General features: G+C 41.6%; 1 protein-coding gene across 5 annotated transcripts; it reads right to left on the bottom strand.

Moving 5' to 3' along the window:
• Window positions 1–24,409: 24,409 nt before the first annotated feature.
• Window positions 24,410–64,880, bottom strand: ZMAT3 (zinc finger matrin-type 3). Of its 5 annotated transcripts, none has more exons than XR_016233225.1 (6): window positions 64,605–64,880; window positions 60,536–60,861; window positions 39,159–39,278; window positions 35,328–35,498; window positions 35,116–35,216; window positions 24,410–31,800 (listed from the first exon to the last, which is right to left on the bottom strand). XR_016233225.1 is itself a non-coding variant. In XM_008266533.5 (6 exons), the coding sequence occupies exons 2-6, from the start codon at window positions 60,803–60,805 to the stop codon at window positions 31,592–31,594; spliced, it is 867 nt and encodes a 288-aa protein (XP_008264755.1). In that variant the 5' UTR covers window positions 60,806–60,861; window positions 64,605–64,880; the 3' UTR covers window positions 24,410–31,591. The 5 variants fall into 5 exon arrangements, 3 of the variants coding, with proteins under 3 accessions (XP_008264755.1, XP_017202413.1, XP_002716484.1); XR_016233226.1 differs by lacking the exon at window positions 64,605–64,880 and adding an exon at window positions 64,342–64,599; XM_008266533.5 differs by having other exon boundaries at window positions 35,332–35,498.
• Between the last annotated feature and the right edge of the window lie 7,209 nt (window positions 64,881–72,089).

Below are 72,089 nucleotides of genomic sequence, written 5' to 3'. Positions count from 1 at the left end.
TTCTGAAGTGGGGGTCTTATCATCTACATCTATCAAAGAAGACAGGTAAGAGAATTTCTTTATGGCCAACTCCAAGGCAGGGGAGAGATTAGGGTTTCCATGATCTGTCTTGAGAAGGATAAATCCTGGTTCCCAAGGCCTGCTTTGCAGAAGGAGTCAAGAACCAAGAAACATGTACAAAAACTGAAATACATACATCATACGCTACACTGCACATTCACACCAATTCATGCTTGAAAATATTTAGAAAAAAATCAATCCTGCTTCATAATAAAAACTTTCAGGAAAACAGGAACTGAAAAATATTCCCTTAATTTGATAAAAAGTCTATTAAAAAAAAAACTGAATGGTGACAGACAATGCTTTTCTCTCAAGGTTAAAACAAGGCAAGGATGCCCATTCTACTTTTATTTGACATGGCACTAGAAATTCAAGCCAATGTAATAACAGGAAAGGGAATAAAAAGCACACGGATCAAATATGAAGTAAAACTGTCCTTATTTGCACATAAAGTGATTTTCTATGTGTAAAATCCAAGTCCTAAAACTATTAAATAATTTCATCAAGTTTGTTGGATGAAAGATATGTATTAAAAACCAAATATTTCTGTTTACTAGCAATGAATATGTAGACATCAAAAATATAATACCATTTATAATTATTCAAAAAATAAAATATTGATGTGTAGATTTAACAAATCATATATAAGATTTGTATGCTGCAAACTACAAAATGCTGATGAAAGGTGTCGCTCCCCGTCTTCGTGGAGGAACGACACAGGACCCTGCGCTGTTCTTTCGTCTGCTCGGCCCTCCCCAGGTTTGCTGCTGGTTCTTCCCGGGTTGGCTACCGACCCTTGCACCTCCGTGGAAGGGCGGTTCCCCCTGCCACATTCCCCACTTCCGCAGGGGAGCGGCACACCGCCGGCCGGCTCTCTCGGGGGCTGCACAGGTGTTCCTTCAGATGTTCCCCTTAGATGTTCCTGGTGCATGCCGTCTCTCTCCTCCTTTATAGTCCTCCTCCGCCAATCCCAACTCGGCTGCCCACACGCCGAGTACGCCGCTCTCCTCCAATCAGAAGCAGGATCAGCTCCTGGAGGTCAGCACTCAAGTTGGCAAGAGGCAGCTGCGTAGAAGCTGTTTTCTCCTCTCCCAGCGCCATATTGTGGGAGAGCAGATGCACAGAATAAGTCCTAATTCCAGTAACTTAGTCTAGTCCGAGTTGCTCCCCACAAAAGGAATCAAAGATCTAATTAAGTAGAGAGACATTTTATATATTTACATTACCTCCTGACAATCAAAGCTCTTTCAGTTTGCCACTCCTTAGATACCTGTCAGTTAACTTCTGCTGTGTAAAATATTGCCCAAAAATTTAATGACTTGGGTGTCAGCACTGTGGCATACTGGATAAAGCTGCCACCTGCAGTGCCGGCATCCCATATGCACACTAGTTTGGGTCCTGGCTGCTCCACTTCCAATCCAGCTCTCTGCTATGGCCTGGTAGAGCAGTGGAAGATAGTTCAGGTGCTTGGGCCCCTATAACCACATCAGAGGCCCAGAGGAGGCTCCTGGCTTTGGATTGGCCGAGCTCTGGACGTTGTGGCCACTTGCGGAGTGGGCCAGCAGATGTAGAACCTCTCTCTCTCTTTCTCTCTCTACCTTTCAAATAAATAATTAAATCCTTTTCAAAATCTAATGGCTTGAAGCAGAAAAAAGTTATTGTTGCTCACAAATAGTTGGATGGCTAGATTCCTTTGGTTTCTACCATTCAGGACAGTCCTGCTCATGTATCTGGGACCTCCTTTGGGGAAGCAGAGATGGATATAATGCAGGAGCTGGGATCAGCATTGTGGCATGGCAAGTGAAGCTGCTGTCTGCAATGCTGGCATCCCATGTGGACGCTGATTGGAGTCCTGGTTGCTCCACTTCCAACCCAGCTACCTGCTAATGCACCTGGGAAAGCAGAAGACAGCACAAGTACTTGGGACCCCTGCACCCTTGGGAAAATTGGAAGAAGCTCCAGATTCCTGGCTTTAGCCTGGCCTAGCCCTGACTCTCTGGCTTGGTTTATTTTACCATTACACCATTATGCTATAAGATATTAATTCTACCCTTTGAAAAAGTCCTGATAGAAAAAAAATGAGGAAAAGGATAAATATTCATCGATTTAAAGTTCCAGGTGCATTCTAGAGCAGTTGTACTAATTTACCTAAGATACAGAACAATGCACATTTATCCAATACATTCATCAGTGCTAAACATTATCATTACTTAATCATTTCCAACATGGGATTTTAAAATGTAATTTGTTGTTGTTTTGACTTTTAATTTTTTGTTACTGATTAAGGACAATATTTTTCATGGGTTTATTGACATTTTTATTTCCTTTTGTGAATTGTCTGTTTATTTTATGGGCTCATTCTCCTAGTATATTGTTCATTTTCTAATTATTAAAATCTTATAAATATAAGAGATTAATTTTGATTTGTTATATGTACTACAGATATAATTATTAACAGTATGCTTTAAAACCTGCTTATTATTGGAGGACAGAAAGTATTAATTTTCATGTGGTTAATCCACATTTTCTTCCATACCTTCAAGTTGAATATTAACTATACTTCATTCTAGATCTTTGTGGCTTAACTTTTTTAAAGATTCATTTTATTTATTTGAAAGGCAGAGTTACAGAGAAAGAGGGGAGATACAGAGAGAGATCTTCCATCCACTGCTTCATTCCCCAAATGGCCACAACAGCAAGGGCTAGGTCAGACGGAAGTCAGGAATATCATCTGGGTCTTTCACATGGGTGCAGGAGCCCAAGGAGTTGGACCATCTTCCACTGCTTTTCCAGGTACACTAGCAGGGAGCCAGATCAGAAGTGGAGCAGCCAGGAATTGAACTAGCCCCCAAATGGGATGCCAGTACTGCAGGCCGCAGCTTAACCCATTGCACCACAACACCAACCCCATGCTTAACTTCTATAAATGTTAATTTGGTTATTTCAAAGGCATAGTGGGAGAAAGGAGAAGGGGGAAGGAGGGAGGGAGGGAGAGAAAGAGAGAAAGAGAGAGAGAAATATCCCATCCATATACTCATTCCTACCAAATGCTTGCAACAGCCAGGACTGGGCTAGGCTGAAGCCAGGAGCCAAGAACTCCATCTGGATCTTCCATATTTTATGGTAGGGATCTAAGTACTTGTTCCAACACCTGCTACCTCCCAGGGTTCACATTAGCAGGAACCTGGAATCGGGAGCTAGAGCTAGGACTCGAACCCAAGCACTCCAGTAAGAGATGTAGGCATCCCAAGGGACAACTTAACCATTGCCCCAAATGCCTGCTCCTGGTGGCTTAACATTTTTCATTTACATCTCTAATTTGCTAAAATTTTATTTGCTTTATAAAAAGCAGAAAAATCCAATTTTTAACCCAGCTATTTAACTATTTGTCCATGAATAACTCAATAAAAAACAGAGCCCTTCTCTAGTAATTTGGGATGCTACTTTAATCATATGTGAAGTTTTTCTTATGGTTTTACCTGCTACTAGTCTAACACTTCACAACTATTTTAGTTTTAAAATATGGCTCCTGGTGCCATCCATTTCTCCAGCAACTGGTGTTGAGGACAATAACTACCATGACATCCGATACTTTGGCAAAACTTAGATGCAAGGCCTTCTGGCCAAATGCCTCAGGTTTCATATTGGAGCCTTTGCCATCCCCTTGAGCCTTGCATCTAATATAAGTTTGCTGTGGCAGAACCAATAAAGAAGGCATGTGTGATTTCTACAGAAACTATGATTCCATGAAATATTTTGAGGAGATTAAGAATGCTGCTGTCTTCAAGTGTGCAAAGTGATTTGAGATGTAAAGACTTTCTTTAGATATAATTCTATAGAAGTTTGTCCTTGACCTGTGCTCCTGAACTATGAAACATGAAATACGTGGGTTAAGGAACAGTTTCTCTTGATAAATAAATATTCCGGACAATAAAAAAAATGCTCCTTAATGAACAGTGGGTTAAAGAAGAAATCAAATGGGAGGCCGGCGCCACGGCTCAATAGGCTAATCCTCCGCCTGCGGCACTGGCACACTGGGGTTCTAGTCCCAGTCAGGGCGCCAGATTCTGTCCCGGTTACTCCTCTTCCTGTCCAGCTCTCTGCTGTGGCCCAGGAGTGCAGTGGAGGATGGCTCAAGTCCTTGGGCCCTGCACCCACATGGGAGACCAGGCAAAGCACCTGGCTCCTGGCTTCAGATCAGCGCAGTACGCTGGCTGCAGCAGCCATTGGGGGGTGACCCAAAGGAAACAGAAGACCTTTCTCTCTGTCTCTCTCTCTCTCACTGTCCACTCTGCCTATCAAAAAAAAAAAATGACAAAACATTAAAGAAATAGAAGAAGATCCAAAAAATGCAAAAATCTTGTTTCATGGATTGGAAGAATCAATATCATCAAAATGTCCCTGCTACCAAAAGCAATTTACAGATTCAATGCAATCTCAATCAAAATACCAATGACATTCTTCCTACATCTAGAAAAAATGCTAAAACTCATATGGAAACACAAAAGATGCAAATTGCTAAAGCAATCTTATACAACAAAAATGAAGCTGGAGGCACCACAATACCAGGTTTCAAGACATACCACAGATCAGTTACAATCAAAACAGCCTGATACTGGTTCAAAAACAGACGTACAGACTTCCAGAAATAGAACTCCAGAAATCAATCCACACGTCTACAACCAATTTATCTTTGCAAAGGATGTAAAATAAATCCTTGGAGAAAGGACAGTCTCTTCAATAATGGTGCTAGGAAAATTGGATCTTCACATACAGAAGTATGAAACTAGACCCATACTTTACACCTTACACAAAAAAAAACACTCAAAATGGATCAATGACCTAAATCTACAGATGAACATCATCAAATTACTAGAAAACATTGGGGAAAGTCTGCAAGACATTGGCATAGGCAAACACTTCTTGGAAAAGACTCCAGAAGCACAGGCAATCAAAGCCAAAATGGGAGTACATGAAGCTAAGAAGCTTCTACACTGCAAAAGAAACACTAAGCAAAAGGAAGAGACAACCCAAAAAATGGGAGAAAATATTTGCATGCTATGCAATTGATAAAGGGGTAACATCCAGAATCTATAATGAGCTTAAGAAATTCAACAACTAAATAAACAATCTAGTTAAGAAATGAGCAATGGACTTGAACAGGCATTTTTCAAGAGAAGAAATTCAAATAATAGACACTTGAAAAAGTACTCAGGATCACTAGCATCAGGGAAATGTAAATCAAAACTTTAATGAGGTTTCACCTCACTCCATTTAGAATGTGTCTCATACAGAAATCAACAAACAACAAATAATGGTGGGGATGTAAGGAGAAAGGTACCTTAATCCAGTGTTGATAGGAATGTAAACTGGTGCAGCCACTGTGAAAGACAGTATGGAGATACCTCAGAAATCTGAATATAGATCTGCCACATGATCCAGCCATTCTACTCCTGGGAATTTACCCAAATCAAAAGAAATCAGCATTTGAAAAAGTTATCTGTACCCTCATGTTCACTGCAGCACAATTAACAATAGCTAAGATATGACATCAACCCAGATGTCCACCAACTGTTGAGTAGATAAAGATTATGATATATATACACTATGGCGTGCTACTCAACTGTAAAAAAAAATCCTGTCTTTTGCAACAAAATGGACACAACTGGAAGCCATTATACTTAATGAAATGAGTCAGTCCCAAAAAGACATATATCCTGTGTTTTTCCTGATCTGAGGTAACTAATCAAATACCTAAAATGTAAATGTATAGGAGTGAAATGAACATTTTAAAATTCAGTGATTGTTTACAGCCCTTGTCTTGACTGGTTTTTTTCTCTTCATATTATTTGTTGAACTCATTTACTTAGTAGGGTTAACTATATTATAGTTAAGTAAACAAAGTAAATCTTTGTAAAAATTAAGAGTGGGAATGGGAGAGAGAGTATCAAAAAGGTTGGAGCATGGGTGGGAGGAAGAGTACGGTTGGAAGAATCACTGTGTTCCTAAATCTGTATATATGAAATACATGAAACTTATATAACTTAAATAAAATTTTTAAAACAAGAAAGACACAGAAAAAATTGAATCCTGGGAGCCAGCTTGTAGTGTGTTGGCTTAAGCTGTTGTCTATAGTGCCAGCATCCAATATGGCTCCTTGTCCAAGAACCAGCTGCTCCACTTCCAATCCAGCTCCCTATTAATGGTATGGGAAAAGCAGGGGAAGATGGCCCAAGTGCTTGGGCACCTACCCCCTTATGGGAGATCAGGATGAAGCTCTTAGCTCTTGGTTTCAGCCTGGTCCACTCCTGGCCATTGCAACTATTTGGGAAATGAATCAGCAAATGGAAAACCCCTCTCCCTCTCCCTCTCCCTCTTTTCCTTCTCTCTTTCTGTAACTTTGCCTTTCAAATAAATGGAAATAAAATTTGAGTAATGATGACATAAAAAAACTAAATAGACCAATAACCAAGACTAAAATTTCATTCATAATAAACAAATGAAAAAAAAAAAAGCCAAGGATCAGATAGATTCACTGCTGAGTTCTACCAAACTTTTAAAGAAGAATTATTTCCAATTCTTCTCAAACTATACAAAACAATTAAAAGGAAAGGAATCCTCCCAAACTCCTTCTTTGAGGCTGGCATCACCTTAATTCTAAAACCAGAGAAAGATATAACAAAGAAGAACTGTAGACCAATATCTCTGATAGATGCAAAAATCCTCAACAACATACTAACTAATCAAATCCAATAACAGATGAAAAAGATTATTCACCCATACCAAGTGGAATTTATCTCTGGTATGCAGGAATGTTTCAACATACATATTAATAAACGTGACAACACATCAACAAATTGAAGAATAAAAAACATACAATTATCTCAATAGATGCAGAGAAAGTATTTGATAAAATACAAAATCCTTTCATCATAAAAAAATAAACTTAAGCACTTTGGGTCTAGAAGTAACATACCTCAGCATAATCAAGGCAATATATGACAAAACCACAGCCAGCATCATATTGAATAAAGAAAAGCTGGAAGCATTTATACTAAGATCCAGAACCAGGCAAGGATGACCACGCTCACCATTACTAGTCAATATAGTTCTGGAAGTTTTAGCCAGAGCCATTAGACAATAAAAGAAGGGATACAAATAGGTAAGGAGGAAGTCAAACTATCCCTATTTGCAGATTACATGGTTCTATATGTAGGGTAACCAAAAGAGTCCACTAAGAGACTATTGAAGTGGCCACCACTATGACATAGATGGTTAAGCAGTGCTGGCAACCCATTTGGGCACCAGTTCAAGTCCTGGTTATTCCACTTCCAATCCAGCTCCCTGCTCATGTGCCTGGGAAAGCAGCAGAGGATAGCTCAAGGGCTTGTGCCCTCACACCCATGTGGGAGACCTGGAGAAAGCTCCTGGCTCCTAGCTTCAGCCTGTACCAGCCCTGGTCACCGTGGCCATTTGGGGAGTAAACCAGCTAACAGATGATCTCTCTCTATGTCTGTCTCTCTCACTGTAACTCTGACATTCAAATAAATATTTTTTAAAAAGAGAGAGAAAGAGTGTGGCTGATTAGCTCAGTTGGTTAGAATCTACTGCTAATTAGAGAGAAAGAGACAGACAGACACTATTGGAACTTATAAGAGAGTTTGAAAAAGTTACAGGATATAAAATAAAAGTACAAAATAATCAATAATGTTTGTGTACACAAACAAGGAGATGGCTAAGAAAGAAGTTGGACAATCAATCTCATTTACAATATCTACAAAAAATTTAAATGCCTTGGGATAAAATTAACCTAGAATGTGAAAGATCTTTACAAAGAAGATTACAAAACATTAATGAAAGAAATAGAAGACACAAAAATGGAAAAATCTTCATGGGACAGAAGAATTAATATTAAAATGTCCATACTATCCAAAGGAATTTATAAATTCAATGCTATCCCATATCAGAATACCAATGACATTCTTCTCAGATCTGGAAAAAATGACACCAAAATTCATATGGAAGTGCAAGAGATCCTGAAAATAAAAATAAAACTGGAGGTATCACAATAGCAGATTTCAATACACATTACAGGGGAATTATAATCAAAACAGTCTGGTACTAGCACGAGAATAGACATGTTGACCAATAGAACACACTAGAGGCCCCAGAAATTAAATTCACACATCACAACCAACTAATATTTGACAAACTAGCTAAACTCACCCCCTGAGAAAGAACAATCTCTTCAACAAATGGTGTTGGGACAACTGGATCTCTGTATCCAGGTGTATGAAACAAGACCCTATACAAAAATCAACTCACAGTGGATCAGGGATATAAATCTAAGACATGAAACCATCAAATTACTAGCAGAAAACATAATGCAAGCAATGTAAGACATTGGCATAGACAAAGACCACTTGAATAAGATCCCAAAGGCACAGGTAATAAATGCAAAAATAACAAATGGGATTACATCAAGCTAAGCAGCTTCTGCACAGCAAAGGAAACACTCAACAAAGTAAAAAGGCAACTGACAGAATGGGAAAAAATATTTGCAAACTATACGTCTGATAAGGATTAATATCCTGAATATGTAAGGAGCAACTGGAGACCATTCTCAAAAAGACAAATATGTTTTTCCTGATTTGTGGTAACTGACTTACAGAGTACAAAACAATGTAATATATGAGCAAAATTGACATTTTGAGGTCTGATTATTGTTTATAGCCCTTGTCTATACTGTTGAGAGACAGTGGTTTTTCTACTTACTACTTGCTCTTTATTCAGTGGAGGGTTAAACTTGTGGCTCACTAGGCTAATCCTCTGCCTTGTGGCGCCGGCATACCGGGTTCTAGTCCCAGTCGGGGCGCCAGATTCTGTCCCGGTTGCCCCTCTTCCAGGCCAGCTCTCTGCTCTGGCCAGGGAGTGCAGTGGAGGATGGCCCAAGTACTTGGGCCCTGCACCTCATGGGAGACCAGGATAAGTACCTGGCTCCTGCCATCGGATCAGCGCGGTGCTCTGGCCGCAGTGGCCATTGGAGGGTGAACCAATGGCAAAAAGGAAGACCTTTCTCTCTGTCTCTCTCTCTCCCCCACTGTCCACTCTGCCTGTCAAAAAAATAAATAAATAAATAAAAATTAAAAAATAAAAAATTAAAAGAAACATAAGGAGGAGGGAGGGTAGGATGGGAAGTATCATTATAATCTTAAAGTTGTTTATAAGAAATACATGAATTTTGTTTCCTTTATATAAACTTTATATAAAAATTAAATGTATTAATTTCTAGCTATAAAAAACACTTTCCTACCCTTTCCATTTATCATTGCTATTCTTTTACTAAAATTTTCATGACTGTTCTCATTTATCTACTTTCCACATGAAATTAAGAATAGTTTTAGAAAAAGTTGCTTCTGGGGATTCAAATGGCATAATATGAAACTGCATACTCTGCTAGACTAGGGATGTGTAGGAAATATATTTTCAGGAGAGAGAGAGAAAGCTGCAGTGGAAATAAATTTTGAAGGAAGAAGAACGCTGTGGATCTGTGTGCAAGGTGCAGACACACAGTGCAAACATGAACACAACACACAAATCCAGCAGCCAAGAGCCAGGGAAAGTGCCAGATTTGGAGACTGAGGTGAGATCAGACTGCAGCAACCTATGCCACTGGTGATATAGCTGGAGGCAGAGCAGGGCACGAGTCTGCCCTGAAGCCCTAAAGGGGAGAGGGTACCTACTGATCCAGTAAAAAAGGGGGGGGGCAATTTCTCTCACCCCACCCCACCACCAACAGAGCCCTGCAACAAGCTAAGAGCAGGCACCATTTTGGGCAAAAGTGACAGCTACAGAAGCCCTTGTACATGCACCCAGCAACTAGCTGAGACAAGACCCATCTCCTCAGCAGTACTGGCAGCAGCATCTGGGGTGCCACCAGCAAGGTGAAGGCAATAGCCAGTGGCTCTTGAGTACACGTGTGATCCAGAAATTCCAGTACAAATTTTGAAGAGTAATCAAAATGAAATATTAGAAGTGAAGAATACAATAGATCAACTAAAAAATGCAGTGTAAAGTGTTAACAGACTTGGTGATGCAGAAAAAAAGAATATTCAAGCTTGAAGACAAATCTCTGGAAACTTTTCCAACCAAAAAAAAAGAAGAAGAAATTAGGAGGAAGAAGAGTTGAAATGTGAGCAGGAAGGAGGGTAGGGTTGGAAGTATCACTATGTTCCTAAATTCCTAAATCTGTATATATGAAATACATGAAACTCATATACCTTAAATAAAATTTTTTTAAAAATTTTTAAAAATAGTTTTGTCAGCACCTCTAAGATTTCTATCAAGATATTACTAAATCTATAAATTCATCTTTCTATCCAGAAGCATGGTATGTGTTTTCCACTTAATTGTCTTTTATGGATCTGAACGTTTTATAATTCTACTCAGATCATATTTTTATTATGTTTACTCCTAGGTGTTTTCTATTTCTTCTTTCTAAAATGAATAAGATATTTTCACATTATAGTTTCTAACTAGTTATTGCAGGCATAAAAGATGTTATTGATTTTGCCTATTTATTTTGTAACTTGCAGATTACAAAACTATTACTTACAATAATGTTTCACTTGATCAGAGTATGAATTGTTTAAAGAATATTACATTCCAATTTATCAGTAAATGGGTATGTGTGATCAGTAAGAATGAACAGAAATGAAGAATGCTAAGTATTAGGGTAAAGTATTACAGCCACTTAGCCATGACTACATACTAAAATGACCTAAGATTGAACAAAATTGACATACTAGAAGCAAGCAAACTAATATACAGCTATGCTTAAATGGTGTGCCAGCACAAAAATGGAAATTAGGAGAAAAAAATCAAGTCTGGAATAGATTTGCTTGTCTGACTTGGGAGGAAGGGCCTGGATGCTAATGACATAGCAGGCAGTGTTGGGGCAGTCCCACTGCTTATCTCAGTGGACAACCACGCAACACTCTGAGTTGCATACTGCCACGGAGCCTTAACAGGTGAGGAATCAAAAGTTGAGAATTTAACTTACTCAAGATGACACACCTGTGACCGGCCGACCCAGGGTCTAACCTGGGCCCAGCATCAACATCTGTACACTCTCCACTATACCACTGACTTTCCAGAGCAAGGAATGACTAAAGGGATTTAAAAAACTAATAACAAATAAATCCCAATTTCCAAGAATTTAAATACAACTCAGCAGTTTCCCTTGGAGCTAACATTTCACAAAGTTGATGTTCCATCTTGACTTTAAGATCTCTTTGTCTCATAGCTGCTTCCCCTCAGCTCGAGCTGAAGAACAGAAATTTCAATAACAGAGAAATTTCAGAGTCTCAAGACTTTGCCAGATTACTCATTGAATTCCAGCAATAGATTAATTTAGGCCTTTTAATTTTTTTAGCATTTAAAACAAAATATGAGCATTCTATCAAATCAGTACAGCAACCCCACATCAGGGTCACCTGGAATGTTGGTTCAAAGTGCACACTTCTGAATGCAGTCCAGGCTTACTTAATGCAAAGAATTTACATTTTGAACTGGCACCCTGGGGTTGTTAAAGCACAGATTTTGAGAACTACAGCCTCCAAGTCCACAGAGCCCTTTGACTGTTTTCACAACTTACTTTTATCTTTCATTTTCATGATTTCTTTTTTTTTTTTTTTCTTCACAGGCAGAGTGGAGAGTGAGAGAGAAAGGCAGAGAAAGGTCTTCCTTTGCCGTTGGTTCACCCTCCAATGGCCGCTGCAGCCGGCGCACCGCACTGATCCGAAGCCAGGAGCCAGGTGCTTTGCCTGGTCTCCCATGGGGTGCAGGGCCCAAGGACTTGGGCCATCCTCCACTGCCTTCCCGGACCACAGCAGAGATCTGGCCTGGAAGAGGAGCAACCAGGACAGAATCCGGCGCCCTGACCGGGACTAGAACCCAGTGTGCTGGCGCCACAGGCGGAGGACTAGCCTATTGAGCCACGGTGCCAGCCTCATTTTCATGATTTCTTTCAAAGGTGTTCCTTTTATGTATTTATTCTTCCATTTGTTTATTTCTTTGAAAGGTAGAGACAGATCAGCCAGGGCAGAGCCAGGCTGCAGCCTGGAGGAAGGAAATCAGTCCAGGTCTCCTACATGTGTAGCTGAGACCCAACTACTTGAGTCATCACTTCCGGCCTCACAAAGTGCACTGTGAGGCCGGAATCAGAAGCAGAGTGGGCCTTGAACCCAGGCACTCCAATATGGGGTGCAGGCATCCCGAGTAGGGTCTTCACCACTGTGACCAATGCCCACCCTTAGTCTTCATTTTTTTTTTTTGTCTTTTGTCACTATCACATGAGTTAAATGAAATGATAAATATCTAAGTACCTAGCATAGTGCCAGGTTCCTAGAACACACTGAAAAAAACAAAACACATCTAAACTCCTTCCTATAGAAAGGCTTCTAAAAGCAACTGCCACACCTGAAGAGTTTTTAGCTGTGCTCCACAAGGCAGGGGTACCGTATCACTGTGACAAACCACATCTCACAGAACTAAATATGGAAAAGACAGCCACTGAGGGGAAATGAGGAAGTGCGATTTCCATTTCCCACATTTCTTTGCCATCACTTACATATGTGTGCATACACACTTTGATCTATTTACTTCATTTAGGCTCCCAATTAGATTTGTGAAGTACACTAAGTTTGCCTATTACCTCTGGATAAGCGCTCTGCCCTCCCATCCCTCCACACAGCTAGCTTCCTGCCCATGTTGTGGTGAATCAGTTGCAAGGCTTTTGCCATGAGATGATTATAAGAGATTATATTACAAACAGACACAGCCAATGAAAAGTTTCTTCAATCACAGAGGAGATGAAAGCTTCATGGATAGTTACACAAAGTAGACAATTGCACAAATAGAGGCAAAACTGCCCAGGCCCCTCACATGGCACAGAGAACGTACTAGACATGAGATGTGGTTTGTTTTTTTTTGTTGTTGTTTGTTTGTTTTGACAGGCAGAGTGGACAGTGAGAGAGAGAGAGACAGAGAGAAAGGTCTTCCTTTGCCGTTGGTTCACCCTCCAATGGCCGCCGCGGCCGGCGCGCTGCGGCTGGCGCACCGCACTGATTCAATGGCAGGAGCCAGGTACTCATCCTGGTCTCCCATGGGGTGCAGGGCCCAAGCACTTGGGCCATCCTCCACTGCACTCCCTGGCCGCAGCAGAGAGCTGGCCTGGAAGAGGGGCAACCGGGACAGAATCTGGTGCCCCTACCGGGACCAGAACCCGGTGTGCTGGCGCCGCAGGCGGAGGATTAGCCTATTGAGCCACGGCGCTGGCTCAAGATGTGTTCTTTTTCATCCTCACAGAAGTCTGATACCGATCTGCTCTGGAAACCTACACAACCCAAACCCCTCTCTGGGTGTTAACGGCCATGCTGGGAGAGGCAAAGGTCTTATTTCAGAAGCTGATTTCCCCAGGGGTAAGCTCCTGTACAGCCTGAGATCCACTCCTTCCTTGTCAATTCCAAAACATGTCAGAGTCTCAGAGACTGTGGTTTCTGAAAGCGCCACAAGGAAACCAACAGAGGAGGAATGATGCCACTGGCAAAACTAGAAGTTTGGTTGCCAAGTACCTGACAGTGTGCAAAAGAGCAGACATTACTGACAGCTCAAGAGCTTTTGAAACACAAGATCAAGACCAATTTATTCTTCCTACTTCTTTTTGTCACTCCTTAGGCAAATTCAAATTGGGTCATTGCCACCTACAATTATATTGGCTGGCCTAGTCTCATGCTTCATTGAGGCCAACAGACACAAGCCATCTCTGCTTTCACATCCCTGTGTCTGGATTTTCTACATTAGGTTCCCTTAGGAAGTAGGAAGGCGTGGTCTGCAGCCTGAACTCTGAAACTTGACTCTGTTAATGTGTCTACCTACAAGCTGTAATGCTTTTGGGCAAGTGATTCAACTTTTCTGTGCCTAGTTTTACTAATCTGTAAAATGGGGGTGTTGATAATAATCATACCTCATAGGATACTTGTAAAGAAGAAATGCCAGTATTTACTTAGTATTTTAAAAGTGCTCAGAACAGTGCATTGTGCATAGTAGGCATAGACTAGTGATTGCTATTATTCAAATCTTAGAAAATGATGGATTCCTTCTTTTTTGAGGTAAGCTGCTGCACCTGTACCTGGTGCTGTTTCCCTCACCTCTAACAAGAGCTGGCTCCATCAGTGTCTTCTTTCTCCATCTGCAATCTCTCCTGTCAGATCCCTCTCTTCAGCCTGTGAGAAACAGCCTCACCAATCCACTCAAAGGATGGACTCAGTCTCAGCAAGTTCAGCAAAAGCAAGATTTCGTTAAGGATCTTGCAAGATCACGTGCCTGCTGGGCCAGCACACTCAGGGTGGATTACAGTGAGCTATTGATTTCCTACCCTGCAGGTTCCTCCCCCAGTTCCTCATTGGGTACTGCAGGGCTACAGTCTTCCCAGCATTTGCTTCAGCTGTCTGGGCTCCTCCTAACTTCTGTTGCCTGAGAACTTCTCAGGTGCATGTAACCTAACTGTTAGGCTAGTTGGCTACATGTCACTTTCCATACCTCTGCAAGCTGTTATGCTAACTGGGTTTCTATTCAGAGCTAAATCTTAACTTTGAAAGTAGACCAAATGTTTACTTCTCACAAGCCTTTAAAGAAGCTGAGTATGCTGGGTGGGCACTTGACGGTGGTTAAGAAACCCACATCCGGCCGGCGCCGTGGCTCACTAGGCTAATCTTCCACCTAGCGGCTCCGGCACATCAGGTTCTATTCCCGGTCGGGGCGCCGGATTCTGTCCCGGTTGCCCCTCTTCCAGGCCAGCTCTCTGCTCTGGCCAGGGAGTGCAGTGGAGGATGGCCCAAGTCCTTGGGCCCTGCACCCCATGGGAGACCAGGATAGGCACCTGGCTCCTGCCATCAGATCAGCACGGTGCGCCAGCCGCGGTGGCCATTGGAGGGTGAACCAACGGAAAAGGAAGACCTTTCTCTCTGTCTTCTCTCTCTCACTTTCCTCTCTGCCTGTCAAAAAAAAAAAAAAAAAAAAAAAAAAGAGGCCGGCGCCGCGGCTCACTAGGCTAATCCTCCGCCTAGCGGCGCCGGCACACCAGGTTCTAGTCCCGGTTGGGGCACCGGATTCTGTCCCGGTTGCCCCTCTTCCAGGCCAGCCCTCTGCTGTGGCCAGGGAGTGCAGTGGAGGATGGCCCAGGTGCTTGGGCCCTGCACCCCATGGGAGACCAGGAAAAGCACCTGGCTCCTGGCTCCTGCCATCGGATCAGCGCGGTGTGCCAGCCGCAGCGCGCCGGCCGCGGCGGCCATTGGAGGGTGAACCAACGGCAAAGGAAGACCTTTCTCTCTGTCTCTCTCTCTCACTGTCCACTCTGCCTGTCAAAAAAAAAAAAAAAAGAAAGAAAAGAAAGAAAGAAACCCACATCCTACACCAGAGTTCCTGGTTACTCTGCTTCCAACCAGCCTCTGCTAATGCCCTGGGAGGCAGCCAGGGATGGCTGAACTTGGGGGCCTGTCAACCACGTAGGAAACCCAGATTGAGCTCTCAGCTTTCAGTTTTGTCCTGGCTTAGTTACAGATGCAGTGGATACATGGGGAATGATCTATCAGTGGAAGATAATTTTCTCTATATAACTCTCTCTGTGTCTGTCTTTTGAATAAATAAAAAGTAGTTTTTTAATTTCTTAAAAATGCTGAGTGCAAAAGAGTTAGGGAAGGGATCACAGAGGAAGCTAAACTAAGCTGACTTGGAAGGCTAAATTTGAATTTACTTGATGGGAAGAGGTGTTGCAGGGACTCAGAGATGGTTAGAAAGGTGAGGTTTCAAGCAAAAGAAACAGCACCAGCAAACAGCTTTGATGTTTTATGGATGCCTGAGGACTTGCTCAGAGTGTTAACTGTATGGAACACCTGGGGCCATTTTCTACAAGTGAGTCTCTAAGGCAAAGTCACAACCTCGAGCGAGTTCAGCAACATGAAGGTAAGGGAGTCAAGTAAACTGCTTAACAAGATGGGAAGGGAAGGGAACTTAGCTGCTTCCCACTTAAAAATCACAGCCTGCAACAGGGGCTTGAGTGCCGGTAGTTGATTTTAGGAGATGTTCCCAAAGAATGAGAGTGAGGGACCGAGGAGAAAAGAGGAGAGAAAGTCTAAAATGAATGAGATATTTCACTCCTGCTCACTTAGAAAGCAGTCCCAAGGGAGTCCACAACAGAGGCACTGCTGCAGAGAGGAGGTGAGCTCAGGCCCCAGCCAAAGACTGCAGCTGCGGCTCTTTCATTTGACCCACACAGAAGGGCTGGCCAATATGGCCAGCAAGCCCAATTTTTATGTTAAATCCTTGACCTGGATCTCTCAGTAACTAATTCTAATTTTTCTAAAACACTGTGGGGCCAAACAAAACACATCTGCCAGCATAATTCAGCCCTCAGCTGCCGCTTTATAACCTCTGCTTTAAGCAGGTTTTGATTTAATTCTGTAACAATAGAATTTAAATGTCAGGCAATGGGGAACCACTGGAAGTTTTGAAGCAAACGAGTGCTGTGACCAAAGTTGGGAAATAATCCTCTTTAAAACTTTTTTATTTATTTGAAAGGTAGACTGACAAAAAGAGAGGAGGAGGGGAGAGGGAGAGACAGAGAGAGAGCAAGCGAGCAAGAGAGAGATCTTCTATCCACTGGTTCACTCTCCAACGGCTTCATTGGCTGAAGCTGAACCAGACCAAAGCGATAAGCCAGGAAATCCATCAAGGTCTCCCACCTAGGTGGCAGGGGCCCAGGTAATTGGGCCATCATGCACTGCTTTCCCACGCTCATTAGCAGACAGCTGGATCAGAAACAGCAGCCGGGACCCTAACCAGCGCTCCGATATAAAACGCCTGCATCACAAGCAGGAGCTTAATCTACTGCTCCACAACACTGGGCCCCAGTAGTCCCACCTTCAAAGGCTTTGTGCTTACTCCCAGTGTATCAGTCCATGAATTCTGAGGTGGCAACCAACTGCCACAGGACTACATGGAGGTCACACACAAATCTCTCTTGAAATCCAGCACAAGCCAGCACATTCCCAACTAGGAGGGACTGCAATGTCCTTGATCCCAAAGATGAATTCCCTGGTTTTATTCCCAGTTTCCATGCGATCCCACGCAAAGAAACATGAAGCCGAGCTAGCCCTTTGCCCAGTTCACTAAGAAGGGCCCGGTACCCCAGAGGTGTGACAAGGAACTGGGCACTGGCATGAGACGGCAGCAATCTGAAAGTGCCCACCTGCACACCACCTCTCCCGCCAGCACAAACCCAGCACCTGGATACGGCCCTGCCAGCTCTAAGGGAGGATGCCTACAAACAAAATCCGTCAGTCCTGCTGCATAGGTGGAGGCGGTGAAGAGAGGAAAGGGAGCACCTGACTCAGCAAATGAGCCCCTCACCCAGCTGGCTGACTTGAGGTGTTCATGGCTGCTGCCATGCATCCTGGCACAGCAGACTGAACTGCTGAGTCCCACCTGCTCCACTTCCAATCCAGCTCCCTACTGATGCACCTGGGAGGGCAACAGAAGATGGCCCAAGTGCTTGGGCCCCTGCACCCACATGGGAGACCCAGCTGGAGTTCCAGGCTTCTGGCTTCAGCCTTGTCCTGCCCCAGCTCTCATGGCCATCTGGAGAGTGAACAGTGGATGGAAGAGCTCTCTGTCTCCTTCTGCCCCTCGGTCCCTCGCACTCACTCTGTAACTCTGCTTTTCAAATAAATCTTTGAAAAACTAATAATAGTGGCCGGCGCCACAGCTCACTAGGGTAATCCTCCACCTGCAGCGCCAGCACCCCAGGTTCTAGTCCCGGTTGGGGCGCTGGATTCTGTCCCAGTTGCTCCTCTTCCAGTCCAGCTCTCTGCTGTGGCCCAGGAGTGCAGTGGAGGATGGCCCAGGTCCTTGGGCCCTGCACCTGCATGGGAGACCAGGAGGAAGCACCCGGCTCCTGGCTTTGGATCGGCGCAGTGCGCTGGCTGCAACACACTGGCCATAGTGGCCATTGGGGGGTAAACCAATGGAAAAAGGAAGACCTTTCTCTCTGTCTCTCTCTCTCACTGTCTAACTCTGCCTGTCGAAAAAAAAAAAAAAAAAACACTAATAATAGGAAAGGTACCAGAGGGAAGGGAGTCAAATGCAAAAATCAGCTACTTTTCTCATCCTCAGGGAAGGCTTGTCCTTCCAGGTTTCGCCACCTAAAGCAGGAGACACAGAACAAAGGTGTCATTGCTTGTCTTTGGAAGCACAATTTAGATGCCACAGTGAACCCTTCACTTTTGGTCATTTGTTTGAATCCTTTTTAGAACATGATTTTAAGCTGTAACCTGGGTGAATAAATTCATAGCTAGAGTAACAATGGAAAATTTATCAAATGTGTGAGAGAGGTAAGAAAATATCACTACATAAGAAACACTATAACAGAAATTAAGACTGGAAGACTTAGAAGGTCTTCTCCCATGAAACAACAACAAAACTATTTAGAAAGACTCGGACTTGCAAGGATACACATTCTGCTGACAGCATTGGTTACCTCTGGGAAGGGCAAAATGGGACTGGGGAAATGGGGAGTTTAAGAAGCTTTTTCCCACTTCAAAAGTGATTGACTATTTGACAGGGGAAATGTATGTATGTTTACTTATGTGATTACTTATTAATTCAAATAAGGGAAAAAAAGTATTCCCTCCACCTGAGAAAGATCCTTCAGGTCATACACACGTACCTTGAAATAGTTGTGATTGAAGTGCACTGTTGGACAACAAGTCAATCCACGACGTGGCATGACGGCATAGATCAATGATTAGCCCAGAGTCTCCGCCGCACGATCAGGAATTTTCTCAGTTTTGACCATAAAGAGGTTGTAGTTCTGGGCACAAAAGCCCAAATTATTAAATGGATGAAGTCCTGACTTCTTTTCCTGCTTGGTGAGTGCAAAGCCCATGCCGTATCCAGGGCAGTGTGGAGCAGCTTTCCTGTGAAAATGCTGATAGCAGAGACCTGCGCTGTCTCAACAAACACAAAGCAAGGGACCCTCACCTCCCTTCGTGTGCCCCTTCTTAGCAATAATGAAACCGCTCCCTTGCTGGGAAACTGCACGGTTTCATCCAAAGCTCCAAAGTCTTCTTAAGTGAAAAGGAAATTTTCCAACAAACATGAAGTGAGATAAAATTAATCAAGTGCTTACTAGAAGATCACTTGATACATAATTAATGCCTTGTAAGTGTGCATTAAGTAAATTAAACTCTATTGACTAGGAACTAATTGTACTTAAAATAAAGCAAGGTGTTTGCTTAAGTGTTTTAACAATTTAGCGAATTAGAAGTTCCCTCTGTGGGGCGGCAGGGCAGGGTGTTTGGCTCAGTGGTTCAGTCACTGCTTGGGACACTTGTATACCATATTGGAGTGCCTGGTTCTAGTCCTCGCTACTCCTCTTCCTGTTTAGCTTCCTACTAATGCATACTCTGCAAGGTAGTGTGGGGAGCAACTGGGAGCAACTCGGACTAGACTAAGTTACTGGAATTAAGACTTATTCTATGCATCTGCTCTCCCACAATATGGCGCTGAGAAGGGAGAAACAGCTTCTACACAGCTGCCTCCAGTTCAACCAATAAACTGTAGGACCTACTCCTGATTGGAGGAGAGCAGCGTACTCGGCGTGTGGGTAGCAGAGTTGGGATTGGTGGAAGAGGACTATAAAGGAGGAGAGAGACAACATGCACCAGGGAACATCTATCTGAAGGAACACCTGTGCAGCCCCCGAGAGAGCCGGCCGGCGGTGTGCCGCTCCCCCGCGGAAGTGGGGAAAGTGGCTAGGGGGAACCGCCCTTCCACAGAGGTGGAAGGGTCGGTAGCCAACCCGGGAAGAACCAGCAGCAAACCCGGGGAGGGCCGAGCAGACAAAAGAACAGCGCAGGGTCCTGTGTCGTTCCTCCACGAAGAGGGGGAGCGACAGGTAGCAGGTGATGGCTCAAGTGCTTGGATCCCTGATACCCATGTGAAGTTCTGGCTCCTGGATTAAGCCTGGGCCAGCCCTGGCAGTTGTAGGCATTTGGAGAGTGAACCCGCAGATGGAAGATTCTCTCTCCCTCTCTCTCTCATCCCCCACCCTATTTCTCTCCCTTTCTTTCTGCCTTTCAAATAAAATAAAAGTGAGTAAATACAAATTCTGAAAAAAGAAGTTCCCTCTACTTGCTTTCTCCAGCCCCTTACAGGTGGGAGACCCAGAGGAAGCTCCTGGCTCCTGGCTTCAGATCGACGTAGCTCTGGCCATTGCAGCCAGTTGGGGAGTGGAAGACCTCTCCCCACCCCGCCCTCCTCTGCCTTTCCTTTTCTCTGTGTGTAACTCTGACTTTCAAAGAAATAAATAAATCTTAAAAAAAAAAAAAAAGATACCTGGAATAGTCAAAACTATAAAGACCAAAAATAGAACAGTGGTTACCACTTGGGGAGAGAAGAGTAACTATTTAATGAGTACTGAGTTTTGGTTTAAAAAAAAAAAAATTAGTACAGTTCTAGAGCTGGATGGTAGCCATGACTGCACAAGGAAGTGAATGCACTCACTGCCATGGAACTGTACCCTGAAAGCATGGTTAAAATAGTAAATTTTGTGTCTTGTGTGTTTTGTCCATAGTTTTCAATTTAAAATCTCAAGTGATATAAATATATGAAATTTTAGAGTTCATACCAATCCCGAAGAAAGAGATACATGCACACGGGTTGATGTGGGACACTTGCCCAGGCAGCTCTCCCAGAGACACCAGGAGGTGCACAGTGGACTTCAGTGCCTTCATTGTTATTGCATAAACTCTCTCTGGGAAATGCCTAGGAAAATCATGACTATGATTGGCTCAGGGCAAGAGGACAGGGAAGTGTGGAATTCAGTAGTGAGTTCAGGACTTATCTATTCAAAAATTAATTTTTTAAAAAGGTCCATTCTGGGGGCCGGCGCTTTGGCGCACTGGGTTAACGCCCTGGCCTGAAGCGCCAGCATCCCATATGGGTGCCAGTTCTAGTCCCGGCTGCTCCTCTTCCAATCCAGCTCTCTGCTATGGCCTGGGAAAGCAGTAGAAGATGGCCCAAGTCCTTGGCCTCTGCACCTTCATGGGAGACCCAGAACAAGCTCCTGGCTCCTGGCTTTGGATCGGCACAGCTCCGGCTGTTGCGGCCATCTGGGGAGTGAACCATCAGACGGAAGACCTCTCTCTCTCTGCCTCTCCTCTCTCTATATACCTCTGACTTTCAAATAAATAAATAAATCTTTAAAAAAAAAAAAGGTCCATTCTTCTGAATGATCCATAATTCTGAGAGAAGGATGAATGAAATAACTGGAATTCTGGGGAACTTATTTTTGAGATTAAGAGGCTTGCCAAAGAGATCTTAAATGACAGAACTGGGGCCAGTTACCCAGCATAGACTTTTTCTATATTTAATAAAAGCTGTAAAGATGTCTCCTTTTGTAATGCCAGTTTTGTAAAGCAGAAAATAAATTATCTTTGGGAAAACTTTAACATTTTGTACCTTGGTTTTCACTGTTGTTAGCATGATTTCTATGTATTCAGTAACATTTGCCCCATGTATAATTGTTTTTAACTTTTAAGTCTTCTTTGATGAAAGATTCTTCTAATCCTTTACATCCCATTTGGGGATTTCATTGACCATTATTTTAATCTGTGTGTTTGGTGTTCACATACAGGAGAATTATTGATAATAGATCTTGTAAAATAAAAATGGACATTTAGAAAGCATCACAAAATATCATACATTTGCATGCACACACATGTGACTGCATAGCTATACATATACACATATGATGGTACTTACAATTAAAAATATTTCAGTCCTTCAAATCATTCAAAATTTTGTGGATAAGCTTGAAGTTTTTCTTGAATACTTGTTACTTTAGCACTTTAAGAATAGAAAAACACCTTTTTAAGTATTAAATATTATTATTTACCTCGAAACTTTCCTGTGTTTTGGAATAGAACTACTTTAGTTCTGTCTTTTCTCTGTATATATACTAGTACAGTTTATAACTTTCAAATAGCTTGTATTTTCAATGTGGTTTTTTTAATATCCACAAAATTAAGGAAAACAGTTACACAAAACAGTATTTTACACGACTGTTTCCTAAACATAAATGTATCTTTCCAATTTTATTTTCTTGTTCAAAAGCTCAATTTTGTTTGAGAGTGCTTTTACTTGAAGATAAAGACCATCCAGATGTATGTCTTTGTCAGGCAGAAATCAACCTATTTAAAATTGCTTTGGGTAATCCATAGAAGGATTAATTCAAATACAGATAAATGACAATTGGCAGTGTATGACAGTATAATTTTGTATTTTCAAAAGAAGGATTAAAGCTGAATTCCTGTTGTCTTTTTTCCCTTTTTATAATACTGACCAGTTGCTGGTGTTTCATTGCCACTGAGATCTTTTTAGAACAAAAGTTTAAGAGTTTTTTAAAAATGTTTCATTTTTAAATTTTGAAATTCCTGCACTTTTCATAATTCACATTTTCCATGGACTTTTCCAAGTGCCCTTGTCCTGTGTCCTGCTTCCCAATTCACCACTTTTCCCATTGTCACACTTCAGCAGTTTAAGCTATAAAAGTCTGCAGTATCTTTTAAAGATGTGAGACATTTTTTACTTACAGATTAAAATTCATCTCTTTGATATTTTGCTTTATTTACCAAGTAAAAACTCATATCCTCCTCGATAATTCCCAGAGATTCCACTTCAAAACTAGTGTACCAACCAAAACTGCTAGCTGCAACATTCAGAGAGTCCACAAGATGGCACTAGATACCTTTGGTCAAAGTCCATAATCCAGCAGGCTGAATATGGAAAACAGAGTGAGCGACTCTAGCATCAGTAACGATTAAAAATTGAGACTAAAATGAAAGACATCTTGTTCCTGTCTGGAGGGAGGGCCACCAGCCAACAAATACTCAAAGTTTTAATTGCATACTTAAAAAGAAGTCCAAAATGTCAAGCAGAAGTTATAGATCGCCTATGGTGGTATTATTTCTTCCAGTGACAGATTTCTTACTTTGGACATATTTCATTACTGGTACTTAATCATATTAATCATACTTCCATAACTCCCTAACACAGGGAGCTAATCGTTCTCTCCTCCCACCCCTTGTGTGTATGTGCAATATATGTATAATCATAGACATACATATAAGCACATAAAAATTATGAGATGTAATTTTAGGGGATTTTTTTGTAAAAAGTCATAATCACATGACTATTAAATAATATTCACATTTCAAGGTTCTCAATAGTTTATGAATAACCCACAGAAATAAAATTTGAATTAAGCCTCAACCCAGACTTTAAAAAATTTTAAAATTCATACAAAAAGATCTATTTTTGATCTCTTAGCAATCTTAGATCAATTTATAAGGGGGAGATGAATTGCTCGCCTTTTTGATACAAGCCATTGTAAAGGATAAGCCCAAGTGCTTGATCTTGAATAGATTTGTCACCCAATGAATAAGCCTCAGAAATGCCTAAAGAAAAACTGAAAATCTCCAGTGGGCTAAGCCTTTTTTTTTTTTTTTTTTTTTTTTTTTTTTTGATGCCCATTGCCATGGCTTTCTTTGAAGCTCAAAATCTCTTGGAGATGATTCAACACAATATGCTGATGCCTTAAGTATCTCAAAACACACAAGTTCAGTGTGATCTATTCTCTTCATTCAGAAATAATTTTTCTGCAGACTCGAGAATTTTTCCCACGACACAAAGTGTATGTGTCTTGCATGCCAATTAAACAAAGTGAAACAGTCATCTTTACAGCCTATAATCTACTTTTTAAAAGGAGCATTTAAATTCAGTGGCATATTGCATACAGTGAACCAGACGTATGTACTTAAAGGACCACATCTCAGCAACATATTGCATGTATAAACTGATTACATTTGCAAGGGTATTTTAAATGTCAAACACCCAAAACATTAAGAGGTATCTGCTTTTTAAAATGTGTTTATTTTCAGCTGTGGTTATGGTCCAGCCTTTCTCAGAATTTGAAGGGAACATAAATATTGAAAAACCAAAAAGAATCAGTAATATTAGTCCCAGGCTACCTCCAGTGATGAGGGGAAAGTGTGAGCAGCTGGGTCAAATCTACTGCAAGCCCAAGAGCAGAAGGAGCTCAAAAAGCCCATGGAAGACTACATAGGAACTGATGAATGAGGAAGCCCGGGTCATCAACAGTCAGCACAGAACAGCGCCTCCGTGCTGACAACTGCCTTCTTCCTTTGGTCTCCAACTCATAACCAAACTATTTTCAGACAAGACTCAGAAACTGTTTTATTAAATTGAACACAAAATGCCTGTTTTAATAACATCAAGCCTTTATCAGAAATCAGTACATAAGTGAGGATACACAGCCAAAATAAGCCATCAACATAAGCAGTGTAAATTTTAATAATTTTCAGGTTTCTATATTCAATATGCTGAAGAAAATAAAGCCAAAGTAGCAATTTCAGTTTCACAATTCACAGTTGATTGGTTTTAATCCCATGATACATCTGTCATTATAGCCCCAAAACACAGATCTCCAACGTAGTGACTGGCACTGTGCTCCAACAGCATACAGAGGTCCTAGATCCCTGTATGACATTTAGAGAAAATTTTAGGAAACAACCCAATTTCGTACAGTTTGGGTTGGGTTTTTTTTAAATATCCTTTACCAAAAATATGGTTCTAGTGAAACAGCAAAAGCAGTTTTAAAAGTTTGCCATGCCACTAAATGAAGGGTTCTATAGTCTCCCTTCATGTTTCGGGATTTTATTCTCTAACTTAAAACAATAACTGCATTTAAATGCAAGCTTGCAGTGAAAGCAAAATCAGATTTGCTTCTGGATCTACAGCATACATCCAAGAGAGGCAACTTTTTGTCCTAGCAGAGACATGGAATGCTTTAAAGTAGAGTGTGACATATCTAGTAAGGCATCTCAAAGCAGACACACCACTCCCACACTAAGTCATCACAGTCAGCCAAAGGGACCACGAGGTCACCAACGAACGCAGAACATACTGAGTGACACGCTGATTTACAAAAGCACAGGAAGGTACTCAGATACCAAAAGAAGGCAAAACAACAGCCAGACACTCCCAAAGAGCTTTGTTCCCATAAATGTCAGATTTGCAGAACAGAAATAAACTACTTTATGTGTGCTTTGCTCTAGGATAACACCACTCACACTGACACATGGAATTCCTTTTCCTTAAAAAAATATATCATGTAGAGAACACACTCATAATCAGTGATATAGAATAGTTATTTTCACTAGTGAGGGGTTCACTTATGGACTTACACAGAATTATCAGTGAATCATGAAAGTCGTTTAAATGCAAACAGAAATCAGATAAAACCTGCATTATTAGTATTCAACAGTGCAGTCAGACTTTTAGTAATTGCACTGGACTTAATTAAGAACTATAAGAATATCTTTAAACTCAAAGAAATTTGCAATGTCTAAAAATAAAAGTCTAATTAGTAAATACACAAAATTTCTTTTCAAGGGCCCAAAGGAAGTATTCTGTTACTTTGGAATCCATGAATTTTATCAAACAAGTACAAGAATATGAGTCGCGAACATCTACATTTCAGTTGTGAGTCAATTTTCCACATTGAATCTTCCTGATCTGGGATAAGTCACTTAAATTCTTCAGATTTTACCCACAAAAAAGTGGTCATTAAAAACAAAGGCATAGATCAAAAAATGTTCTAAATATTACTAAAGCTAAAAATGGTTAGTTAATAAGGCTCACAATTTCAATCACTCATTGTACAGTACAATCATTTTTAATTCTGCTGATTATAATGAGAGGAAGCATGGGAAATTCAAATCATATCTTTAAATAAGCCAATAGTTTCGACTTTCTAAACTACTTTCCTGGAGCTGTGTAAACCATGGGTTGGAGCCTTTCCTCCCCTCCACTTCCGGTGGAGCAGCTCATAATGAAAGGAGAAGGCAGGCAGGCAGAAAAGCAGCAAGACTGACATGTGGCGTGAGACGAGCTCATACACCCCAACCAGTAACTGACAGTTTTCAAAGAAACTGCATAGTTCAGCAAAAACACACCATCAGAAGAGGAGTAAAGAAAACATTCTTGCCATGAAACTTTAACATGAATGATGATTAAGCATTTTAAATGACCAACTCAAGAACACTTCCTTCTAGAAAGGAGTAATCTTCCCTCACAGTAAGCACACACCAGAACAGAAACTGGAAGACTAAAGTCCACAGGAGAAAAACAATCCATCAGTTGGCTCAGGTTATCAACTTCACACACTGCTTTCAAAAAGATAAGGATATTCAAATAAACAGTAAACTCTAGTTAATGACATCTATACTAAAAATTTGGGGTAGGTGAGATGTCCTATCTGAAATTTACATTGAAATGTTTAAAAAAAAAATGGATTGATGGGTGAATGGAGGGATGGAGAGATATGTAGGAATACAAGTGCAATAAAATATTGAAGGTAGCATAATCTAGTGAATATTCTATAAATTTTTTCAACTTTGATAAATGCCAAATTTTTTGATAAAATTAAAATATTAATATTTCTACAAAAAATAATTAAGCAGTGTTTTAAAGATTCTCTAAGTACTCAGCAACTCAGAATTTTCAATTAACCAAAGTAGGGAAAATTTTGTTTTAAAAGGCTTCAAGCCTGACTGGTGAAAATGCCTCTTTTAATGTAAAGACAAACTAACACAATTAATAATTATTCTGCCTCACAGCCTCTTCATACACCATATTTGCAAATATATAATTCTCTCCCCTCTGCAGAAAAGTTGGAATAAAGTACCAGAAAAAATAATTTTCCCAAATTGTCAAGTTCTCCCAACCCACCACACCACCATTCACTAAGTACAAATGTTACACAGATCGAGGTGCAAAATGACCTATGACTCTTGCCAGTCTGGAACAACTGAATTTGTTTTCTGGGAATATGGTTCCTGACCAATAATGGTAATAGGTTTTCTTGATATTAAATTAAGATTGCATTAAGAAAGAAAAGAGAAGAATTCACACAGACCTTTGCTATTCCAAGTGCCTGTTTTATGAGTTGTGATTAATGGCAATAATTCTGTCATCTCTTCTCTCTGTGAAATGCTAATGCTTGCTAAAGGCACTCATATTCTGGGCTTAACGGAGACAAGGTCACATAGGACCATAAGCCAGTACTCTTTTTGGTAGCTACCCAGAAAGGGAGTTTACTAATGATCCTCCCTTTCATAAAGGGAAGAAAAAAATGAAGCAGCTATCAGTAGAAATCTCCTATGAGAAGTTATTTACATAGCTAATTGTCCATTCAGGTATCTGGATAGTAGTAGCTTATGACGATAGGGGTTCCCCCGCCAAAAATAATAATACTAAAAAAGATTTTCTTATCTATGAAACTCCTCAACAATGATTTGGGCTGGTAAGAAACAGTTGGGAAGGTAGAATTCTTTAAAACATCTATTCAAAAACGCTTTGCTTTGTTCAATTAATATTTTGCTTATACTGCTAGAACGTTGTCTTATGTCTAAAGAAGCTCTATCATCCCGATTCTACAGCTCACCAGCTCTCCAGAGAGTACTTCCAGTCTGAATTCTGACACTGAGGAAACAAAACAGGTGAGATTCCAAATCTACCATTTCTGCAGGAAATGTTATATCAAACACTTCCACGTCTCCTTTGACACAAACAAGACTCATTTTACACAAATCACTGGGCAGTCCTCAAACTCATTGTTTACAATCTCAGCCAACTCAGGAGTGAAGAATCATAAATCCCACAGCTAATCCTTAGAATCTCTCTACAAAGGAAGACTTAGCCAAATGTATACATACAAAGGGACTTCAGTCAGTCAGTGGAAATGAATTAAAAGGTAGGCTTATTTTGGTGCAAAATATTTTTTAAATCCATGCATAATTCTTCCATAATACACATTTTCCATGGACTTTTTGAAAATTCCACATACGTATAGATTTCAAAATTGTTAGCATTAAAATAAACTTATTTCCTGATTCTATTTTCCCAACTTTTTAAAGCACCACTGTATGTGTATATGTGTATGTGTGTGTGTGTGTGTGTGTGTGTGTGTATTTCCTTATATCCTTGTTCAAACTGTAGGTAGACAGCTATAGGCAAAAGCATACAGTTCTTATAACAGCTTTGCAAAATCAAATAGAGGATCTTTTCCTTCCTGTTAGTCTTTAAAATCAGACATAGGATGATCTCAGCCATGATTCTTCATTCAACCTCAGGGTTTCAAAAATCCTAAATGGTTTAGGAAGAGTTGGGTAGGGGGAAGTTTTTCAAAATGAATAGCACAGAAAAATTATTCACCTTCCAGAATTCAGTACAATAAGAGACAAGCAGACAAATGCAATACACACATGCACTTATTTACAAGTTGCAGGGCATGAGACACAAAGTCAGACTAACAAAGCATTTCTCTTCAGTATGGAGTCAAAGGGATTACAGGTCACATTCAATTCTGTCACTTAACTTTTTTTTAAAGAAAAAAACACTTTGAAGGCAAATGGAATCCAATCATTTAATTGGAATGTGAAATTTTTCCTTTACAACTTCTTGTCCACAATACCTTAGAAGAGTTTCTAATTGTTATCTTCCAACACTGATTTTTAATGACAACTTACACAAAGATATTCACAGAGAAAAGAGACTGACACCATGAGTTCTTAGGGATGATGACTGTAATCTACTGTTTCTGACTGAAGGCTTTTCATTGTTAGGCCTCAGATACCCTTGGATACAGTATACAAAAAGACAGGAACAGGATCCCCGGGGGAGCACAGGGTGCAAGTCCTAAAGCACGGTACAGAGCAAGACTGGACTTCACAAAATTTGAAACCAACGAAGATCACATATCACTGATTCAGGAGCAACAACCACCTTCCAAGACAGGGAACAACACTGTCTACGTGGGATGTGTGAGTGTGAGAACCTGTACCAGGCACAGATGACAACCTCCGTTTCACCTATGAAACACAGGAGAATCTTGCAAGGTAACAAGCCCAAGACTAGAGGTGTGGGATTTTTTTTTTTTTTAAGATGTGTATATAACCTCTAGCAATGACCATGGAAGTACTTAACAAGGTCCTGGAGTTCGGAAATTAAGGAACAAACTGAGTTCTTGTAGGCAATATGGTACTAAAGTGTCATATAAAACAAACACATAGCTCTTTTTTTAGTGCAAAGAAATAGAGCAAGTAAGAAATAACACTATAAATCTAACTTCTTTCTTTCAAAGAAAATGCTCTTATGTATTCATAACATCTATTAAGGGCACTGGGAAACTGGAAACCTGAATTCACAAGGCCTGCAAAAACATCAGGCCCTTAAGTCCACCGTTTTTCATCCAAGTTGTTAAGTGAGGAGAAGGGGAAAATCGCTTCCTTTCATTTTGTTTCCTTAGGAAAAACTGAAAGTGGATGAGTGCCAGCTTTATAAAATGTAAATTCATATTCATTTTTCTTCATTGCTATCTGAAATAAGGAGTCAATGAAGTTCTCCTTATGGTATGACATAAAAACACCTATGTATGGGGCTGGGATGAATATGGCTGTGTGTATATAGACACAAAGAGAAAAATGAGATTTTTTAAGTAATCATAGGACAAAGTGGCCAGCACTATATTAAAATCTACCAAAAAATTATACTTAGCAGCAAAATGAGTAACCTACTGGCCAATAAGATAAGCCCTACATCATCCTAAACTAACAAAGTGAACTTTATTACTTCAAAAAGGATTATCATACTAAGAATCACGTGTCTAACTAAAAACTCAACCACACACTATTTCATTCTTATTTCTGGAAGAAATTACTGAATAATTCTACTTTTTAATAAACCACCACTCCCACAGAAGAAAATAACTTAATACTGTACTAAATGGTAATCACAAATCTGATTTTTAATTATGGGCCTAAGCTGTTCAAACATTGTTCCAAAATAATATAGAAAATGAATGGTGATTATAATTTTCCTTCTCTCCATCTACTTGTCTATAACATTTTCAAGGAGAAACAGAAATTTTACTTTTAATAAGTAACATAAGCAATCAAATGTTAATTGATCATCATGAAAAAGATGCTCAGTATAAACTTCCAGTTGATTGTGGCCTTTCAGAAGAAGCATGAATGAGCACCATTCTTATCCATGTAACATAAACTATAGTAAATAGATTAAATGTGATTAATGGAAGTTTATAGAATATTTCATTATAATCCAGATATACACAATGGCTTCTCATTTGAAAAACAAAAATTTATAATGAGCAGATACCAAAGTCATCTATAACATACTTTTAGTCTCTTCAAGGAAGCCATATAAAGATGAAAACCAAAGTCCACATATTCTTCTACTGGAAATAATGTAACTGAAACTAGATTAACTTTTTAAAAAACTTCCTCTCTATGAAATAGCAAATAGTAGCATTTTTCAGGTCAGCCAACTAAATGGCAGGATAGAAAGGAATATAAGTAAACTATAAGGATCAGATTATCTAAAAAGTCTGCCAAAAGCAAATGTCAAGAGATCTGAACTTACCATTGAGACTTTCAAATAAGTGCATGCTACTATCAATGAATTCACAACTCTAAAATGAAAAACCTAATACATATTCACATTTCCTAAAAATCAGCTGAACAAAAAATCTTACAAATAATATCAAGCTTTAACTCTCTAGATACTATTCAAAAGTGGGGCTTGGAAATCCCACAGCACAGCTGGGGCATGAATATAAGTTTATTAGACATGTTAATGCAATGACGGGGGTAAAAAGAAGAGGGAAGGTAGTGGCAATTACATGTGGGAAATCCATAGTTGGGGATGAACGTAGGCTGTCTGGAGTACACAAATATATCTAAAATGTCAGAGTTCAAAAAAACCTGCATTTTAATGATGGGGAGGCGGTAGACACTGGGAAAATATGACCTGGGAAAGACCCTCACAGAATTTATAATAGTGATCTTACTGACAATGCATCAAGGTGATTTTCCAATGAAACCTGGGGAAACTCAAATCTCTGCTTTCCTATTTTTACTGTGATCTAAAGTAAGAACTCAACATAAGTCTTGGTTTAACAGAATCTAAAATTAGAACTGCAATAGATGATGAAATTTTCCAATAGTCACAGCTCTAAATGGCCAGACTACTAGTCAACCAGAACTTGGCTGAGAGAAACAGTTATTTCTGATGGAGTAGGTAGGTCACATGCTAAGCAGCTCAACATAATTGACCTGAGAAAGCATTAGGACCTAAGAAGCATATTTTTTCCTCCTACCCCCAGTTTTGACATCTCATGGTACCACTGCAGGTTACATGTGTTAACATTAAGCAGAAGAATGTACTCATATCAAAAGACCACAAAGCAGGGCAGGTTGACAGAAGGCAAACAACAGGCAGGACAAGCTGCTCTACTGGAATACGGCAATCACTATACATATCCCAGATTCTCCATCTCGTTCCTGTACCGCTGTTCAGACACCTTGCTTTTATGCTGCTTGCTCTCCAAATGCTGCCGGAATTCCATCTCCTCGCCAGCCCCAACGTTGCACATTGAGCAGTAAAACTGGCCACTTGGAGTAACACACATGGCTAGATCTCGCGGGATTCTCTGCCGAGAACGAGGATTGAAGTAAGGACCTGCCAAAGCAAGAGACAGAAGAGTCAGATACTCACAACACTCACTAGGTGAATGACGGCCTGATCAGTCATCACTGTAATTTGTATTTCTGAGTTCAAATTTAAAATCCACATATTCTTAAAGTAAATGTAGTTAATGGCATTATAAGTTCATACAGGCTCAATCTAAAAATATTTTTCCAACTATGCCAGGAACTCTCTAAATGAAGTCTCCCTTAAAAGTGAGTACAATTTTTTAGGCTGGCGCCGTGGCTCACTAGGCTAATCCTCCACCTAGTGGCGCCGGCACACCGGGTTCTAGTCCCGGTCGGGGCGCCGGATTCTGTCCCGGTTGCCCCTCTTCCAGGCCAGCTCTCTGCTGTGGCCAGGGAGTGCAGTGGAGGATGACCCAAGTGCTTGGGTCCTGCACCCCATGGGAGACCAGGAGAAGCACCTGGCTCCTGGGTTCGGATCAGCGCGGTGCGCCGGCCGCAGCGCGCCAGCTGTGGCGGCCATTGGAGGGTGAACCAACGGCAAAAGGAAGACCTTTCTCTCTGTCTCTCTCTCACTATCCACTCTGCCTGTCCAAAAAAAAAAAAAAAATGAGTACAATTTTTTTAAAGATTTTTTTATTTATTTATTTGAGAAGCAGAGTTACAGGGAGGGAGGTCTTCCATCCACTGGTTCACCCCCCAAATGGCCAGCAATGGCTGGAGCTGAGCCAGACCAAAGCCAGGAGCCAGGAGCTTCTTTCGGGTCTCCCACATGGGTGCAGGAGGACTTGAGCCATCTTCCACTACTTTCACAGGTCATAACAGAGAGCTGGATCAGAACTGGAGCAGCCAGGAATAAACCCAGGATGCTGGAGGTGGCAGCTTTACTCACCATACCACAGTGCCAGTTCCAAAAGTGAGTATGATTTTTAAAAATACTTTAATTTCTAAGGATTACATCAAAAATCTTATAATTATGTAACTTTTAATCCACAAATTCTACTCCTATCAATTGTCCTAAGAAAATAGAATTTTCAGAGAGATTTACCAGTAAGGACTGGCCAGGGCTGTGCCAGACCAAAGCCAGCAGCTGGGAGCTTCATCAGGGTCTCCCACATGAGTACAGGGGCTCAAGCACTTGGGCTATCTTTCACTGCTTTTCCAGGTACATTAGCAAAGGGCTGGATTGTAAGTAGAGCAACCAAGACTTGGACCAGCACTCATATGGGATACTGGTACTGCAGATGGCAGCTTAACCCACTGTGCCACAGCACCAGCCCCTATGTTACTGATTTCTTAAGCTGAACAATTAATTCATTCTTTTCTAATATAATAATAAATAGTTAATGCTTTTCTCAAAATACTGCTTTCACAGGATCCTACAAGTTTTGATATGCTATTTTCTTCACCATTTGGTTCTAAGAAAATTTTTTATAGAATTTTATTTATTTGAGAAGCAGAGTTACAGAGACAGAGAGGGAGAGACAGAGACCTTCCATCTTCTAGTTCACTCCCCAAATGGCTGCAATGGCCAGAGCTTGGCCAATCTGAAGCTAGGAGCCAGGAGCTTCTTCCATGTCACCCACGTGGGTGCAGGGGCCCAAGCACTTCGGCCATCTTCCACTGCTTTCCCAGGCCATGTGCAGGGAACTGGATCAGGAGTGGAGCAGCCAGAATTCAACCCAGTGCTTATATGGGATGCTGGCACCACACACAGAAGCTTAACCTACTATGCCACAGAGCCGGCCCCCAGTTCTAAGAATTTTTAACTCTGGGTATGATTTCTTTGATTCCTGAGTTATACAAAAATGTTTTAAAAATTCCAAAACAAAGGGAAATGTTGTTTGCTTTTATACTGTCATTACTGAAATCTCAATCATACCTTGGTCAAAGGACATAATCTTTATTACCTTCATCCTAATATATACTGCATCTGATCCTAACACTACCTGGTGCCACAAAGTGATGTTTCAGTCAAGAACAAACTGTGTGTGACGGTGGTTTCGTAAGATTCTATAGCCTAATGGCACTGCAGCCATCTTAGTTTGTGCAGTACTCATTACGGTGCCTGCACAGTGCGGGTCAGCGAGCCACCCCTTCCCAGAAGGCATCCCATTCACTAAGCGACATGTGACTGCAGAGCTATCCCAGCTTCCTTCCTTTCAGCTGGCCTTCTCTCATCCAAACTGACAACTGACTGGGACTTTCCTAAGTTATACAATAAAGTTATATGTTACTAGTACTTGTATATATTTAGTCTTTCATTAACCATAGCACAGTATGCCTTCTAAATGTCCCTTTTTCTCCAGGCTTCTCTTGCTTTTCAACTAATTTTAATTTTTCTTTATTCCTATAAAGGACCTTTGCTGGCATTTACATGAATCGGAGGTAGAGGTAAGGAGGCTGAGGAGCTACTCAGTCTTAATATCCCTGCAAAAGCTAAGCTGAAAACATTCCTGTAAACTCAGGTCCTGAACTGAATGTGTTCATGTGTTCATGAGAATCACCAAGGGAATATTTTCTTTCTTTCTTTTTTTTTTTTTTTTTTTTTTTTTGAGAAGCAGAGTTAGACAGTGAGAGAGAGAGCCAGAGAGAAAGGTCTTCCTTTTTTCCATTGGTTCACCCCCCAAGTGGCCGCTATGGCCAGTGCATTGTGGCCTGCACTCTGCGCCAATCCGAAGCCAAGAGCCAGGTGCTTCTCCTGGTCTCCCATGCGGGTGCAGGGCCCAAGGACCTGGGCCATCCTCCACTGCACTCCCAGGCCACAGCAGAGAGCTGGACTGGAAGAGGAGCAACCGGGACAAGATCCGGCACCCTGACCAGGACTAGAACCCAGGGTGCCGGCACCACAGGCGGAGGATTAGCCTAGTGAGCCCCCGCGCAGGCACCAAGAGAATATTTTCAAAACCACCTATGTCTAAGTTCCTGCCCAAATTTGCTGACTGAAAATCTCCAAGTCATGGTTCAAGCATGTGCATTTTGTAAAATCTCCCCAGGTAATGCTGATTCATCACTCTGGTTAAAAACCACTGCCACGATCTTTTTTATTTTCTGCAAAAAAATAAGTTGAACATGGTCTAACTTCAAGCCAAGTAACCCACTTTCATGATGTATTTACATTTCTCTGCTGGAAAATATCAGAAGAAGCATAAAGAGACCCTAAAATAGACATTATGGTTTAAAACCAAAATAAATAATAGATAGGAAACAAATAAAACCCAATTCAAAATCAAACAGTGACAAACTCTAAATTCTCAGGACTATCTACTGCCATTGAAGAAAACTTGTGAAAAGCATAACACTTGCAGAAGGCAGCCAAGGTGCGTGGCGACACACAAGATACCTGAATTGTTCTGTACTGTGTACATATTTCTCCTATTAGGCATCATCTTAAAGTCGTTCCCTTCTTTCCGGGTCCGCCGTGGACCCACCTCTGAGGATTCCCTAGAGAAGAAACAGTACAAAGGGTGAGACTCTGAACAAGGATCCTTTCCAGCCCTCTATGCTTAAACACAGTTTCACAGGACACTTTGGCCTCAGAGAAAATGGCAATACCTACGAGAATGAGTGACTCTGGGCTTCTGCCAGTCGCAGCCTCTTGGCATGATTCTTCCCTTGATAGTGAGCCTGGGCCACGGCCGGAGAACTGAAGGAGGCATCGCAGAGCTTACAGTAGTCGTTCTCAGTGGCCAGGATCACTCGGCCTCCCGGCTTAAAGGAGCCCACCTGACATTAAAGACACAAGAAACAAGGTCAAAAAAAAAAAAATAGGGAGCCAATTCCTTCCTTTCCCTCACAGGTCCTTTTAAGAGCTGTTAAAACAGCCAAAGGACTTGGCATGACCATAGCACTCAGCTTTATAACAAAAGGAAATAACAATTGATCCTAGACTCAAAAAAAAAAAAAAAAAAAAAAAAGAAAAGCTGGGAGACCCTTCCCATTATTTTGCATTATTAACACCTACATACCAAATTAGTAAGTGGCTTATTGCTATCTCCAGTAAAGAAAAATTTTAAGTGAATTCAAAACCCCAGCACAGGGGCAGCTCTTTGGCCTAGTGGCTAAGACAGAGTGTCTAGGTTCAAAATCCACCCTGGGCTCCTGACTCCAGCTTCCTATTCATGCAGACTCTGGGAGACACTGGTGACGGTTCAATTAACTGGGCTCAATTAATTTGGAGATATGGGCTGAGTTTCCAGCTCCCAGCTCTGGCCTTGGCCCAGCCCTCATCATCATAAGCATTTGGAGTGAACCAATGGATAAGAGTTCTCTCTCTCTCGTTCTCTCTTTCTCTCTCTCTCTCTCTCTCTGGCTGCTATTCAAATAAATAAAAAAAAAAAAGTAAAAATAATTTTGTTAAAAACCCAGCATGGAAAATCTAGGGTAGCAACTAATAAATAAATAAACAGGGGCCAGCATTGTGACATAGCAAGTAAAGCTGCTGCCTGCAATGCTGGCATCCTATATGGGTGCCAGTTCATGTCCCGGCTGCTCCACTTCTGATCCAGCTCCTTGCCAGTGGCCTAGGAAAAGTAACAGAAGATGGTCCAAATACTTGGGCCTCTGACACCCACACGGAAGACCCAGATGAAGCTCGTGGCTCCTGGCTTCCACCTCTCCTAGCACTGACTGTTGTGGCCAAATGGGGAGTCAACCAGTGGACAGAAGATGGCACTCTCTCTCCCTAACTCTGACCTTAAAAATAAATAAATAAACCCTTAAAAACAATAATAAAAATAAATAAATAGGTAGGGCCTAAAAATCACATTATCAGAAAGAGTAAAGCCTGCCCAGAACCCATCAGGAAGTATTTACTGAATACTGACTGCTGTGCTTGCTGCCTGCTCTGTAACAGTTATACAGTCACACATTTAAACACACACACACACACACACACACACTGTGTCCTCAAACAATCTACTAACTAGCTACACATATAATATAATCAGGGGAAAATAACCAGCAAATCTAGACAATTAGATTCAGGTTGGAGAACAACATGTTAGGGGAAACCCAGCAAGCATCTGTAATATAGTAGACATAAGTAAATATTTTTGGGTCAACTAAAATGGTGAACTAGATTTGGCTAGAGAATAATAATATTTGTCATAAAGATCTGGAAACTACTGAGTTTCAGAACAGTTGAAGAAGACAGCACTGATTCACCTGGAAAAGAAGACTATAGCTATCTTCAAAATCACACAGGGCTACACTTCGCTATGCTGCGAATGAAGGCTTGGGCTTTGCCCAGGTGGCTGGAGCAGCTGAAAACAATCCCCCCACAGGGGCAGCATCCAATGCTGGAGCAGCTTTCAGGAACAAGTCATGTGAAAGCTGCTTGGCTTGTAGATCTCTCTGGGTGGTTTCCTGTCTTCTGACTCTGTTTTTCACATTTTCCCCATAAGGACAAACAGTAGGAGCTATTATTCAGACTTAAGTACTCAAAAAGAGCAGAGGTCTAAGATCAAAAAGTTTTTGCTCCATACTTCACAAAATGTTAACAGTGTGGAAAGCTACTTAGCTTACCTGCACTTCTAATAAACTTCCAGCGAGGGTGATGCTGCTGGCCCACAGACCATATTTGATTGTTCACTTATTTATTTTCATCTACTTGAAAGGCAGGGCAACGAAGAGGGACAGAGGCAGAGAGAGATCTACCATCTGCTAGTTCACTTCCCAAATGCACACAACAGCCAAGACTAGGCCAGGCCAAAGCCAGGAGTTCAGAACTTAACCCAGATCTCCCATATAAGTGGCAGAAGCCAAATCATTTGGATCATCACCCACTGCTTCTGAAGATGCAACAGCAGTTAGCTATATCGGAAATGGGAGGACTCAAACCAGCACTCCAATGTGGGATGCAGGCATTCAAAGTAGCATCACAACACCTACCCCAACAGTTCACACTTTAATAAGGTTCATAGCTCTACATTGTTACAAGCTTTAAATGAAGTCAGAGGCCAGAACTAGAATGAAGCAAGTGAGATACCTGCCTGGGGCACAGAATTTAAGTAAGAACCCTAAAACCTCAGGGCGAGCATTGTGGTACAGCGGGTAAAGCTGCCGCCTGCAATGCCGGCATCCCATATGGGTGCAGTTCAAGTCCCAGTTGCTCCATTTCTGATCTAGCACCCTACTAATGGCCTGGGAAAAGCAGCAGGAGATGGCCCAAGTCCTTGGGCCCCTGCCATCCACGTAGGAGATCCGGAAGAAACTCCTGGCTCCTGGCTTCAGCCCAGCCCAACCCTAGCTGTTGCAGCCATTTGCAGAGTGAACCAGCAGATGGAAGACTGCTCTCTTTCTCTCTCTCTCTCTCTCTCTCCAACTGTGCCTTTCAAAATAATAAAATAAACCTTAAAAAAAGAAAAAGGAATCCAAAAACTCAAGTAATCAAGATAATATTTTGGCTGGCGACACGGCTCAATAGGCTAATCCTCTGCCTCCGGCACTGGCACACCGGGTTCTAGTCCCGGTCGGGGCGCCAGATTCTGTCCCGGTTGCCCCTCTTCCAAGCCAGCTCTCTGCTGTGGCCAGGGAGTGCAGTGGAGGATGGCCCAAGTCCTTGGGCCCTGCACGCCATGGGAGACCAGGAGAAGTACCTGGCTCCTGCCATCGGATCAGCGTGGTGCGCCAGCTGCAGCGCACTGGCCGCGGCGGCCATTGGAGGGTGAACCAACAGCAAAGGAAGACCTTTATCTCTGTCTGTCTCTCTCACTGTCCACTCTGCTTGTCAAAAAAAAAAAAAATTAATTTTTAAAAAAGATAATATTTTGAAGGAATATTTTTAAAAAAGCAATCCTAAAGCAAAAAAAATTTATTAATGCACAAAATATCACAAAAAATTTTTATATTTACTTGACAGAGTTAGACAGTGAGAGAGAGAGAGAGAGAGACAATTGTCCTGTCCTCTAAAGAGCAAAAGAACTTGCCTCTGAAGTGTGTCTCATACCAAAGTCCAGGAAGTGTGTACATAAGCTCTCCGCCTAACAGTAAGTAAATCATAGTCTCAAGAAACTAATTTTGCAACTGGAAGACCAAATATAATGTTAATGGGATTAAATAAATAAATGAAAAGTTTTTAATCTCTCATTCAGGGCATAGCCTAGACATTCAGGGTCATCTAACCCAGAGTTTTGAGAAATACATAAAGACTCACATGACAATATCTGGATCATTACTTTCATGCATTGTAACCAAAGCCAATAAGAAATCCCAAGGTTTACAGATTTGGACAAACATTAAATCCAGCACTATCGTTCAAGGAACTGAATGTACCAAGTAGGACCTTTCATCAGTATTTACCCATGGATGACAAAATTTATTCAGAGTATTTGTACATATGAGATTCCTGCCTAATACCACTTCACCCTGACACATGTGTCTCACCTGTGGAGGGACTGGAACAACTGGAGTGGCAGTAGGCTCTGCCACATTGCTCATTCTGGTAGGAGGAGGGCAGCTATTAGCAGCATAGTAATTTCGGAGTTTCTTACCATGATTTTTACCCTACAAAAACAAAATGAGTAATTATCAAGAAGAAAAATCTGTAATATCATGCTAATCAACATATCCACATTTTTAAAAAGAAAAAAAATACAAGCAACGCTAACTACATTTTATTCATTCATATGTACAGGGATTAACAGACCACTAGCTGAATGTGATCACTAGATCTTGAGGTAAAAGAATCTATTCTTTGACTCTAAAGGAATGGTTAAATATATCCAAGAAAGATAAGAGAACAAAGCCAAAAGAAAGTCATTTCCTATAGGTTTCTGAAAAAGCATCACACTTCCTACTGAACTCTGTACTCCCCCATTGTGCTGCCATTCATTTGCCACTGCTCAAATACAAGTTTCATGACACTCTGACCTAATCTACTGTCTAAGTCAGTCATGACATGGATAATCCAATTCTTTTTACAAAAACAGCACTTGCGGAGTACCTTTTTAGTCATCAGGACTGTCATATGCACTACCTCAACTGCTGCTCAAAAAGTCCTATAAGGGGAACGTGCATTTAGCCAAGTGGTTACAATTCCCATTCCCCTATTACAGTACCTAGGTTTGGGTCCTGGCTCCAGCCCCCAAATCCAGCCTCTTACTAATATGGTCTCTGGGAGGCAGAGTGATGGTTCAAATAATTGGGTTCCTGCCATCCATGTGGGAGACCTGGATTGAGTTCCTAGCCCTTGGCTTCAGTCCAGCCATTGTGGGTATCTGGGTAGTGAACCAGCAGAACCCTCTCTTGCTCCTTCTCACCCTCTTTCTTTCTCTGCTTCTCAGATATTATTTCTTTTAAAAATGTAAATTTTAGGCTCCTGGCTCCTGCCATCGGATCAGCGCGGTGCACCGGCCGCAGCGCGCTGGCCGCGGCGGCCATTGGAGGGTGAACCAACGGCAAAGGAAGACCTTTCTCTCTGTCTCTCTCTCTCACTGTCCACTCTGCCTGTCAAAAAACTTTAAAAAAATGTAAATTTTATAAGAATTTGTTGATGATATATGACAGCTGAGTTAGTGCAATCCCGAGAGTGCGGGGAACTTGCCCCCAGACTCCTTCAGAAGGGCTAAGTAGAAGAGCCAAAGTTTGAGGAAAGTCTTTGGAATCTAAAGCAGGGCCTTTTCCACCACAGCACAATGGCTTCGGCGTGTACTATGGACTTCTATGCAAGCAGATTTCTCATCATGTGTTAAGTTGCTACCACAAAATTATATTCCTTGAATGATACAAACTGGTAGTAAGGATCAATGTCCAAAAGCATTCTAAATGAAGATAAAATCACTTATTATTCTTTCTACAGTTATTTATTTATTTTCATTTTCTTTGAAAGGCAGAGAGATTGGGAGAGAGATCTTCCATCCACTGGTTCACTCCTCAAATGCCTACACAGCAAGGGCTGGGTCAGGCTGAAGCCAGGAGCCCAGAACCCATTGCAGAGATCCACTGTGGGTGGCAGTGGCTCAAGTGCTTGAGCCACCATCTGCCCCGTCCCAGGGTACACATTAGCAGGAAACTGGATCTGAAACAAAGGAGCCGGCACTCAAACCAGGTCCCCTGAAATGGGATGCAGGTGTCCCCAGCAGCAAATTTTCCACTGTACCAAATGCCCACGTGCAGCTTATTATTCTTTAAACTACATAAGTCAAATCTGAAGGAAACATGTATTCATCATCTACTATATGCTAATCCCTAGAAACAGTCTAGAGGATACAGACTTATAAGCAGTGAACGCAATTTGGTAAGTTCTATCTTCCACCCTCAGATGCTCCTATCATGGTCACAGGGACCTCCAGAGCATCAGATCCAGAGGTTCAGTAAGTGCCTTCATCCTGCTTGACTGAAAGCAGCATGTTGACCTTCCCTCCTTCTTGAAATGGTCCAGCTCTTGTCTTCCGAGGCTCCCTCTTACCTTTTCATCTGTCATGTTCTTCTAGATACCAAACACTGCAGTGCCCAAGGCCCCACCCATGGCCCTCTTTTCACTCCAACTGGGCTCCAACTCTAAGCTACTTTACCCAGTTCCATGGCTTTAAAATACAATAAAATTATTTAGCTCCATCTTTGACCTTCAGAGCCTTATATCCAATTGCTTTCTTGATATCCACACTCTGGAGTCTTGTAGGGCATACATAACCTAGCATAGCTTTGATTGCTCCTCCGCAAGACTTTCTCATCACTACCACCACCACTCATCAAAATGTCAGTAAATGGCACCACCACCCACTGAGCTACTCAAGAAAAGACAAGGTTCCTTTTCTTGATTCTCTCCTTCCCTAAATCAAAACACCCAATTCATCACCAAGTCTTCTCAGTCTATCTTCAAAATATATCCCAAGTCATTCCAATTCTCTCTGTGGACACTAAATACAGCACAGTAATCCAAGCTGCAAATATTTTTCACTTGTAGTAGGCAACAAGTCCTGACTGATCTCTGCTCTCAATCTTGTTCCCCTATAATCCTCTTTATTATAAACCAGGGTAATAATGCCAGGCATAAATCAGATCATGTCACTTTCAATTAAAATCTACCCGTGGCTTCCTACTACATTTGAAAGTGACAAATCTCACCTATAAGGCCGTACATGATCTGGTCCTGTCTGTGTTTCAGTACTTCTTTCCTCTGCACATGACAGTCTCGCCCAACTGGCCTGCTATGTGTTCCTTAAATATGCCAAGCTCATTCTAGCTCAAGGGCCTTTGTACTTACTGTTCCTTATACCTAGAATGTACCTCTTTCATATCTCTGCATGATTGACTCCTTCCTGTCTTTCAGGTCTCTGCTTTCAAGTCTGAAGTCTCCCTGTCCACCCCAATACACACGCTCTCCATCACACCACCACATAGTCTGATCTTATTTCATTTTATTATTACTAATTGCTATTTAAAACAATACTGTTTGCTTCTTTTTTCTCTTCCCTCCCCTCTGGAAACTAGACCCCTTAAAAATAAGGATTTGTCTGTCTTTTTTACTGTTCCATTGCCAATGTCTAGAATACTTTCTAGCATATAACAAGTAATCAATAAGTATTAGTTGGGTAAATAAATCAATTATAATGGAGATAATAAACAAACCACCAGGAAAACACAGAGTAGAAATTTTTAACTTTCACCTGAATGTGTCAGGGAAACTTCCAAGAAAAGGAAATGCATCATGATTTATTTTTTTAAAGATTTACTTATTTATTTGAAAGTCAGTTAGAGAGAGAGGGAAAGAGAGAGAGGGAAAGAGAGAAGATCTTCCAGAGCTGGCCCAAGCTGAAACCAGGACTTCATCTGGATCTCTCCCACATGGGTGCAGAGGCCCAAATGCTTGGGCCATCTTATGCTACTTTTCCCAGGCCATTAGCAGAGAGCTGAATCTGAACTGGAGCAACCAGGACATGAACCTTCAGGCAGTGGCCTTACCCACTATGCCACAATGCCAGACCCCAAGTCAGCTTCTAAAATGATAAAAGTTTACTGGTCAGATAAGTAGTGAAAGAAAAAGAAATTGCATACCAAGGAAATGGCATGAACAAATGGCCCCACCTGCCCTATAGAAGAACCACAAGAAATGGTCCTTAGGATCTGTAGGAGAAGGGGAAGAATGGAAACAGGCAGAGGGTTCATCCTTAAGGGTTTTGTCCATGATACAGAATTTGGACTTTACGGCAGCTTCTGGGAGATTGTAAGCAAAACAGTGTCAAGACCGCAATGTCCTGGACAAAGATCATCCTGGTATCAGTATAGCGACAAATCATAGCAGATCTAAGCGAGAAGCCAGGAAGATAGAGAAGATTGCCAAGGACAAAACTCTAGGACAGTACCACTGACTGCAAAGGAGAATTAAAATCAAGAAAATGTCCACCCTATGAAGTAAGATGAAAACCAGACGTGTGCTATCATGGAAGCCTAGAACCAAAGCTGGAGCTCAGGAGTGAGGTCGGGTTGCAGAAAGAATCTGTGGATTTACCAGCATGTAGATGCTACTTAAAGCCATGGATCCTAAAGAGACCACCAACACAGAGTGAAGAGAGACAAGAGCTGTTGAAATAGCCCTGGTGCCAAATGAGGGACTGCACCAAGATAATGGCTGAAGTGGAGAGAACACAAAAAGTGTGAAACAGATGAAAACACAAAATGATAAGGTGGTAAAGCAAGTGGAAGGACGGCTAGTCACAGAGCAGATGAAGTTAGTATGTCCCAAAATTAAAGAAGTGCTACGGTTTGAAAGTAATTTGTCCCTATACCAAAATCCATTTGAGATGCAATTGCTGTTGCAAAGGTACTGGGAGATGGTGAGGACTTACAGCTATTAAGGGATTAATGAGTTCACAGACTGTGGCACCTCCCCTCAGTCTTTCTCCCACACATGCTCTTTCCACACACACGCACTTCCCCTTTCTACTTGTCCATGCTACGACAGCACAAGGCCCTCACCAGAAGCCACACAGATGCTGACACCATGTTCTCAGAGTTCCTCACCCCTCAACCGTGAGCCAGAGAAATCCCGTTCCTTTTTCAGCTACCCAGCCTTGGGTAGTTTATTACAGCAACACAAAGCAGACTGTGAGGCACTGGAAAGCAGACAGACTGGGTCAACATGAGACTGAAGCCAAGTCATGAGGCAACACAGGGATGAGCACCATGAGAATCAAGGCTAACAGATTCTGTAGAATCTTCTAAAAAACTGGTGAGAATTGAATCCCTAGACTTGGAGGCTGATGATACTGACCTCTCCCTATGGGATGGTCACTATGCTAAGAAATGGAAATAAAATGAACAAAGGCAAAGTCTTGCCCTCCAGAAAGCTTTCTGGATGAAATAAGAGAAAAAAAAAAAGACAGAGATATGGATGTAGAAGTAGATTTAGATGAATAGATACAAGTATCTTTCTTAAAGATAATGTGACGAATGCTCAGCAAAAAAACAAAAATAGTGATGGAACAGAAAGCGCACAGGGAAAGGGTGCAGTAGGCATATAAGGCTTCTCAAAAAAATGCAGGAAGCTGAAGAATTAGAAGACTCCAGCTGTGTCACATGGAAGAATGAGGCAAGAGCTGATATCACCACATTAAGTCTTAAATCCCTATTAGATATACAGAGTCCAACTTGCAGTTCAGGAGGGAGGTCAGTCTAGAGATAGAATCTGAAGAGTTGCTGATATGTAGATAGTATTTGGTTGTTATTGTTATTATGTGTAGATGGTATTTAAAACCATGGGACTAAATAAGATTATCTACTCAGTGTGAAGATAGAGTGCAAGGGACAAAACTCTAGCACATTATGATATAGAGTGTGGTAAAGAATGACAATTTTTAAAAATGAAATTAAGAATGCCCAGTCTATGAAGAAAGATGAAAACCAGGGGCCAGCGCTGTGGTGCCAGCATCCCATATGAGTGCTGATTTGAGTCCCAGTTGCTCCTCTTCTGACCCAGCTCCCTGCTAATGGCCTGAGAAAGCAGTGGAAGATGATCCAAGTGCTTGGGCCCCTGTACCCATGTGGGAGGCTCAGAAGAAGCTCCTGGCTCCTGGCTTCAGATCAGCCCAGCCCCAGCCATTGCAGCCATACAGAGAGTGAACCAGAGGATGGAAGACCTTTCTCTCTGTCTTTCCCTCTCTCTGTAACTCTACTTCTCAAATAAACAAATAAATCTTTAAAGAAAGAAAAGAAAACTAGGCAAATGTGGTGCCATAGGCAAAAGAAAAAATCTAGTTAGATACATTAAGACCCAGGAACTCTACTGTGTTACCAAACAGAAATACACTTACGAGGAGATACCTGTAACAATGTTCATAGAAGGAGTAATTGTAACAGCAAAAAAGCAGAAACAACATAAGTGCCCACCTACATAATAAAGGCTAAATTGTAGTCTATTCATGCAATGGAACTTGATACTGTAGTTAAAACAAACATTGTAGTCATCAATGGCAACAGGAATAATTCTCAGAACAAAATGTTGAATAAAAAGAGAAAGTTGCAAAAGAAGATGTGTAAGAATAATTTTTAATATGGGGTTTAAAATCTGAAAACAACATCACATATTATATGGGATGACACCTTTTTTGTAGTAATGTACAAGAAAAAAGCATGGGGGTCGGCACTGTGGCATAGCTAATAAAGCCACCACCTGCAACATGGGCATCACATATGTGCAAGGGTTCACATCTCGGTTGCTCTACTTGTGATTCAGCTCCCTGTCAATGTGCCTGGGAAAGCAGTAGAGGATGGTACAGGTGCTAGTGCCCTTCCACCCCATATGGCAGACCAAGAAGAAGCTCCCAGCTTCAGATTAGCCCAGCTCTGGACACTGTAGCCATTTGGGGAGTGAACCAGCAGTTGAAAGATTTCTCTCTCTGTCTCTCCTCTCTTTATAACTGTGCCTTTCAAATGAATAAAATTTTTAAAAAATAAATGAAATAAAGGAAAAAGCACATGGGATAGTAATACCAATTACAGTGGCTATTATATAGTGGCAATTACAGTGGCTACATCCAGGGGTATGGATAGAAATTCGGTTGGAAGAAGATACACAGGAGCATCAACGGAATTAATAATTCTTCCCTTTAAGCGAGACGGCAAAAGCAAATGTTCAACTTTTTGTACTATTTTTTAATTTGGACAATTCCATAGTCACTTAAAATAACAATAACCAAAAAAGAAGTGGATCATCAGGTCAAAACTTACTGTAGAGCTGAGAAAAGTCAGGACAAAGAAGTGATGCTTGGCTTTGAAAAGACAAGGTCAACTGGCCTGAGTAAGAGTCATTTCAGGCCGGCGCCGCGGCTCACTAGGCTAATCCTCTGCCTAGCGGCGCCGGCACACCGGGTTCTAATCCCAGTTGGGGCACTGGATTCTGTCCCGGTTGCCCCTCTTCCAGGCCAGCTCTCTGCTGTGGCCAGGGAGTGCAGTGGAGGATGGCCCAGGTGCTTGGGCCCTGCACCCCATGGGAGACCAGGAAAAGCACCTGGCTCCTGGCTCCTGCCATCGGATCAGCGTGGTGCGCCGGCCGCAGCCATTGGAGGGTGAACCAACGGCAAAGGAAGACCTTTCTCTCTGTCTCTCTCTCTCACTGTCCACTCTGTCAAAAAATAAAAAATAATAATAATAAAATAAAAAAAAGAGTCATTTCAGTAGAATGGTAAAGGACAAGAGGTCATGTGAAATGGTTTAAAAAGAGGGTGGGAAGTATGAAAATACAAAGCCAATATTAGAAACTATGTAAAACAGGTCTTCTAGGATGAAGAGCAGAGGAAATAAAGTATAGAGTTTAAAAAGGAGTCAAAGAAAGATTTTTATCAAGAAGAGTTTTACTTAGACTTGCTTGTATAGTAACAGAAAGACATTACTAAACAAGAAAATGGATGCTGCGAGAACAAATGGATATGGCCACAGGCACACAACCCACAAAAGGCAGGTGAGGTACACAGTACTAGTATAGGGACCAACTTTAGATGGTATCAGGAGTTTCATTTTTAAAGCAATATTCCCAGTAGTATTCAAGCATCCACAACATAATGATGATGATGGTAATCACATGCCAGGAAGTTTTCAAAGTGCTACATAATCTTATCTCATTTAACATTCATGAAATCTCTATCAGATAGGTACAGCTATTATCCTCATCTTACATATGAGGAAACTAAGCTCAGAGAATTAAAAACTTGTCCAAGAGCTTCCACATTGCTAGGTAGTAGATGCTGACATTTCCATCTTTCCATCTATTCTCTTTAAGAATATATCACCTTAGGGCCGGCACTGTGGTGTAGCAGGTGAAGCAGCCACCTGCAGTGCTGGCATCCCATATGGGTGCTGGTTCAAGTCCGGCTGCTCCACTTCTGATCCAGCTCTCTACTGTGGTCTGGGAAAGCAGTAAAAGACGGCCCAAGCCCTTGGGCCCCTGCACCCGCATAGGAGATGTGGAGAAAACTCCTGGCTCCTAGCTTCTGATCAGCACAGCTCTAGCCCTTATGGCCAATTTGGGAGTGAAGCAGCAGATGAAAGACCTCTCTCTCTCCTCTTTCTGTGTAACTTTGACTTTCTAATAAATAAATAAATCTTTAAAAAGAAAAGAATATATCACCATAAGAAAAGTAAACAAAAGCTATAAGCCACATAATTAGAAGCATAGAATGCCCAGACTTTAAGATAACTTTAAGTAGAACAAACAGCAAATCCCAGGAAGCAGTCACTCATGCTCCTGCCGCAAGCCTTCACAGTAAGCACCGGCAGTCTGACAAACTCAGCAGGAAAGAGGGAAAAGGGGAAACTATCAGCAGACCTAAAATTGCTGTAAAACCACCATGAGGAAAGAAAGCACAGTCTATGTTTGTAAAAACTAAAGCATGGATGGATCAGCGCACTGACTACTGACTACTGACTACTGGAAAGCTGCTAAAATGTCCACGCAGTCTGAAGCGGCCATCTTCAAAGTGGCTGCTGGAGGAGAGAGAGGCAGAAAGCAAGGCAGGAGCACCTTCTGGAGAGGTGAGGGGGAAATGAGGCAAAACAAGAGAAGTTAGCATCCTGAAAACAAAATGAACACCACAAAAATCAGAAGATACAGAAGCTCTCCCTTGAGCAACAAAAAAATTTTTAAAGAAACCAGACTTTGCGGCAATAAGAAGTAGTTGCCATTGAAAGAAGAATCTCATGAACAATGCTAAATCACCAAAAAAAAAAAAAGAGAAAATTCATCATCTATACAAAACTACTACCAAAAATGCAACACATCTCAGCAAGTGAAACCCCTAGAAACACACAAACAGAAGAAAATCAGCAAGACAATTCACTCCAAATTGAAGAGAATATATTCAACCATTTGAGGAGGTAAAAAACACCACCTTGAATCAGGAATTCAAATATGCAAAGAAAAAAGGAACAAATCATAGTGAGAACTAAGAAGAAGGGTAACTGGGGCACTGTTCTACAGCTTAAACTGATGCCTACAAAGCCAGCATCCCACATGAGCTCCAGTTTGAACCTGGCTGCTCCACTTCCAATCCAGCTGCCTGTTAATGTGCCTGGGAAAGCAGCAGCAGATCGCCCAAGTCCATGGGCCCCTGCTATCCACATGGGAGACCCAGATGAAGCACCTGGCTCCTGGCTTCAGCCTGTCCCAGCCCCAGCCATTGAGATCACCTGGGGAGTGATCTTTCTCTCAATCTCTCTCTCTCTCTCTGTAACTCTGCCTTTCAAATAATAAAATAATTAAAAAAAAGTGGGATTAAAACCAGGAATGAAAAAGAGAATAATCTTAAAAATGAAAAGTACAGGTGCTAAGGAAAAACACCCAAATTAAAAGTAAAATGTGGCACTCAAGAAAGGCAGAAAAGCAATCAAGAAAACAAAAGTGATATAAAGAGAGAATTTTAAAAGAAAGCTAAAGGAAGACAGCCCAGAAAGACAAATCAGAATCCCTGAAGAAGAAAAACAAAACATTTAAAACAGAACTAGTATTTCAACATTTAACCCAAGAAATTTTCCCAAAAATAAATGAAGAACTGAATCTACATGCTGAAAAACCATATCAGATATCTGAGGAAATTAGAAAAATTAAGTCTGGGACATAAAAGTAGGAGACTTCAAAGAAAGAGGAAAAACCCTCAAGCTCTTCAAGCAGAAAGATTTAATTACTGGCAAAAGATTTAGAAAGGTACCCACAAAATACAAGACAATATAAAAATGAGGTGACTTTTTCTAAAAAAAAAAAAAACAAAGCATTTTTGAGTAAAGAATTTTATGTATATCAAGTTTCCCTGTATTAAATACCAAAACTATTAAAATTTACTTATTTATTTACTTACTTATTTATTTAAAAGTCAGAGTTAGAGGGAGAAGAGAACTTCTATCCACTGGATCACTCCCCAAATGGCCACAATGGCCAGCACTGAGCCAGCCCAAAGCCAGGAGCCTAGAACTCCACCCAGGTCTCCCACATGGATGGTAAGGGCCCAGGCACTTGGGCCATATTCCACTCCTTTCCCAAGACACGTTAACAGGGAGCTGAGTTGGAAGTGGAGCAGCTGGGACACAAATAGGGGCCCATGTAAGATGCTAGCATCACAAGCGCTTTACCAACTACACCACATCCCCAGTCCTCAAGGTTATTTTTTAAAAAACATTTTAAACATAAAAGAACTTAAGAATTCAATATTCAAAAGTCCTTGATAAGTCTATCAAAGCTTAATCCAACCAAAAAATGACAGAAATTTCAGCAAATTGGCTAGTGGCATTTTCATATATATAAAACAACAGATCAAAGACTAAATCAAGGATAAAATTCAAGGTGAAAATTAACATTCAAAAGTTTAGGGGCCAGCGCTGTGGCGCAGCAAGTTAAAGCCCTGGCCTAAAGCACCGACATCCCATACAGGCACTGGTTCTAGTCCCGGCTCCTCCACTTCCTATCCAGCTCTCTGCTGTGGCCTGAGAAAGCAGTGGAGGATGGCCCAAGTCATTGGGCCCCGGCACCTACGTGGGAGACCTGGAGGAAGTTCCTGGCTCCTGACTTCGGATGGGTGCGGCCATCTGGGGAGTGAACCAGTGGATGGAAGACCTCTTTCTCTGTCTCTACCTCTCTCTGTAACTCTATCTTTCAAATATATAAAATAAATATTTTTTAAAAAATGATAAATTATGACACAACAAAAAAAACAGGGAAATAAACTTCACTGATTCCACAATACTGAATAGCTGGGATATCATTAAAAACTGACAAACCAAACATAAAACATAAGTAATAAAACAAGGGAGTAGTCATCTTAGAAGGTATCAACATTAGTGAAATAAAAATGGATTAAAGGAACTGTGGAATGACACATATCTCTGAGTACACATTTTTGTACAGTTCTGACTTTTAGAACTGCAGTAATATTTTTCTAGACTCACAAAAAAAAATCAACCTAACAAAGATAGGAGAGGACCCAAAGGGAGATACAAACAGAAACCTAACTATATGAAAAAAAAAAATGCATTAACATAATCACACTGAAGAAGGAGAGAAGAAACATGCTATTTACATAGTCTCAAAGTTTCTTTTCCACATGATACCCTATTCAACACAAAAAGAAAAAACAGTAGCTTTAAAAGGAAACCCCAACAGGCCCAACTTCTGCCAACTAAAAACTTTAGAAACAGTATTTTAGCTACCATAATATTAAACACAAAAATAACAGTACACAAACAGTACCCTCTGGTTAGTTCATTTGCTTTTCATAAGGATATATAGATCATCAGTTTCCAAACGATTTTGTGCATACTGCATATATGTAAACATATATGTATATCTTGTAAATGATAAAAGCCCAAGTTTCTCACTACCAAAGAAAGTACTTAAACAAGACAAGATAGAAAGCTAAGATGATTATTGTTGTGCTATACTAAAACTGAAGGTATCTACTTGAAATCAGTTTGTGATATATACATTCACATAGATACAGGTATTTGTTCATACACATATACTTATTAGCTCTGTCCACTGAGAGGGTCTACACGCAATGACATCCCAGTACCAAAGAGAACACCTACCACCCAGATTTTGATTTTGAAATACCATACTCCTCATACTCATTAAAAGAAACCAGACTAACTGAAAAATGGCTGGCATGGGGAAAGTCTAAGAAGATACTTGAATATTTTATACTGTCAGAAAGTAAGGAAGTATGCAAAAAGGGCAGAGACATGAGGAAAACCACAGCTCTAGTTTGAAGGGACTCACACTGGTCAAATATGGGATACTTTAAAACATAAAAAAAAAAAAAAAGCAATGACAATAATAAATTATATCCCTAGACTACAATAAGAAATCATATGTACACCTAGAAAAATCTAACATTATAAATTAATACTGAAAACTTGAAAGAATTAAGTGGGTATGTTATTTACTTTGAGAGTGGTATATTTTTATTTTGTATATTCTTGGTTTATTGTGCTTTCATTTCTGCCATAAGCTTTGTTTAACATATTTAATAATACTAAAATGATATGTCAAAATTACTACAAAAACAATAAGAAATCAGAAATCCACAATGATGTGAATAAGTAAAAAAATATATAGGAAAAAGAATAAAGTTCTTCTGAAAGTAAAAGTTCACTAATAAATATCTAAGAAAAGATTAAAATAGAAAAATCACCATTTGGCAAACATGACTATAATCATTACTGCAGGCAAGAATCATCAGCAAAAATATAAGAATATTCACATAGTTTCTTTTCTTTTTAAGATTTATTTTATTTATTTGAAAGCATTACAGAGAGAGGTAGAAGCAGAGAGAGATCTTCCATCTGCTGGTTCACTCCCCAGTTGGCCTCAATGGCCGGAGCTGTGCTGATCCAAAGCCAAGAGACAGGAGCTTCTTCCAGGTCTCCCATACAGGTGCAGGGGCCAAGGACTTGGGCCATCCTCTACTGCTTCCCCAGGCCAAAGCAGAGAGCTGGACAGGAAGAGGAGCAGCCAGGACTAGAACCGGTGCCCACATGGGATGCTGGCACTTCAGGCCAGGGCTTTAACCTGCTGCACCACAGCGCTGGCCCCTGGAATATTCACATAGTTTCAAAGTATCTCTCTAAATGATACTTATTCAACACAAAAATAAAAACAGTAACTTTACAAAGAAGTAGCCTGGCAGGCACCACCTTAGCCAAGTGATTAAAGCTAACAGCACAGATAATGCAACATTTTCACATCATGCTTGTAATGATATGTTGCATTGGGAAGGGCATATCTTTGTGCTATTCTTGCCAAACAACACATAATCTGAATTTCATCAAAGAAGCCCAAATTAGGGGCATTCTGAAAAAAACAACTCTTCCATAAATTACATCATTAAAAAATAAAATCTAAGACCTGTCCAGATAAGCTGATATCCTATAAAAATAGATGTGAATGGTAAGAAATCAAGAGGGCTTTGGGGGCTGTGACTCAGTGGGTTAAAGCCCCAGTCTGCAGTGCTAGCATACCATATGGCACCATTTTGAGTTGCAGCTGCTCCACTTTCGATCCAATTCTCTGCTATGGCCTGGGAAAGCAACAGAAGACAGCCCAAGTCCTTGGGCCCCTGCACCTATGTGGGAAACATGGAAGAAGCTCCTGGCTCCTGGCTTTGGATCAGCACAGCTCTAGCCATGGTGGCCAATTGGGGAGTGAACCAGTGGATGGAAGACCTCTCTCTCTCTCCCTCTCTCTCTTTCTGCCTCTGCCTCTCTGTAACTCTCCCTTTCAAATAAATGAATTAAATAAGTAAGTAAATAAATAAATCCGAAAACAAAAAAATCAAGAGGGGCTTAAACATTAAAAGTACAGCTGTCAAAATTTAAAAATCCAATGTCGAAGCCAAGAATACTTCTCATATTAAAATAAATAAATATCAGAATGACAGAAGACACACGCAATCCAGTAGTTTTCCTTGTCAATCCAAGGTTTTCTTTTCCACGGTCTTAGCTACCCGTGGTCAACCACAGTCTGACACACCAATGGAAAACTCCAGAAAAAAACAATTCATATGTTTTAAACTGCACATCATTCTGGATAGCATCATGAAGTTGCACACCATCCTGCTTCTTGCTCTAAGTGCTACCCAAGCATTAGCTACTTAGTAACCACTCAGGTTATCAGATCTACTGTCACAGTGTCACAGTGCTTATGTTCAAGTAATCCTTATTTTATTTAATAATGGCCCCAAAGTACAAGAGTAACACTGGCAATTTAGATATGCAATGAGAAGCTCCAAAATGTTTATTTTAAGTGAAAACAAGAGTGGAAAGAAAAAAAATACTTCGGTGAGACTCCTAATGCTGGTGTAAGAAAGAATAGTCTATCCACAAATCTGTGAAGCAGGGGGAAGAAATTGTGATAGTTTTGCTGTCACAACAAAAACTGCAAAATTGATGGCTATAGTGTGTGCTCAGTGCTTAGGTAAGATGTCAAAGGCATTAAATTTGTGCATGTATACATAGAGAAAAGCATAACACACACAGGGTTCAGTACCATCAGTGGTTTCAGACATTTACAAGGGGGTTTAGAACATACCCCCATTTCTAAGGGGTGCCACTGTATAAAGAATGAATCCATCACTATAATTCAGTAGAGCCAGGAGGGCAAAATAATTGATTCAGCAGGTCTTAATAAGGCTAGCAGATTTTCAGAAAAACAGAAAAAATAGAGAATATACAAGAAAAAATCCCAAGGAAATCTGCCAGGAGCTTAGGGAAACAGGAGCACACAAATGGGAAAGATCCACTAGCGCTGCCCAGGACAAACAAAAATGACCCAGACCTAGTAGACACACACGCCACTGTGAAACTTCAGGTGCCAAGGACAAGAAGAGCCCAAAAGCTTCCAGGAAAAAAAAAAAAAAAAAGAAATTAAAGCAGCTCCCCTACAAAATAATGAGAATCAGAATAGGATTTCTCTTCAGCAACATTAGGTACTTTGGGAAAACACACACACACATACACACACACCATTGGAGTCATCTTTAACCTCCTGAGGAAAAACAATTTTCTACTTGGAACTGAACTGTCATATATGAAGGTACAAGGTTGGCCAGCGCCGCGGCTCACTAGGCTAATCCTCCGCCTTGCAGCGCCGGCACACCGGGTTCTAGTCCCCGTTGGGGTGCCGGATTCTGTCCCAGTTGCCCCTCTTCCAGGCCAGCTCTCTGCTGTGGCCAGGGAGTGCAGTGGAGGATGGCCCAAGTACTTGGGCGCTGCACTCCATGGGAGACCAGGATAAGTACCTGGCTCCTGCCATCGGATCAGCTCAGTGCGATGGCCGCAGCGGCCATTGGAGGGTGAACCAACGGCAAAGGAAGACCTTTCTCTCTGTCTCTCTCTCTCATTGTCCACTCTGCCTGTTTAAAAAAAAAAAAAATATATATATATATATATATATATATATATATGAAGGCACAAGGCAAACACTTTTAGGTGTACAAGGACTCGGAAAAATTTATTTCCCATTGCTCTCTAATTTTATTTAAAAGAGAGATGTATTATAATATACACAGGGTCTTCAAAAAGTTTATGGAAAACACACAGTAAGAAAAATATCAAAATTTTCTGTGCCAAAATGAATTTATCTTTTAATTCCCTTTTTCCAGGAAGTTTTTGAAGTACCCTTGTACGTTTATATTTATTCTTTCTTCCTTCAAATAATGAGAAGATATACTTCAACAAAACAAGATAAAAAAACAAGGTAGGGGGATGTATATTTAGATAATGTTGGCCCTATCCAGAGCAATGAGCAAAGTTCAAAGGCGACAGTGAAGCAGTAAACTCAGACAGCAGCCAGTTGAAAACACAGTAATCCAGGATAAAAGGGGGATTCCATAGCATAGTGTGACTAAGTGTTGGGGATGTGGGTGATAGGGTGAGGATATACTAAATATAATGCAATTTTAAAAAGATGAGAAAGGAAGAAAAGCAGCTGAACTCTTAGAATACAAAAGTTACACAATGAAAAGTTAAATATGGAACAAGTAGTCCAAATTAGAAGAGGAAATAAGTGAGTTTCAGAATTGGATTGTAAGCACTAAAAAGAAAAATTAAGATGCTATTCATTTTTTATAATATTTACTTGAAAAGCAGAATAAAAGAGAGAGAAGATCACACACACACACACACAGAGAGAGAGAGAGAGAGAGAGAGAGAGAGAGAATCTTTTGTCTGCTGGTTCAGTCCCCAAATGACTGCAATAGCTGAGGTTGAGCCAAACCAAATCCCAGAGCCAGGAACTCTATTCAGCTCTTCATGTGTTCATGTGGATGGCAAGGACCCAAGTACTTGAACTGTCATGTGCTACTTTCTCACGCACATTAGCAGAAAGCTGGATCAGAAGCAGCCAGGACTCAAACCAGGCACTGGAAGTGGGATGGAAGTGGCCTAAGCCTAGGTTTAACCCACTGTGCCACAATGCCCACCCCAAGAAGCTAATCGCTTTTTTTAGAGGCAAGGTAAGATTCTTCTCCCCATTTTTCAGAAATTCAAGGAAAAATAAAAGGCTGTTTCAAGGTTACAACTCATATATGAAACAAACTAAAATAAACATGCTTTTGAGTAACCAGTAGCAGTCAAGACAGGGCTATCCATTTGATCATCATCATGAGTGCACGAGCTCATGACACAGGAGAAATACAGAAAGGAACAGCTCTACCGTGAATAATATTCTCCTACTTATAAGAACATAAGAGTTGAATGTCAATTTTCAACAACTGGTATCAGCCTGAAAAGACAGCATGGAAAACTTAACTTGATCATAAATAGACAAAAATGTGATCAATCTTGACAGTATAAAAGTAAACCTATAGCCAGTCCAAGTTAAAAGAAAGAAGAAAAAAGTGGAGAAGAATAAAAAAGGTAGAGGAGGGGTGGGGAAGAAAGAACAGGTAATTACTGCATTTCATTACTAACCACAGGCATTACTTTGAATAAAAGTATTTTTAAATGTTTAAGGAGAAAGAAGTCAAGAGGTCAAGGAGAAAGAACTAGCATTGGCGTGTAAGATCATGGGAGACCCTGGAATGGCCCAGTTCAGTGGAACAATCTCATGAAAACCAGAATGGCTGTGGAGTGGGCAATGGGAAGAAGAAGATGACAGTCATACTCAGCACAACTCGAAAGCTGGGAAAAAGCTGGTGAACAAGAGGGACTAAAAGTAAAGAGCAGGTCACTATTGCTATTTTTATTCACATGGAAAAGATCTGAGCATGTTTTTAATTTGACTGAGGTGAAGAGGTGATGATGGGTGACTAAATCCACAATACGGAATAGGAAATCAAACCTGGACAAAGGAAAGAATATCCACTCTTCTGAAATAAGAAGTAATGAGGTCGGAGAACTCAGATGAGGAATTCAGAAACTGGATGAGATCCAGCTAAGGGCAGGATCATGGAGGGCTTCTGTCCCCTAAAGAGCCTACAGAATGCATCACTGTTACTACAAAACAAGAGAACCAACAAAGGATTTAATCTTGGGTAAATGGACTAGGCTGACAGGCCAATACTATGTGTGAAAAGACTTTTACATTTGAGAATTATTTTATACTACCTCATCTGTTGGTTGAATTACTCTTTTAAAAAGATCTTTTAAGGTAACTGTTATTTGGATCTAAAAGAGTATTTTTAGAGAAACCAAGAAAGATGAATTTTTACTCATTTACACAAGGTCCTACAGTACACAGTATTAAGACAGTAGCAAGAGTAAGATAGTAGTGTTTTACTCAACATTTTTAAACAACAGAATTCTATTTCAATTAACCAACATTTGTTTATATATAATACATAATTCTCACAATCCTGCAAGGGAGGTACAATGACTCCTACCCATTGTGGCCATCTGGGGAGTGAACCAGCACAGGAAGGATCTCTTTGTCTGTCTCTCCCTCTGTCTCTGGAACTCTGACTTACAAAATAAAGAAATAATTTTTAAAAAGAGAGAAAAAAGAAACATGAAATATGAAGTACCAAGCCTAAAGTTCAGCCAGTATTCCAGCCCAATCTGTCAGATTTTAAAGCATACCTGCCACTTTAAGAAGCACACAAATCAAACCCAAGTTTGAAGTATATTTTAGCCATTTTCAGTCTGATGCAAGATAATTTGGAAAATAACCAGATGGGAAATTTGAAAAACATTAAAAATTAGCTGAAATTAGAGTCATAGTTTGTACCATTCAAACCTGATTGATCAATTTTAAAATATTTGTGCCAAAATCAGTGCTTTAAATTTTGGGAAAAATCTAATTATATTCCCTCCATTATGAATTAAGACTACTAGATTCAGAATTTAAATTCTAGAACTACTTTTCCACCTGTGTCTTGTCTCTTTTTCTAATTAATATGTTAGCTTGTTATTTGCTAAGTATCAGAAATAAAAACCTATGTTTTTGACAAATTTTAGAAACATACTTTACATACTTTAATAACTAGTTCTTTTTTCAAATGGATATCTAAATTACCAGATAAACTGTGACAATAAACTGTGGATACCTTAGCAAAGTTTATCATGTTTTCTGCTTTTTAATTTCCTGTTAATAACATTCCATCTTAAAGGGCTCTTCCCCTTGGTGTTCAAGTTCAAGTTGATGGAACAGACTTGTTACTCTCTGCCAGGCTTGCCCTGGGCAACCTGAAGCATGCAGATAGAATTTAATAAAATGAAGACATGCTTCTCCTCCAAAGATTTGATTTTAAATTAAGTTATAATCAGAGCCATAATTTTTAGTCTGCAAAAGTAGATAACCTCACTTAAAAATAAAACAACTGCTTAGGATGTACTGAAGCCAACTGACCAGGTTAAAAAGTCTAGGAAGGGGCCAGAATTGTGGCATGAGTTAAGCCACCGCCTGCAATGCCAGTATCCCATCTGAGTGCTGGTTTGAGTCCCAGCTGCTCTGCTTCCAGTCCAGCTCCTTGGTTACCTGCCTGGGAAAGCAGTGGAAGGTGGCCCAAGTACCTGGGCCCTTGGTCACCCACGTGGGAGAAAAAGAGTTCCAGATTTCTGCCTTTGACCTAGCACAGCCCCAACTACTGCAGCCATATGGGGAGTGAACCAATAGATAGAACAGCTGTTTCTTCCTGTCACTTTGTTTTTCAAATAAACAAAGAAATCAATCAATCAATCAATCTTCCCAAAAATATCTAGGGAGTAATGGCTACAGAATCACATGGGTCACTGCTAAGACTGTCCCAGTTTGGAACACTGGAGTGTCAGGAGGAAACGCTAGGAGCTAAAAAGAGAAGTATTCCTTGTACAGTTTCCTCTGTGTGTGCCAGATTACTGGAACATGATACAGTAAGACTCCAGGTATTTACAATAGGCTGGCAATTTGAAACTTTGTGATTCCAACAATGGCATCAACTGACTAGAAAAATTTTGAGTAATGCAATCGCAGTGATTTACTACTTTAGACAACATGTTTCTAGCCAGGAGCTGAATCTAGGCACTGTGACACAGGATGCTTTCTGAACCACTGGACCAAATGCCTAACCCTCTTTCCCCCTTCTTGACCATGGCTTTTGGTTGCTTCGACAGCCCTTTTTGACACACTGTCCTTCTCCTCCAACTTCTCCACTTAAAATTCCTGAGTTATCTGCCTAAATTTTATTTCCTTTTTCTGACATTTTCCAATACCCTTATTTACTGCATCACTGAGGTAACTGAAGTTAAATATAATTAATAATGTTGTCACCTTAAAAATGTAGAACACATACACATGCACAATAAAAGAAAAAACTCAAATAAATGTTGGTTCTTTTTAATCTGGTTTAAACTTTATAATCCAACGACCTTGCATCAAAGTGAGTTCTTTCTATGCATAACCAGAAGCATCCATCGCTGTCTGTAGAGTCACAAATCAAGATTAGAAGGAAAAAGGCAGGAGGTAAATGTATTATCCATGGACACACATGTTCAAATTGCACACTGCCTCATGAAAGTAAACAACTCCATGGCCAGCGCCACAGCTCACTAGGCTAATCCTCCGCCTTGCAGCGCCGGCACACCGGGTTCTAGTCCTGGTCGGGGTGCCAGATTCTGTCCCGGTTGCCCCTCTTCCAAGCCAGCTCTCTGCTGTGGCCAGGGAGTACAGTGGAGGATGGCCCAAGTGCTTGGGCCCTGCACCCCATGGGAGACCAGGAGAAGTACCTGGCTCCTGCCATCGGATCAGCGCGGTGCACCGGCCGCAGCACGCCAGCCGCGGCGGCCATTGGAGGGTGAACCAACGGCAAAGGGAGACCTTTCTCTCTGTCTCTCTCTCTCACTGTCCACTCTGCCTGTCAAAAAATAATAATAATAAAAAAGTAAACAACTCCTCTTCAAAAGGTAATTTTATGTGTGTCTGACACAAAAGTGGGTTTGCTCTCAAGTTAATGATTTATTAGATGCTAAGAAATGAAAATTTTAGAACCCAGGCTTGATTTTTCAGAGTGAGACTTAGGCTAGAAAAATGAATATTCCACAGGTGTAAATGAAGAAGAAAGCAAACACAGAGACTTGGGTTTGAGATTAATCATCCTCAATGGTCAGGCACAGAAACACCCATATGGACCGGCCGTAGTGAACAGCAGAACACAAAAGGGCTAAGAGTGGGGTCTCAGGAACCAAGGAAGGGGGGGATGTGACTAAAACCAGAAGAGGCGTTAATGAGCCAAGGACAAATGCCAACACTGATACACAACTTTCTGCACCTGAGGGCAAAATGAAACCAAACAATGGCCACTCCAGGGAAGCAACATGTCCTGTCTTCCCTAAATTCCTGAAAAAGCAATTCACCATCAAAATACTTCTGATGCATAAACACAAAGTGACACAATTATCAGTCTTTAGGATCAAAACAGAACAGAACAGACTTCACCCAATGTAAACAAAAGCTTTTTAAACTGGAGACAGTTACAGTGGCACAACAGAAGAAACACTTCTGTAACAGACAGCTTTCCACCATACTGTCTTACTTTTGGAGATATTCACACAGATAACAAATAAGTTCATCCAGGATGACCCAGAAGACACCCTTTCATTGCACCATATTGGCCTGAATTATTTCCCAGGTCTCCTTTCTCCACAAAGGGAAATTATTTAATCTCACACAGACAACAATCTGGAATAAAATACAGTACCCTCTCTCTCTAGCCAAAATTTAATTTTCCATTTATTTTTGGGAAATAACGCCTTTTATATGGCCCTCTCCACTAGTTACTCTACATGAAAAGAACGGCTTTAAACCTTAAAAGTAAGCATGAGTCATCATAGTGGGTTAAAAGAAGTTTGAATATGCTTATTATGAAGAAAGTGCTCAATACTCCAACATCATTTTATTCTCACTACAAAAAGATATGCATTTTCCTTAGCAGCGGTCAGATACATAGGCATAGTCAGAGGTCAGAAAGCAGAAGAGTCACACGTAGGGGTTATCCTGAACTGACACAACCCATATTCCCTGCTTAACCATTTTACACTAAATGGAGTTTGGTACATCATGTACCAAATAGTTATTCTCTTTAGAACCACAGGTTTGAACACTGAGATAGATTTACAGTTGCCTACAAAGACTGGTAAGCTATCAAATGCCACACAGCCTGGTGTAGGAGGTTGAGACCCACTGTACACAAAGTGAGGCTTATTTTTAAAGTAGGAACATTATGCTTTTAGTCAAACTAACACTTAGTTGTTCTCTAAGTAATCTTGACTTTCCAGGTACAATTGGTCATATCTGGTGAGGCAGCCAAATAGGCAGGGCCCTGAAATGTTCACCTCATGAAATCCCTGGTTTTCTTCTCTTCCCTTACCTGATAATGAGCCTGGGCCTGTTGCGCTGAATTCAAGGTGACATTGCAGAGTTTGCAGTATAGAGGCTTACATAGCTCCTCCAGGGCAGTGTCTTGGTCCCCTCCTTTAGGTAACTCTTCTTCTCCAGCCAAAGGCAAGGAAGCCTCCTGCCCAAAAGGCTTCTGTGGCTGAAGCTGCAAGGTTCCTGTAGACCTGGTGGCCACTGACATAGGAGGAGAGGATGAGGGCCTCTTAGGTGGAGGAAGCCCGGCGTGTTGCAAGAGGATCATTGGGGAGGAAAGCCTTGGGCATAATCCAGTGGGCAATAAGAAGCCAGGTCTTCAATCTGAATCAACAACAAACAAACAAAAAAAAAATTGGTCTCCTAGAAAAACACACCTCAGCAATATGACATGCAAACATCAATACCATCTGACCCTTTTCTCAACTTCTGCAAACCCAACTTTGGGACTTTTTTTTAAGATTTATTTATTTATTTGAAATGCAGAGTTACAGAGAGGCAGAGGTGAGGGGTAGGGAGATGGGGGGAGGGTCTTCCATCCACTGGTTCACTCCCCAAATGGCTACAACAGCTGAAGCTAGGCCGATCCAAAGTCAGGAGCCTGGAGCTTCTTCCAGATCTCCCACGCACGTGCAGGGGCCCAAAAACTTGGGCCATCTTCCACTGCTTTCCTAGGCCACAGCAGAGAGCTGGATGGGAAGTGGAGCATCAGGAACTCAAACCAATGACCATATGGAATGCAGGCACTGCAGGCCGCGGCTTTACCCGCTATACCACAGCGCCAACCATGTCTGCCTCTTCAAGCAGACACCCCCAGCCTGGGAACTCACATGGACACAATGCTCTTCCACAGAGAACAACTTTATAGATTTGGCTTTATTTTGCTTGGCACAGTTCCAACTGGTGTCCCTCTGGCCTGCGAACATTAATAGCACTGCATCCGTGGCTAATTAAATCTAAAGTCATATGGCTGAAATGGACATCAAAGGTCACCTAGTCCAGACCCCTTCCCTAGGGCACATTTACACTCAAACACTCTTCATAATCGTGCATGGGCAAAATCCCCCACCAGCTCAGCATCTTAATATCTCTTTCGCATCCAAATGATGTCAAAAAGAGTGAATACACACATACACACACACACTCGGAATTCTTCAAAAACTCCTGGAACTAGCTAAAGTATCCAGGAACCCTAGGAACAATCCAGAGAATTAAGATGTGACAAAAATAAATAAAAGTGGTCCCTCTGAACAATCACAACATTTAAGTAGCTGAGCCAATGATTCCTTAAAGCAGAGGTTGCAAACAGCCAGCCCATAGGCCATATACAGCCACAGATACACTATTTGAAACAGAGTGTTTTGGATTTTTTTTTTTTTGCTTCCTTTTTTTATTGAATTAATTGTCAATATTGAAAATTCAAAGGATTCATGGCTTCTCTTGATAAAAGGACCATCTAGCAGCAACCCACATTCCTACATGGGAAACCATTAGGTAGTTTGTGCTCAGATGCACCTTTCCTCCCACTCCCCCACCCCACCCCCGTAACCCACCTGTCTTCTCCAGGCCACCTCAGTCTCCACTCAGCCTGCATCCTGCAGGCCCTTGAATTTATGACCCCCCCACCAAGTGCCTTAGAATATATTCATGAGTCCTCTGTAAAATCCAAATTGTTTTCTCCTTCTAGAGGTAAATTACCTGCACAAGATAAGGGATCAAGCAAATGCCCAACAGAGTAATGAGGCACACTACCATCAGCCCCAGTATAATTCCAGTTCCCCAGTCTTTAGGCTATGTGCTTCCCCATTCTTATTAAATAACTGAGAATCTCTGCTTTCAGAAAACACGGCCTCATCAATCTTCATCCACAATTTCACCTGCTTCCCACCCAGATGGCACCTTCAAACCACAGTCCACTTTTCTGAGTTCCTAAAATTCTAATTAACCCAAATTAGAATCCTTATTTCAAAAATCTACAATTCCCCGCACTCTCAACACTATTAAAACCTCTTTTGTTGGTCAACAGAATATGGCTATTTTAAGCTGCCGAAATTTGCCATCTGCAATGGAAATGTGTACATAAGGGCCACTATGGGTTTATTAGAATTAATGAAGTAAATTTTGAAAGGTTCAAAGTCAATTTGACCACATCTGATTAAGCACACAGCACCGGGAAAGTGCAATCAAGTAACAACTTCTATAATAAATTCAGGGTCTTGGGGTAGCAGGGGAAATCAGTGCATTGGGGAAATACAGCAGCGAAGGGAAAGTGTATACATTGTTAGTCATCATATTCAACAGTATTTCTCATCAATCACAGTATTAAGAAAAATGATAATAGTATTTGTTTCCTACATAGAAGTATGCAGCCCACATGAGAACAGAGGAAAGCAACACAGGTTTAAAACATTTTAAAAAGCAGGTTCCCTATAATGGTATTATTTCTCTCAATTACATCTCAATCAAAACATCCAGAAAGTAAAGACAGATGTAGCCATTTTTTAAAAGGAAACTAAGATAAAGACCAGCTGTTCTAAAAATTTACCTAATTACCATAACCCACCAGTTTAAAAGGCAACACATACTACCTGTACAGAACTATACTAATGCCAAATTGCCATAAATATGCCACCAGTTCATAAGAGAAAAGGTAGAGGAGGTGCCAAAACATCTGGATAAAGGAAATCAGCTATGCAAACCAAAAATCAAATGCCACCGATTGCCTAGACATGTCTGGACTTGTTTAACAAAAGCTCACTCCCACTTGAGGAAATCCCAACATGTGTCTCCCCTTTGTTACCTATAGGTTTCCATCAGAATAAAGGTCCTTCTTAAAGCACAGAGATACAAAAAACCTCCATCCAGAGGTGCCCAAATCCCCTGGATTAAGGGAAAAATTCTTGCCAATACAGACATTCCCATTGCTGCATTGGTTCTTTACAATTTTTTTTAAAAAGCCAGATAATCCAAAATTATTTGTTTTGTACTTACCAACATGATGTCAGCACCCCAAAAAGATCTGTGACAATCACAACAGGTATTACCACATTTGCTAGCAAAAATTAGCATAAAACATAAATCTAAAACAAATAAAACCACGCCTTTGGTTTTATTTTGTGGAACATGGACCCAAAGCTTTTGCGACTCAGATCCACTCAACTGCTGCGCAAGTCGGAAAGAGACTAATTCGAAGGTTGAAATGAATACTGCCCAGAGCATAAAAACCGTTCACTCAGATGTTTATAGCAGCAAAAATACACGATTTATAATGTAACGACCTGGTGGAAAGGGGTTGCAAGGACTTTAAAGAAACTAGAAGCTTCACAATGTACCCTGTTTAAAGAAAACGAATTATCATAGCATACTTAGTTCTCACGATTGGACTGGGGCCTACTCTTCACAGACTGTATTAAAGACAAGCGCTTTCTCCTTTGGAGAAACCCAGGGAGGCAACAGAACAGAAGAACGAACAGGTTACTGGCACCTCAGCAAACGAGGGGATTGTGGAAACGAGGGGAAGACAGGCAGGCATTACTCAGAGGTCATCGGATCGCAGCCAGAGGAATGCGAGAAAGAGAAAAACAGAAATTACCAGTGGAGGCGAGGAATATCCTATAAAGGGGGCTCAAAAGCAGGCAAGAAACCAGGGGAAGATGAGGCCTCGGTGAATTGGCAAATGTGGTCCAGCCCGAGCTAGGACGGTCCCTAATCCGGGGGAACCGTTCGCAAATTTGAATCCAAACGCAGACACTCAGCATCGCCCACATGGCCTTACATTCCTGCGACGCGCACGCACACACGCACCTCAGCCCGCAAGGATGCCATCACGGAAGATGGAATCCCCGCTCCCACGGGGCGGGGGCCGGCGCCCGGGCCGCGGCGGCTGCACGCGGAGACCCTCCCGAAACGCACACGCGAAATGCGCCAAAAACACAGGCACCGACGAGCGGGGCACGCGCTGTCCCACGGAGGGCAGGTGGCAAGACCGCACCCTAAGGCACCCGCCGGTCCCCCGCGCCCCCGGGCTCGTCCTACAAACCCCGAGGCTCCCAAGCGCCAGCACTCACCGGAACCCCCGGGACGCGCCAGCAGCCTCGGCGCCGCGCCCGCCCAGGACGCCCGCCGCCGCCTCCCGGCCGTCCGCCCTGCGCGCCCGGCTCGCCGGCTCCAGCCACCTCTTCTCGGAGCAACTTTCTGGGCCGGCCGCCGCCGAGCCCCTCCACAGCTGAAGGCACACTGTCAAAAGTCAGTCCAAGCCGACACACAGGGAAACAGCTGCAGGAAGTGACTGCGGAACCGGGAGGCGGCGGAGGAGGAGACTGAGGGCGCCGGACGGCGTCGCCACTGCGCATGTGCCCAGAGGAGCAGGCTCGGCGGCGGCGGCGGCGGCGGCGGCGGCGCCGGCGCTCCCGCATCCCAGCAGACCGGCCCTTCGCGGGGCAGGTGCAGTGACCGCGAGCGCTGAGCGCGCGAGGTGCCGGAGGAGCAAAGGCACCAAAGGGAAAGGGCACCGCCGACGATCTCAGCGCACAGTTTCTTAAAGCTGTTCGTCCTATACCCCGGAAAGTTGGTCCGCAAGAGCAGCGTGGGCGGAGCTGTTGCGACGGAAACTTTGGTCTCCTGTCATTGCGATTCAAATGTTTTTCGTTTTGGCCTGTCCCTCCGCCTGTTGGTTGCGGCTGAGGCGGCTGAGTGGAGCTGCCCAGAAGCCCAGGATCCTTTTAACTGCTGCGACGGAACCTTTCAACTGCACTCTCCCCACTTGGTGGAGAAACAAGATGGAGCAAAGAAAAGCATGGCTACCTGCACGGTGGCTGCCCATGACACAAGAGCCCACCCCACCATACTGCCATCCACACCTCTACCCTCTCCCCTGTACTCACGTGAGCAAAACAGGGAGGAGACGTTCTACCGACCTACACCCCAAATACACACACACACACACACACACACACCTGTAAGACGGGATGGACCAGAAAGAGACTGGCTAAGCTGAGACAGCACATCCTTTCCCCCAGCCTGGACATCTTCAGGGTTGACACTGAGTGATGAGCTCAGGAATTCCAGCTCTAAAAGTCTAGTAGTTTTTAAATTTAGCCTTATGGGGGGCCAGCGCTGTGGGTAGTGGGTAAAGCCGCTACCTGCAGTGTTGGCATCCTTAATGGGCGCCAGTTCAAGTCCCGGCAGCTCCACTTCCAATACAGCTCTCTGCTATGGCCTGGGAAAGCAGTGGAGGATGGCCCAAGTCCTTGGGCCTCTGCACCCGCGTGGGAGACCCAGAAGAAGCTCCTGGCTCCTGGCTTCAGATTTGCCCAGATGCGGCCATTGTGGCCACTTGGGGAGTGAACAAATGAGTGACAGATCTCTCTGTCCCTCTCTCTCTGCCTCTCTGTAACTCTGCCTTTCAAATAAATAAATACATAATTAATTAATTAATTTTACCTATAGGAAGGTTTGCTGCTTATTTTTTTATTATGGTGGTAAACTCTACATAACATAAATATACCATTTTGGTCTTTTTACAAATACAGGTTAATGACACCGAATATATTCATAGTGTTGTGCTGATATTTTGTAATCATTAAAATGCTGAGAGGGTTTTTCACTGATATAACAAATACCCGAGAGGAGCTGCTTGTGAAGGAAAGCTTATTTCACACGTGATTTTGCAGGTTTACAGACCACAACTGGGCCTCATCGGCCTGGCATCAGTCAGTGAACGTGCATGCAGCAGGAGGATCGCATGATGAGCCAGGACGTAGAGAGAGACACGGAGCATGCGCATCCCCGTCCACTCGTCTTTCCTCATAAAGCCACCATGTCTGATCACAGGGGCTGCACCCCTGCAATCTAACCCAACCAATCATTTCCCAAAGCCCTCCCTGCCTTTAAGCACCATAATTGGGTTGAGTTTTCACCCTTAATCCATTAACCAGTAGCAATCATCTATTAACCATTATCATCAGACTTTGGGACCAGGCCTTTAACATCTAGATCATTGGGAGACACCCAAACTAATATCCAAGCCAAATCAAATGCCAAGGAGATCTAAATATGGTAAGATGGACCCTGGTGTAGACAAACTACTGCAGAAAAGGATGTTTTTTTGACCAAGGCATGCAGCATTGAACACTGCCAACGACAAACTGGAAATGACTTCATAAGTACAATGAATGTTTAGCAAATATACCACCAGTTGGGAAAGTTATCTGATTTTTTTCAGTTGCATGTGTACATATACTTCAAGTGTCAAAATTTTAGGAGCCAGGCATTTGGCCTAGCACTTACGACACACGTGACCCATATCAGAATGGCTGGGTTTGATACCTTCTGTTCCTGATGCCAACTTTCTGTTAATGCAGATGCTGGGAGGCAGAGGTCATGGCTCAAATAATTGGGTCCCTGCCACCCACATGAAAGACCTGGGCAACAGGTGTTAGGGGAGTGAACCAGCAGATGGGCTCACTGGCTCATTCTAATTAAAAATTAAATAAAGCTTCAAAACAAATAAATGCTACTGAAATCCACTCTGCATCCTTTTTTCTGTGGAAGAACTTTACAATCCCTACTCCTTAGCTAGGATGATCACTATACCTTCCCAATCTGACTTCCTGCCAGCCTCCTTACTTACTTACTTACTTACTTACTTATTCAACCAGCCACATGTAGGTCACTTACTTCTCTACTGAGGATTTAGTTTGGTCTGAGGTAACCCACCCTCTAGTTCTTTACACAAACACATATACAGTTCCTTGTTCTCTGTCCCTGGTCTCACCTTCTCAGGCAGCTAGAGTATTTCCTTCTCTTCCTCAGAGAGAAAGAAGACACCACATCTCCAATGTTTATTTCATAAACATTTGAAACTTGTGACAGTGACAGTAGTCTCATAAATCATAGCATTTGGTTCACAATAGTTGAACTTCATGAGTTCCAGCTCCTAAAAAGTTGAAAGAAAAAAAAACTGACCATACACAAGGTATTTGTCACTTCAGCCATAGAAAATCATCCACCAACTCTCAATAGCTTGTGGGCACAAAGATGTGTTTCTTACATTACGCACTGTGTGTCAGCTGAGGTTCTGCTCTATGGGTCTTCTCATTCCAGGACCACATTTAAAGAAACAGCTCTTATGTGAGACTTGGCAATTCTCAAGGCAACTGGGAAGATCCGGAGAGCTGGTAGAAACATGTGATGTCTCTTAAAGCTGCTTCTCCCATATCTCATGACACATCCACTCAAACCCCACCAGCCAAAGCTTTTCACAAGGCCAAACTCCAAGCCAGGGATAAAAAAGTCTACATTTTCTATAGGTGAATGACATGGCAGTGGGCATAGATTAAAACCTTTGTGAGAGCATTGGCAGGGAGCAGGAAGAAGATTGGATAGGGAGCAAGGAGTTTTGTATTTAATTGTAGGCAATACTGCAGGCTGCCACAAACATAGGGAATCCACTTTTTCACCATAGAAGAACTGATGTATATCCCCAAGGAAGGCCTTGTACATCCTTCCTCCCCAACCCATGAGACACCAGTATTATGGTGCAACAGGCTGTTCCATCACCTGAGACACAACATACCATGAGAGCTGATTCAAATCCAGGTTACTCCACTTCCAACCCAGCTCCCTGCTAGTGCACCTGGGAAGGCAGCTGAGGATGGCCCAAATGCTTGGGCATAAGATTAGAAGAAAATCCCAACTCTGATCTTCCTTTCTTTATTTTATTTTTTCCATATTTGTGGCATAAAAGACTACCGAAAGGAGCTGAGAGAGGCCTGTGGCAGATTGAAGAAACTACAGGTCAGAATGTGGAAAGACAAAGCTGAACACATTGATTACTGATTCAAAAGCAATGCAGAAATGGACACCACTTTTGAGGCCAAAACCAAGCTGTGTTTACATCTAAAACCAAATAATCATGCTTCCCCTCGCAACCCATCTCCCTACCCACTTGACCCCTACCCTCCAATAATTTGGAGGCTATCCTTAGAAAAAAATAGTCCAAAAAAGAGCACTATGGAGTGATTACATTTTACCCAGAAATGATTTGGGAACAGAAGAAATTTGTAACAAAAGCACACATGGGATTGGCTAAACTGTATTTTCTCATGTTAGGAAAGACAGAATCTCAACAGTGAGACTAATTCAATTTTTTTTAAGTTTGCATCTTTGACCTGATATGGAATAAGCAATGTATTTGTATAACCCTGCTTCATTGAATAAATATATGAATTAATAAAGAATTTTTGTTTCCTCTATACTATAATAGAGATTACAGTACCTGACATGTCTTGTCTCTTTAGTCTGACTATTATTAGGGGAACTCTGAATTAAACTCTCATATTAAAACAAAGATAGGGAGTGGGCATTTAGTCTAGTGGTTGGGGTACTCACACCCTATAGGGGATCACTAGGTTTGATTCCCAGCTCTGACTCCGAACTCCAACTTCCTGCCATTGCAGATCCTGGAAAGCAGCAGTGATGGCTCAACTGTGTAAGTTCCTGCCACCCTTGTGGCAGACACATTGAGTTCCCGGCTTCCAGCTTTGGCCCAGGCCCAGACCTGTCCCAGCTGCCATGGGCATTTGGGGAGTGAACTGGTGGGTATAGTCTCTCTCTCTCTCTCTCTCTCTGCCTCTTACATAAAAAAAATAAAATAAACCAAAACAGAAGAAACCAAAAAGTCCTCCATGCAAAAATACATAAAACAGAAATTGACTTTTCATAGTCATACTATACATTAGAAGTTTGTACCATTCCTTTTTAGCCCTTTTTCCACATGCATGAAAACATATTTTTAGTGGGACTAGACTATGCTACTTATATCATAAGCACTTTCAGTAAATATTCATAGAAAATGGCACTTTAAAATGACTCCATAATATTCCATCTTTCCATGTATGTAGTATAATTTAAAGATAGACTAATTGTTGGGAATTGAAATTCCTTCCAATTTTTCACTAAAATAAATAGTATTCTACTGGTCCTCTTCTCTATTCTTATGTCTTCATCTAAATTTATAGGAACTTCTCTTAGATTTAATTATTAGAATATTAAATTACTAGATCAAAGGGAAGAAACACTTTTAAGGCTTTTAATACATTTTGCCAAATTACTTTTCAAAACATTGACCCTCTCAACATTTCCACTATTGTCAATGCTGTCTGAATGTCATTGTCTCATTGTTCACAGAAAATGTTGCATATCACAAAATCTTTCTTCTTTATAATGAGACAGGTAATAAAATGGTAGATTGTCATTTTCATTTCCTGATTTAATTCTTTGAAAATTTTCTGCTCTTGTCTTTTTTTTTTTTTTTTTTTTTTTTTTTTTGACAGGCAGAGTGGACAGTGAGAGAGAGAGAGAGACAGAGAGAAAGGTCTTCCTTTGACATTGGTTCACCCTCCAATGGCCACTGCGGCCAGCACCGCACTGATCCGAAGCCAGGAGCCAGGTACTTCATCCTGGTCTCCCATGCGGGTACAGGGCCCAAGCACTTGGGCTATTCTCCACTGCACTCCCGGGCCATAGCAGAGAGCTGGCCTGGAAGAGGGGCAACCGGGACAGAATCCAGTGCCCAGACCAGGACTAGAACCCAGTGTGCAGGTGCCGCAGGTGGAGGATTAGCCTATTGAGCCGCGGCACTGGCAGTCTGCTCTTGTCCTTTATTTTTATTTTGGAGAGTAATTTTGTTGATTGTCTAAGCACTCCTTTTTTTTAAAGATTTATTTTTATTTATTTGAAAGAGAGTTACAGAGAGAGGTAGAGAGAGAGAGAGGTCTTCAATCCACTGGTTCACTCCCCAAATGGCTGCAACAGCTGGAGCTGAACTGATCCAGAGCCAGGAGCTTCTTCCAGGTCTCCCACCTGGGTGCAGAGGTCCAAAGACTTGGGCCATCTTCCACTGCTTTCCCAGGCTATTAACAAGAAGCTGGATCACAAATGGAGCAGAAAGTCACTCCGAGGAGAGGTGGCTGGCACCCATATGGGATGCCAGCACTGCAAGGGCAAGGCTTTAACCTTCTGCACCACAGGACCAACCCCCATAAACAGTCTTGGGGCAGCATCATGGCACAGTGGATTATATCTCTCTCTGACTCTTCTTCTCTCTCTGTAACTCTACTCTTTTTTTTTTAACTTTTATTTAGTGAATATAAATTTCCAAAGTACAGCTCATGGATTACAATGGCTTCCCCCCCCCCATAACTTCCCTCCCACCTGCAACCCTCCCCTTTCCCTCTCCCTCCCCCCTTCCATTCACATCAAGATTCATTTTCAATTCTCTTTATATACAGAAGATCAGTTTAGCATACATTAAGTAAAGATTTCAACAGTTTGCACCCACATAGAAACACAAAGTGAAAAATACTGTTTGAGTACTAGTTATAGCATTAAATCACAATGTACAGCACATTAAGGACCGAGATCCTACATGAGGAGTAAGTGCACAGTGACTCCTGTTGCTGACTTAACAAATTGACACTCTTGTTTATGGCATCAGTAATCACCCTAGGCTCTTGTCATGAGCTGCCAAGGCTATGGAAGCCTTTTGAGTTCACCAACTCTGATCATATGTAGACAAGGTCATAGTCAAAGTGGAAGTTCTCTCCTCCCTTCAGAGAAAGGTACCTCCTTCTTTGATGACCTGTTCTTTTCATTGGGATCTCACTCGCGGAGATCTTTCATTTAGTTGTGTGTGGGTTTTTTATTGTTTGTTTGTTTGCTTGTTTGTTTTGCCAGATTGTTTTGGCTTTCCATGCCTGTAATACTCTCATGGGCTTTTCAGCCAGATCCACATGCCTTAAGGGCTGATTCTGAGTAACTCTACTCTTCAAATATTAAAAAGGGAAAAGAAAGGCAACATTTAAGTGATGCAGGTGGTTGATCCACCACCTGAGACACCACATCACACATAGGTACTGGTTCAAATTCAGGTTACACCACTTCTGATCCAGCTCCCTGTTAGTGTGCCTGGGAAGGCAGCAGAAGGTGCCCCAAGTGCTTGGGCCCCTGTCATCCATGTAGGAGACCTGAATGAAATTTCTGGCTCCAGGCTTTGGCCTGGGCAGCCCTGATGTTGCTGCCACTTGGGGAGTGAACAAAGGGATGGAAGATCTTTTTCTTTTTTTTTTTTTAAGATTTTATTTATTTATTTGACAGGTAGAGTTACTTACAGTGAGAGAGAGAGACAGAGAGAAAAGTCTCCCTTCCGGTGGTTCACTCCCCAAATGGCCGAAACAGCCGGAGCTGCGCCGATCTGAGCCAGGAGACAGGTGCTTCCTCCTGGTCTCCCATGCGAGTACAGGGGCCCAAGCACCTGGGCCATCTTCCACTGCCCTCCTGGGCCACAGCAGAGAGCTGGACTGGAAGAGGAGCAACCGGGATAGAACTGGTGCTCATAGGATGCCAGTGCCACAGGCAGAGGATTAACCTAGTAAGCCACAGCGCTGGCCCCAGATGGAAGATCTTTGACTTTGCCTTTCCAGCTCTCTCTACAACTCTGCCTTTCAAATAAATAAATATCTGAGAGAGAAGGAAAAGGAGAGAGAGGAATC

Source organism: Oryctolagus cuniculus, chromosome 4, assembly GCF_051225735.1.
Source record: "Oryctolagus cuniculus isolate XC-2025 breed Fujian yellow rabbit chromosome 4, ASM5122573v1, whole genome shotgun sequence".
Taxonomy (NCBI): Eukaryota; Metazoa; Chordata; class Mammalia; order Lagomorpha; family Leporidae; genus Oryctolagus; species Oryctolagus cuniculus.
This window is presented reverse-complemented; position numbering and strand designations above follow the sequence as displayed.

Bases quoted from the DNA above. Each gene is read 5' to 3' on its own strand.
- ZMAT3 (XM_008266533.5), bottom strand. From the start codon at position 60,805: ATGATCCTCTTGCAACACGCCGGGCTTCCTCCACCTAAGAGGCCCTCA. The intron at 35,499-39,158 runs GTGAGACACATG...CTTTAATGTCAG, and splicing joins TTGTTCCAGTCCCTCCACAG to GTGGGCTCCTTTAAGCCGGG. The intron at 35,217-35,331 runs GTAGGTATTGCC...TTTCTTCTCTAG, and splicing joins GCCCAGAGTCACTCATTCTC to GGAATCCTCAGAGGTGGGTC.